At 38.3% G+C, this 72,089-nt stretch overlaps 2 protein-coding genes across 4 annotated transcripts in view; both read right to left on the bottom strand.

Annotated features, from left to right (window-relative positions):
- The window catches only part of LOC124162747, a 20,755-nt gene extending 3,823 nt beyond the window's left edge, over positions 1–16,932 (bottom strand). Inside the window, exons 1-9 of the mRNA XM_046539382.1 lie at positions 16,573–16,932; positions 14,874–15,097; positions 11,441–11,632; positions 10,778–10,893; positions 6,970–7,195; positions 6,690–6,867; positions 4,702–4,825; positions 3,964–4,107; positions 927–1,061 (exon numbers count right to left, since the gene is read on the bottom strand). Coding sequence (XP_046395338.1) covers positions 927–1,061; positions 3,964–4,107; positions 4,702–4,825; positions 6,690–6,867; positions 6,970–7,195; positions 10,778–10,893; positions 11,441–11,632; positions 14,874–15,097; positions 16,573–16,709 — 1,476 coding nt within the window. The 5' untranslated portion in view covers positions 16,710–16,932. The remainder of the gene's footprint in view (positions 1–926; positions 1,062–3,963; positions 4,108–4,701; positions 4,826–6,689; positions 6,868–6,969; positions 7,196–10,777; positions 10,894–11,440; positions 11,633–14,873; positions 15,098–16,572) is intronic.
- Positions 16,933–24,566: 7,634 nt separating this feature from the next.
- LOC124161840 (1-acylglycerol-3-phosphate O-acyltransferase Pnpla3-like) lies at positions 24,567–69,056 on the bottom strand. 3 transcript variants are annotated; one of them, XM_046538051.1, is made up of 13 exons: positions 68,526–69,056; positions 44,412–44,524; positions 39,869–39,988; positions 38,731–38,919; positions 37,496–37,579; positions 37,223–37,399; positions 36,631–36,806; positions 35,096–35,266; positions 30,325–30,482; positions 29,613–29,694; positions 28,432–28,636; positions 27,417–27,609; positions 24,567–25,817 (listed from the first exon to the last, which is right to left on the bottom strand). In XM_046538051.1, exons 1-13 carry the CDS (start codon positions 68,683–68,685, stop codon positions 25,471–25,473), a joined length of 2,175 nt encoding a protein of 724 aa, XP_046394007.1. In that variant the 5' UTR covers positions 68,686–69,056; the 3' UTR covers positions 24,567–25,470. The 3 variants fall into 3 exon arrangements, with proteins under 3 accessions (XP_046394007.1, XP_046394008.1, XP_046394009.1); XM_046538052.1 differs by having other exon boundaries at positions 24,567–25,772; XM_046538053.1 differs by lacking the exon at positions 35,096–35,266 and having other exon boundaries at positions 68,526–69,055.
- Positions 69,057–72,089: the final 3,033 nt, after the last annotated feature.

Genomic DNA, 72,089 nt, shown 5'->3' with positions numbered 1-72,089 from the left:
GTTTTGAACTGTGGTAGAAGCGCTAGGTGAAGTGTGTATATCACCTAGGAGACTACTTTGAAGGGGATTAAAAGTTTATAGCTCTATTTCAATAAATGCACTTTTAATTAACAAAAGTCCGATACTTTTTTAACAGCCCTCAAAACTCAATGTTATTACACAATGGATATTTTGAAAACGTTGCATAGATATACTTGAAGTAAAATCCACGATGAGTTGTAAAAATAACATTACACAGATATCCAAGTTTTATTATCCATGAATCATGATATTAAAAAGTTATTATTCCAAATGGCATCCAAAGGTAGAATATGTTCTGTGTAAACTTGAAGAGCACAAATGTTTTGTCTGTATGTCTGGGGGTATTCAAAAAATCATAATAAGCACAGCCATTATCAACTAATTTGATGTTGTGAAGATATCAAAAAGATGTTTTAATATGAACCTCTATGTCCACCGTTGGACATTGGCGCAACATTGTTTGGGGGGTCCTTTGGATATTTGACAGATGTTCACACAACGTTAATTTGATCAACATGGATATGATTAACATATAACACTGCACAGATTTCATATTTTAACGCTGACATTGTTGTCTGGATGTTGTTAGGATATTGATTTCTGCTTGGGACATATTGCATATATGTATATCTGAAATGATGGTTGATAAGTTACTCAATTTTTAAATGTCATCAATATAAAACTGATGTCATCATGACATGACTCTAAAGACTTTTTGGTGCTATATTTCTGGGCTGGGCTATAATATACAGATAAGACATAAAAGATTTGGAGACGGTGATTTGAATCCATCCCCATTACCAAGAATCAAAATGATGTCATTTTGACTTTTGTTGTTCTACCTTGGATATTTTGTTATCATGGTTTCCTCTGTGCCATGGACCTTAAGCTTCATCTGTTCTTACCTTTAAACCCTTGGCAATAGCAGCAAGTATCCTGGTTTCATCCATTGAGATATGGGTATCTGTGGACCACAGTTTTTTTCCTTTGTCTTTTAACCTCTGATATTCATCATGGAGTTTTTGGCCGACTGCTGTATCCTGTTGATAGATAAATGACATCAGAGAAAGAATCAGATATTTAATATGTGCCTTGTAATGTCTAACACAAAATAAAACGTCATTGTTTTCTAACACTGGTGGTCAATCGCCACAGAATCTACTCAGCCTCACATCATTGGTTCTGAGCAGACATTGTAAAATGTAATGATTGTGAAAAAAAGAGTGTCGGAGGATAGATGCCCATGGGCTAGTGGCCTCTTCAGCAGATGTATTGTGGGTTGTCACCAATAGAGAAAAATGTTTGGGAGCTGAAGCTCACAAATGCCCTCCCCCCTTGGCTACTGTGGCATTTTTTAGGGTACCCCCCTCCAAAATTTCTGCCCCCCCCCCAGAAATTCCTCCAAAATTCTCTGAACATCCTCTGAACTTATCTGCAGAACTTTTCCCGCTAAGGACTTTTTAAGCCAAGGTTTTTCGGGTTAAGGATTTTTGCACAAAGGTCTTCGACTCAGAGGCTCGGAGACTCTAAGTCTCGGAACTCTGCCTACAGACTCTGCTCTCCGAACCTGCCATCCAAACCAGCCATACCTGGAGATTAAGACTTATATAGCAAGTATGGCAGAGTACCTGCATCTGGAATTCCAGGGGAAATTGGTGCTGAGGCATAAAACTACAGTTTCGAGTGAGAAGTACTCCACTTTGTCCTACCTCCCTCCAAGACCTCATCCTACCATGTCTTTCCCCTCCTTGACTTCCAGTGGCTTGCCTGAACCATTGATCACACCACTTGGCTTTGTCTCCATCCAGGAGATAGAGGAGAGGAAACCCTCTGTTCTCTGTTCCTCTCTGTACTCTGTCCTCCAACCCCTGCTTGGATGATGAGAAGTGTTCCAGAGTTTTTCTGTGAACATAGGCGCTTCCCGGGAAATTTGGAAGGCTGGGGCTGAGCGGGACATCAAAGTAACCCCCCCCCCCTCCATCCTTTGCTCAATTTCCCCCTCCACTCTGCCCTGTTCCGGCCTCTCTCTTGTATACCACTCTTTGATGCAGAAGGATTGCTCGACCTCTGACAGCGATTCTCAACTTATTTTTTGGTGCTGGCAGACTCACCTTTTGTACTTAGTTTCTGCATTGGTTATGGTTCGTTCTTGAGATTATTAGTTATTAGTGGTTATTAATGAAATATGTACTTGTTAAGTTGTATATTTTCATTTTCACATGCTAGTTTACTTGAACATGACCTCTAAATTTTGATACCATTGTTTCTCGTGGTGGTTATTATTTCTTGTTTTGTGGAGTTTTTCCCTCACCTAGTCAGTGACAGATGAAATGAGTTCCCTGTGTGTGGGCTTACGATATGAATTGCCAAGATTTGACAACGTAATGCCACACCACGTGCCTTTAGTGTAGGTTGGGGAATCATGGAAAGTACCTATTATAGTATCTATAAAATGCATCCTAAGCATGTTACCCCTTTGGCAGGGGAAGTAAACGATTTAAGCTACCAGCCAGTGTGGGATAGAACCAAGAAATAATTTTCCCCCTAGCCTGGGTGAGTGTCTCGCAAGGGGTGAACCCTTAAAATCCGAGGCAACCCTTCCTTCTGTTTCGCCAAATGGATCGCCCTACATTTGGGTACTGTTGTGCAGGGGTGCAGCTAGGAATTAAGGCTGGAGGGGATTTAGGTGCAACTAATACCGGAGTGTGTGGGGGTATGGAATACCCACCAGGATAAGCAGTATGTGCGAGATTAATAAATTGCAGAATTTTAAGATAAACGGTTCAAAATGGTGAGTTTTTACGGCTTTCTGAGGGACATTTTATTAATCCTTACACTTTTCTATTAGTAATATCAATCCAATTACTGTATATGTCTGAATATAATCCCCCCTTTTTTTCCAAAAATGCCTGGTGTAAAAGTAAAGGAGGACTATACTCAAATGCATTTATTTAAATTTTCCCGAAACTGAAGCCTCAAAATTAGGGGGGGGGACTATATTCGGAGAAATACGGTAAGTAAAATGGATTAAACTTAAAAATTTCTCTGAGCTCTGGGGGATTTTTGGGGGCTCGCTGATCCACTGCTGTTATGGGCACATTAACAGTGGGGAGTGGATAGGAAACATATAAAATGGGCGAAAGGATAGGAAATACTACAGGGCACCCCTGCCACGAGGGATGGCCAGGTAGAGTTAAGCCAATTTAGCAATCCCTACTCTGAGGGAAAGTGCACTTGCAAACTTGCACTGTGCAGCCATAAAAATTTTGGGAAACTGTCGGTGGTGAAGCAATGGTCAAATGTTCTCCACGCAGTCAGCATTCAGAAGGTTTACCTCTTGGGATGCGGGAGTTCACTATTTTAGCTGCCAGCCAGTGCAGAAGAGACCCCCTGTGCAGGAGGCAACCCCTGCCAGAAGGGCTGCCCTGGTAGAGTTAAGCCCCTTAGCAGGGGCAGATCCAGGATTTCTTTTTGGGGGGAGGGGCACAAGCAAGGCCATATCCAGGATTTTGTTCTGGGGGGAGGCACAAGGATACCTTGTAATACAAAATGAAGGCAATGAAAATGGGACTATATTAAAAATCTTGCATACTTTTTAAGGGTCTGGGGGGGCACGTGCCCCCATGCTCCCCCCCCCCCTAGATCTGCCTATGCCCCTTAGTGATTCTTATCCTGAGGGAATTTGCCCAAGTTCAAGATATCCAGGTAGTAATAAAAATTTTGGGTAAATTCCTCAGTCAGCGTGCAAAACATAAAAACGTTCCCACATTCTAAGGGTTAAAAGTGTTTCCGTAGTTCACAGGTTAAGGCTAGGGAAATATTGAATTAAAGCTATGAAAAAGATAAGACTCACTGAATGTGGAGAATTTCCTTCCTATCACAAATATGCATGGTTTATGACCTCATCGTTTGAGAGAGCTCAATTCAAGTGATTCAACTCACCTGGGATTTTGATGTCATCATTTTCCTCTTGATTTCACCAATACTTGTTAATACTGGCTCCAGTTCCTTTCTTACTATCTGATTTTGTTCATAAAACTCATGGAATGACTCCTTAAGTAGGGGTGCAGCATTTTCTGGGTCATCCTGAAATGAGATGAGATAAAAACTGCACTTGTCAGTACCAGATACATATATAGGTAGTGTGTGCCTTTTAATGTCTAATGCTAAATAATACGCAAATGTTTTCTTACACTGGTGGTTCATCTCCGCAGAATCTATTTGGCCTCATATCATTAGTTCTGAGCAGACAGTATGAAATTTAACGATAGTGAAAAATAGAGTCAGGGGATAGGGTATTTAAGAACTATATTTTATATTCTAGACACTAAACCTCAAAAAGGGGCGGACTCAGCATCAAATTTTGGGAGGAGGGGGTCATGACGAACTGGGTCTACCACATTAAATGTTTAAAAATACCCATTTTTATGCATTTTGGAGCCTAGAGCCTATTTTAACTTAGTTCATGAGCTAAGTTAAAAACTATAATCTATTTAATTACATGCATTCAATTTCTCATTCCTCAATAATATATGAACAAGCTACCTCTCAGTCATTCAGTCATTCATTCAGAGCTCAGTCATTCTAATCATACAACATGTATGCATAGTTGGTTATCTCCCATAAAATATTACATATAAACACCTAAAGGTCAACGATAATTGGTGTTAGCAGACTTACATTGAGAAGATGGAATATACCTATGGATCTATAAGCTTTTCCAAGAAGAGAATTTGAACCTGAGTTTTTTGCTGCTGTACATTGTTCATTGAAATGGTGTAAAGCTTCTTTTGTTGATTTCATCCTGCAAGACAGACAAACTTGTTAATATTTCTCCTTTCTGTCTCTTATCAATGACACCAACATGAATAACAACAACAACCAGGTGCAGTCTGCTCAGGTCAGCTAGTTGGTGGTTACCGAGGGCCTCAAGCTTGGGGGGCCTCCACAACCCTTGTGTCTATCGTGAAGTGTATATGAAAGGTGTAATGAAATAAGACAACTTCAACCAAAGTTTTTTTTTTGCTATTACAAAATTCTAAGGATGTGCGAGTAGTTTTTCATCTCAAGTTGAGTGGAAAACTAGTCAAAAGTATCGAGTTGAGTTGAGTTGAGTATGGTAATTCCTGGACCAGGCAATATTACAATTTATTCTTACTCCAACATATTCTTATTTTTCCAACCCCCTTGTGAATTTTATATTCTGAATGCTTAGCTTGATTTTAAAAGGAAAATATAGCGAGGAATGTTGATGGTAATTGTGTCAGAATTAGGAGATAAATGAAAATTTAAGTGTCTTAAACAGTTCCATAAGGATAATTGAAATGAATTGGCCAATAGTAAGATGTCATCAATTTAATTTTATATAATGTATCCAAACTGCTAGGAAGAGCCCTAAGTAAAGGCATTTGCACAATTGTAATAAAGATTAAACGCATGTATGAATCATGTAATATTTGATCCTTTCCAATTCTCTTGCAGAAAAACCAATTCTTCTGCATGCTCAGGCAGGAGGTTTTGACGTATCTATGCTACAGTTCTACTGCCTGCATGAAATTATCTTTCGATGCACAATTGTGAGGCTGAACAAGTACTTTCTTGCCAAAGTTGTAAGATTTAGGAACCGTGGGAATTTTTCTTCTCTTAATATTTCATGCATTTTGCTTTTGTTATATTTTATGTATTTGCTCATTATTGGGCCAAGGGAAATTAGCAATAATGCTGGATGTGGACATTTTCAATAAAATAAAAGTAAAATAAATAAGAAGAAATAAAAACTTTCATAAAAGAACCTTCCAGATTTCAATTTTTTTTTCAAATTTTCCCAAAATTTTGGGAAGCCACCCACAACCCCCCTTAATACTCCACTGGCTTTGGAAAAGTATGGGGTTATTCACTCAGACCCAATTCATTTAAAGAGTTTGGTAGATGGTCAAGAAAGATAAGGTGTGAAGAAAAAAAGGTTGTCATCCTACATTCGTTTTCTCGCAAGTTTAAAATAAAAAAAAACAAAAGTTACCATCCACTTTTCATGAGATGGTGAAGTCATTGCAGCTATGGTTTATGAACTTATTGTGGTAGAATCACTCATCGAGGGAAAGTATGGCTTGTGAGAGTGCAAACAACAACGAACCAGAACCATTCATCCGGAACCATGCACGAGATGGGGAGCAAGGAAGAAGGGAGTTAGAGAAAAATAAGCCGCTCAGTATTGTTGTTATTAATAAATTATTGTTTATTTTCACTTGGGTGAGCCAAAAAATGACTTCACTTGGGATCAAATTTGCCCTAAAAGTAGAGTACCTACATACTAATATGTTTAAAGGCCTCAGGTTGAAAAAAATTCTACATCAACATCATCCACTGCCATCCAAGCTCTTAAGTTTAAAATTTTGCAAAAATTCAGGTAATTTGGGGACAAATACAAATGGAGAAGAATAAATTGCATTGGTTAGTCAAATAAGTATTTTGAATGCACTAGATTAAAATATGCCAAATTAAAATATAACATAAATGTATATCAAGTAAGTAGGGTTACAGTGGTACAAATATTTGTTATAATTTTTAGCATTTTGGGAGAGGTTTCAATCACCCTCATCGTCAATAGACACCCTCCTTCCTTCCGTAGTTGCACCATTGCAACACTTTGTAGTATAGATATGACTTACCTGCTGTACACTTGACCCAAACTTAGATGGGCATCACATATCCCAGCCCAGATTTTACTTTGAGTCGATAAACAAAGGAGGCCTTCAAAGTAGTTAACGGCTGTTTTAAGGTCATTTCTTTCCATATAACACATTCCCAGAGCTTTCAATGCTTCTAGCTGCACCTCTATGTTTTCAGCTAGATTGAAAATCAAGAAATATAGCATGTAATGGTTGAGAATTTTTCCCGCAAAAACACCATTATCACAAAAAAATGTTCAATTTTTACAATAATTCTTACATTCTGTTGCTCTTCTTAAAGCTTGCATGCAAAGCTTAACTTCCTTGTCACTCAATGGCCGTTTTTCTTTTACCTCAGCTGCCATTTGCAAGAGGCTTTTATGAATGAGAACACATGTCTCTTGATAGATTGAGACTTGATTTTCAGGAGATGCCTCCAGTTCCGTTGACCACAGTTTGCCTTCTCTATCCTCTTTTTCCTCCTCAGTGCCATAACCTTGCAGACTCTATAAGTGAGAGACGTTAAGTTATTGGTGAATGAAGGAATTCTTTATGTAATGTTCTTAGTGTTATGTAATGTATAATGTATTGTTAACCCTTTTATGCTGAATGTTGGGTATAGCCAATGAGCATTTTCATATGCAGATGACCTAACGTTGGGTATAGCTGTTGTGGATTTTTCAACACGAACGATCGGACATCAGCTACAGCTGGTATGGAGGAAGGGAAGTCACCACTGAGGTAGCAATTGTTGGATGCATTCAGGCCTGCTCTGAGACCCAGCTTGGCAAGACCTCAGGGCCACTCCTCGGCAATTAAGTCCGACCCTCCCACTCATTTATGATCACCCTTGCTGCAGGAATCCATTGTGAAGTGGTTATATTGTCAATTGTTTTTGCAATGATACATTTTTTAAATACTATTTTTTTTAATACTCTAAAATGAATTCTTTGCTTTGTTTTGTGCCTAAGCAATTTTTAAATGAAATTTTAGCGTTACAAATAATGACTTCTGGATTTATAGACTTAGAATATACCTTGTGGTCACTAACTTTGTTGTTACCAATGCTAGAAATGTTTACAATTCCATGATGCTTAAAAAATGTTAGTAATTCTAATAGAGGAGTAAATTATTGAAAATCAAATACAATATTTGGTTTAAAAACACACTGGTTATGCTAAGTGGACCGTGGACTCGTGGTTAGATAGGGTTAGAGGCAGTGGCGCCGACTCCATGGGGCCTGAGGGGGCCCAAGCCCCCTCAAAAATTTGTTATGGGTGTGAGGAAAAACTGTCAGGCTTGTCAATTTTCCCCAGAGTGCCCAGATATTGAGATTCGAGTTATAAGGGTTCTAATGTTGATCATATGACTTTTCTTAAATGCTTCAAGAACTTAAAACTCACTACTTATATAAATACCCGGGGCAAGATCCCTGGTTTGGGCCCCCCCAATATTTTTTGTAAGTCGGCATCCCTGGTTAGAGGGTCTAGTTCAGTTGCTAGGGTAAGGGCTAGGCTGGTTGAGTTGGGTCCCAAATCAGAGGGATGAGAACACCAGGGTAACTCCACCCCAAAAAAGATTTCTGTACCGAGAGGTTTTAAATATTCTTATGCTATTCGTAGCACGGAAAACATTTTCTTCTCATAGGTGCTGGCAGGAAAGGGTTAATCGGATAGTATTTAACAGGGGAAAAATATGATATCATCATCTTGCATGCATCTATGATATATAATGCACCATGTATGTACTTGTATTTTACCCTGCCTTATATTCTCAAACCTGACTTTCCCTACGTCTTTACGTAGACCTACAGGGCCAATAAAGTTTTATTTTATTTTTTTAAATTTTATTTTTAGCATTAGGGGAGAGTGGGGCAAAACTGATTGGGCGGGTCAAACCGACCCCTTTAAAATCACACGGTAGTTGTTGCTTTCAAGTAGCAACATTATATGCTAGTTGAAATGGCCGCCATTACCAGCAGATCGAGCTTTTTTTCGTTTGTGTAGTGGCCGCCGTTTAGTCCCTGTGAATTTTTTAAATTTAATACAGTTTTCTTAATGATTTTTATTACGTTTGTTTTGGATCTGGCAGCTATAATGGCGATCTGATTTACCTACAGTAAGTTAATATGATAATTAAGTGTTTTTAGTTGTGTTTTAAGCCCGTGTAGTGGAGTAGTTGATAATGGATACGCCTGTATTGACATATTTCTGATGTTGTGTGTCGAGGGGCAAAACCGTCACCGGAGAGTGGGGCAGGACCAACAGAGGTTGGACTCTCTTAAAGATAGGGATGATTGTGACGAAGGAGACGAGGAGGCTTGCAAATTTTGCAATGAGTTGTATTCCCGTTCCAAGAATAAAGAGGGTTGAATACAATGTTTGACCTGCAGAGGGTGGGCTCACAAGGAGTGTTCAAATTGTGAAGAAGAAGATGACAATGTCATTTGTGATTTATGTACGTAAGTTCGTATCCAACCTCACATATTGTTAATTTACTATTTCATGTTCAGAAATATCACACACATGTTATAAGAGTGTTTGTAAAATAAATCTTTCAGAATTGTACAGTAAAAGTTTTGTAAATGCAAATTCAATGGGTGTCTGTTTTGCCCCACCTATGCGGCAAAATCGTCATTTTGTCAATGTTTGAAAAAAAAACCATAAATATATGTAATCACCATAATAAAATGCATTTACATAAATATTCTACACCCTATATGTATAAATGCTACTATTAACCATATTTAAAAGAATATTAGCAACAGAATGATCAAGTTTTAAATGAAAAAAGGTTAACCGGTCGGTTTTGCCCCACTTTCCCCTACACATATTTTTAACAACTGAATAAATGCAGAATTAAAATATCTATTAGCTGTAAAACACCCTTGAAGCTGCTTTACAACCTCTTGGCTGGGCCCCATAATATCTTGAAAAACAGACTTTGTACTAACAGCTATTTTATTACCCAGTCAACACTTCCGCGCCATTTTCAAAGGCCAAACAAGTTTTAGAAGTGGACTAACATTTTATAGTGCCCAGGAATGGAAAGGGAAGTTAAACACAGACATTATGTAGGTATTATATGAGGTTAAAATACAAGAAAAAATTATCAGTGAATGCCATCATTTAATGCAGTCAAAATTTAAAAATTAATAAGCAGTTGTGGAGGCTTTGGGTGCTTCAGACCCCTGAAACTTTTTCATTTGAGACGACTAACTGCAGTACAACTGCTGAGTGAGGAGACCACTATCTTAAGGGCACCAATTCTCCAATATTCCATTTTTCGACATAGATACACTTCATTATGCCTGCCAATAACTGAAGATGAATATAACTTTCAGCATCAAACAAATAAAATATATGGCTGACTTATCCCAGTGAGAAATGGGTGGTGGAATCCACGTGGAACCCACGTGGAGATGCAACGTGGATACCACGTGTTTTTGGTCGTGGAATCAACATGGAACCCACGTGGAAATTTGGTGGAAAAATTAAAACAGCAGTAGGTGCTGTCCTAAAACCATTAAAACCTCAACCACTCTATATCTAAACCTTCTATGTATGTGTCTACGATTTTTCATGTGCTCTCATGGCTGCCTTTCCACGAATTATATAAAAATAGAATGTGCGATACATTTTCACATAACTAGCGTGGTTTCAGGATGATAAATGACGCAATGTCACCAGAGAGTTAAGTTCCACAAATTAGAAATTCTGTTTAACATTTAATGCTAATCACCACAAATCCACTTGAAATCAACGTGGATTCCACGTGGGTCCAACCACTCAATATCCACCACCACCAAATATCCACCACTCAACGTGGATTCCACGTGGGTTCCACGTGGATTCCACCACCCATTTCTCACTGGGATGGAAATTGATGGTTTTTGGATGAATGTGAATTGAAAACAAAGCCCTCAAAAGAGACACATATATATATAATATTTTCAACTCAGTGAATAGGTACCTCCCAAGCACCTAAAGAGGGAAATTTCTGGCTATGTGCTTGGCAAAAAGTGTTCATACCAAATTCCTGCCAAGTGAATTAGTGCAGTTCTGAAATTCATTGTTTAAATTTATCACCTCAAATAAAGCTGGTGAAACAGTTGGAGCTTTTAAAGCAGGCAGTGTCCACAATTTTCCCATCGATAATGTTCTAGCAGTTTCCAGCATTTTGTGAGCACTCCGCAATTTTTTCACTGAAAAGTATATTAAAAGACTTCAAATACAAAAAATTGCATAACAAATATTAAGCAAGATTAATCTACCTAGCATTATGGAACACGGATTACGGAATTTAGGTGAGCGCATCTATAGGCTCTGCAAATTGATTGTTACCTACATCAAATCATCCAATTCCAATGTACTGTGTGACTTTCCTCTTATGGACAATGTCTTGTCCATCTGTTAAAAATTAATGATGAGCATCCGGGATATTTTTCTGGGAGGGCACCAGGGTCTGACAGGAAAATGGTCTTCTAATATTTAGGATGAAAAGCTACATATACTCTTAATTTTAATATAAAAGTTATTTATACGTAAACATTCATAACTTTTGTATTTAAATATTAAATTTATTGATATTTGTATTAGTTATCTCGTTTATTTTTTAAGCCTCTGGAGGAGGGGGCACGTGCCCCCGTACCTCCCCTAAATCTGCCTATGATGAGCATCACACATTGCCGCCCAAGTTTTATTTTATTTCATTTGAATCACTATTTTTAAATGAATAGCTAATTCACTCACCATCTTCCAGAAGAAACTTTCCAAAAGCAAAACGGGCAATGGCCTCCTTTCGGCTTCCATCAGTGAGATATCTGGCTCCCCTATGGTAGCTTCCATAAAATAAAATGTTAGCTACCCAGAACCAATCTTCCCCCTTTTCTTTAAAGTATAAGGCCAGGTTTAAGTATGCAGTGCATGCATTCCCATGCTGACCTATTGACATGAAATCAAGAATATATTTTTTCATGTCAAAATATGTATACAGGTATAGGTGCTAAAAATGTAGCTGCCATTAGTCACCAAAGTGTCACAGATAATGCAGGAATTATTGAATGAAAGAGAATCTTTTTTCACAATTTTATGCAGATAGTATGACATTATCCAGTAAACACAAAATGCTGCAGATGCACACGAGATGCGCCATGCAGCAGTGCTGCAGCTGTGGCAAAGGAACTGCTGCAGTGCGTCTAGCACTCGACTAAACTTCCCTTTTTTGCATGTAAGATACGCTGCAAATGGGTGTCAGGAGCGCTGCAAAAGTGTGCCACAATCACTTCAAACGTATGTCAGAATCGCTGAAAATGAATTCCTGATTGGCTACTAGTAATCAAAAGCACTAAAAAAGTGTTAGGGGCAATAAGAACTAATTGAAAGCACAAGGATGCAATAAATGACTTTATTCATCATTATAGTCTTTGTAGTATAAATTCAGAAGCAGACTCTAAGTGGACCCTCTTCATCCTTGCTCCAGTCTGCCTACACTACTTTGTCATTTTCTTTTCCATTTTCACTGTGCTCATGTAGATAAGAGGCAAGAGTCTAGAGAATACATCTGAAACAAGTCAAAAGATACCAATTTCAGCAATCAAATACCAATTGATAAATGGGAACATTTTTGAAACAGATTCTTGAAAAATACAAGAAGACACACCTCTCAAGACATTGCAACTTGAAAAACGGCAAAAAATCACAATTTCCCGTTAAAATTAATTAGAAACTCATGGAGGAAAAATCTACTGAATAGTCCTAATACACTAAATTGTATTTCATCACTATAATGAAATAACATTATGAAGTTAATTACCTACCTTTCAGTTCTCTTCCTTTTCCTTTAACCTCTCTCTGCACTCTTGCTTCTCTCGCAAGCACTCACAGGTAACGATTGTTAACACCTCGTAGTGCCACTTTAGCATAACGTGTCTTATTCAAAAGACTTTGTGCAGTGCTGTGGCAGGGTATCCACAACTTTCGGCTGCAGCACATGATACACGAGCTGCGATGGCGCATTTGATGTGTTGCTCGACAACTCGCTTTATGAGAGTGCTGCTGAGACGCTGCTGACATGCTTCACTTGACATGTGCTGTACTAGCAGCGCTGACATCCTTGTGAAGCACTGCAGCAGCTCTATGTGTTAATTGGGTAGAAACCTATTGTTTGCTCATTGTGACCCATATAGCACAAAGTAAGAGAGTTATCCATTTCTTATGGTTTTCCTATGGAAAAATTTGATAAGCAGCTGATCGTAAGCTAAGGAGTTAACATAAGGCAAGGGTAAGATTTTAGGGAAGAATAAATGAGGAATGCCATCAAATATCCTCAGGCAACGTAAGTCGCTTCTGTTGGAGCACCAAAGGCGGTGAACAGTGCACTACACATGCTACGCTGCTCATCCCAACATGAATTTAAAGCCTACCGGTGAAATTCATTGAGTCTTCGCTGAGTATTTATAAGAGCTTAACAACCGATAACAGATTTTCCCAAAAATAGAAAATAATAAACAACTGCAAGCAACTGGCTGGTGAAGATACAAAGCATAATACAGGTACATTATCCTTGTGGCGGAAAGAAAAAAAAAACACCTGGGAGAACTGAGCGTAAGACCTACGCATCCGCAGCTCTATAGGCTAACTACTATACCACAGCAACTGATGAGTGTGTGAGGCAAAGTTACCAGTTTAAATTCCAATTATGTAGAAAAACTTAGCAGGTTTGTGCATGAAAAAACTGAAATTATTCAAGGTCCACACAATGTAACATTCTTGAATTTTAATTTATGGTCTGATAACCTGATGAATATAATATTATTTGAGTAACCATGAAGTGCTAAGGAGAGTAGGAGAAAAGAGAAGCCTCCTAAAAACATTAAGCAGAAGAAGGGACAACTTAGTTGGCCACATTTTGAGGCACGATGGTCTGATGAAGACAATCGTTGAAGGACAAGTGGAAGGGAAAAAGAGCAAGGGACGGCCCCGAATGAGTTATATCGGACAGGTTATAAAGGATGTAAAAGAGAATAAATATGTAGCTATGAAGAGATTAGCGGATAGGAGAGAGAAATGGAGAGCTGCATCAAACCAATCTTAGGATTGTTGACTGATGATGATGATAGAGATTCCTTCCGCAATTTTATATTATTCTACATCCATATTCTTGTAAAATTATGTGTTTTTCTTACAACCATTGTTTCGCCATCATTTCATAAATGTGAATGATTTTCAAATTATGGCCGTATGATGTTATTTATAGTCATATAGAAGTGCCAAGAATGGAAAAATTATTCTTATGCATAGATCTCTTAATGAATACTCTAAAACGATGGAATACAAAACAACATACATGGAAGTGCTGAAAGTTTGGCATCCATTTTGTCATTACTCTGGATGTTTGTCGGCCAGGCCGTAAGAAACCCATAACAAGCTTACTTGATAAGCACCTTCCTTATTTCTTCCTGTCACCTTATCTTAATGACTTATAATGTGCAGGCTGGGGATATACAAGTTATATGCCATCCCAAGGATTTATTTGAGCAAACTTCAGGTCATGACTTGCTTACTGTTGTGGTGGAGCTCTTAATTTCAAGCGCCGTCACCAAGGCCAGCCACCTGGCTGAGGTCGTTGCTCTGGGACGCTGAGGTCCCTACTGCCGCCACCAGGGTATGCGGAACTTAGCGCCAGGGAGGTGCCGTGAGAGAGAAACGCTGACGAAACGGCAACGGAGAAGGACTATGGCGCGTGAGAGACATTGAGCAAGTGTATCGCTAACCATCGCAATGAACGTGGTTGAATTAACTTTCGTCTACTTTATTGAAATGAGGTTAATTACCGGAGTACTCCTTAACCCCTTCACAGTGCACAGCTTCCACATGAAAAAAATCATTACATTTTCCAAGATCTCTGCCTAGGAAAATTGTTCCTCCCCTATGGAGTCTTCACATTGATATGCACTGGTGTGTGAAACCATAAAGGCAAGCCAAAGGAAATTTAGCTATTTCCTAAAATTAAATTGTACCAAATCTTCCTACTTCTTTACCTAGTCTTTTGTTGCAAGATTGATTAGCTATGTTGTATTTTAGGGTTACATGTTATGTAGTGATTGAACAACTTGAAGTATGTACTTGTTTTGTGAGCCAACAATTCATTCAAACTAGCAATACACAGTTAAATAATACTCACCTCTTCTCTCTTCTTTTTCTGCTTGTTTCAATCCTATCTTTAAGCAGTCCAGCATTTTATTTTGAGTCTTGAGCTTTGGTTTCAGTGTAATAAGCGAATTAGGCCCAGCTCTTTTACGCCTGACTTCATCGATTTCAACTAAATTGTTAATTAATCTACTTGCGGAAGTAAATCCTTCCTCTTGAAGATCACAGCATATAGCCCTATGATACTCAACACGGTACCTAGGCAGAAAGGTAACATTCAATAGAAATGCTACCAAAAGGTATTTAACTTGTACAGTTGAGGATCTCAAATCCAGAAAGCTTGGGATCGAAGGGCTTCTGGATTTCTGGTTTTTCTGGATTTCTGGTCTTCACAGTATATTTAGCAAATTAATTAATTTATACATGTGCTCAGGCTCTTGTACTTGATATTTGATATCCTTATGTGTCCCTGACAAGGTTCTTAGCGTATGTCCATAGTACAGTAAAACCTCTATGTAGTGAACCTCTTTACATCATAAACCTCCATACATCATACCATCCCTACGGTCCCATCAGATTTACATGTAAATTTATAGGCAAACCTCTTTGTAGTGAACCTCTTTATATTGTAAAACCTCCACTTATCATACCAAGGAGATACCCCCGAGACGGCCTAACTACCTCTTCAAAATTAAACCGAGACAACTAGAGACCATTAATGCAGCCACGATTATGTACATGGAATGGCGTTTTCAGTGATAAATTTTCACCCTTATTATTCTTTTCTTATATACCTTTAATATGCTGTAATTTTCACGTTAATCATTAGTTGTGGCCATTTTGTTCCATATGAGAGCATACCTAACAGTAAATAAGAACAAAGCTATGTAACTATCCTAATCATTTTAAATAACTGTTGAATTAAGAGAGATCTCATAATTTTCTCTCAAATCGTAGTAAAAATCATGTGATAGCACACGCTTTCTGTAATTATTATGTATATAGGTAATAAATATATGTTCACTAATCCATGCATGTTTGTTTAAACACATACATATAATGGTTTTATAGACAGTAGTGCCTTTCATTTCTGAATGATATGAAAAAATGGTGCCTATCACTAAAACCTCTCTATAGTGAACCTCCATACATCAAAATGCCCAAATTTTGGTCCCCACCGTTACGATATAAAGAGGTTTTACTGTATGTGCTAAATTCCTACTCATCCCAGAACAAGGCTTGGAGAGTGGTGCCACGAGGTGGCAAGTCAAAACACTACGCAGAGGAATTTTCAAATGTTCTGGATTTCGGGTTCTCCGGGTTTCTGGATTTGAGGTCCTCAACTTAAACAAAGTACAACCAGAGGTGAGACAATGATCAGTGACGTAGCCATGGGTTTCCGAGTTACAACCCCCCATTGAGCCTTAAGAAGAGGAGCCAAAAACAAGTAAGATGGCCTTAATAAATAAAATGATCACTGGATTACTGGAGAGGAAAAAAATTTTCATACATTAAGAAAAAATAATGGTTATATGGCCAATAAATACCTTTACCCTGGGGTGTTTTCCATACACCCCAGAAGGGACCCGAAATCTCCGGTAAACCCCCCCTCCCCCCATTTCAAAATCATCGCTACGTTACTGACAAGGATCAAATTTTATTTTTTCCATGGATTAAAAATTTTATACTTTCATAACATTCAATATTTTTTACTTCAAAACTCATACTACTACCTTCGCACTTCCTTTCTTGACATCACTGGCAATGCTGCTATCATGTCTTTCAGTTTTTGTTCACGAGCTCTTGACGCCTCACTTTGATTGGTATGCTGCCGTGAGTGCATAATACTTGAATCGCCTTGTAGATGCATGGTGGATGGCTTCTAGGATTTTTCAAGAACCATCAACTGAATTATACAGTGAGGTGTAACTGCCTAGATTTTTTTATCTGAGGACCTCCAGAATATACTTAAAAGTGCTGATTGAATAAAAATTCAAACAATACCACAACTTCAGCAATAAAGTTGGCTGCTTTCCAACATAAAATACTGAATTGGAAGATAAAATGGCATAAGATCTTTCAAGCAAATTGAAGGGCTTAAATAACTAACAACATATACGTTACCATGGAACCAATGTCTACAAGAACAAAAACTGAAATTTTGTTTGTTAAAATAAAATATGTGCTTAACAGGTTACATACCTAGTAAATACTATCAGACTTTGGAACAATGCTATTTTCATTAATCACTATAAGATCTCATTTGTCTTTCAACTCAACCTGCTCTGCATTCACCTCTACGGTGGATGGATTTTGTTAACTCTTTTTAGATAGACACAGCAGAACTTCTTATTATAAAATAAGCCCCAGACGTCATAAGAGCATCAAAAGAGTTATCATCATCATTAGTCAACAATCCTAAGATTGGTTTGACGCAGCTCTCCATTTCTCTCTCCTATCCGCTAATCTCTTCATAGCTACATATTTATTCTCTTTTACATCCTTTATAACCTGTCCGATATAACTCATTCGGGGCCGTCCCTTGCCTTTTTCCCTTCCACTTGTCCTTCAACGATTGTCTTCATCAGACCATCGTGCCTCAAAATGTGGCCAACTAAGTTGCCCCTTCTTCTGCTTAATGTTTTTAGGAGGCTTCTCTTTTCTCCTACTCTCCTTAGCACTTCATGGTTACTCACACGGTCAATCCATTTTATCTTCATCATTCTTAGGTAGCACCACATTTCGAATGCTTCCACTCTTGACTTCTCTGCTGCTGTCAACGTCCAAGCCTCGCTTCCATAGAGAAACATACTCCATATGTAGCATCTGATGAATTGTTTCCTTACTTCTATGCTGGTATTTTCAGCTGTAAGAAGATTCTTCTTTTTGTAGAAAGCCCTCTTCGCCTGCGCTATTCTACTGTGTATTTCTTTCTTGCTCCGTCCATCGCTGGTAATTCGGCTTCCCAGGTAAGAGAACTCGTTCACCTCTTCAAGCTTATGCTTTCCTAGGTTGATGTTTGTTTTAGCCTCCTCTCTTTTACTGCAAACTAATATCTTAGTCTTCTTTTTGTTGACTTTCAGCTGATATCTGGCCATTGTCCTTTCCATGTTTGTCAACGTCTTCTTCAAATCCTTCTCTGTCTCGGCTATGACTGCTATGTCGTCAGCGAATCGCAGCATACTAATTTTTTCTCCGTGGATATTGACACCCGAAGCTTTCTGCTTGATTTCGTTGATGGCTTTCTCTATGTAAACATTAAAAATTAAGGGGGAAAGCGCACAACCTTGTCTCACCCCTTTTCTTATTCTCGCTTCTGCACCGTTTGGTCCACATTAGATCACAGCTACTTGGTTTTTATACAAACTATGAATAATCCTACGATCATTGTAGAGTACGCCGATTTCTTTCAAAATTCTAAGCATTGAATTCCATTCCACGTTATCAAAGGCCTTCTCTAAATCGACAAATGCTATGAAGGTTGGTTTGTTTTTCTCCATTCTCTTCTCTATGATCATCCTAAGAGCCAAAATTGCTTCCCTTGTGCCCCTGCTTTTCCTAAATCCGAATTGGTCCTCATCCAGGAATTCTTCTGCTCTTCGTTCAATTCTCCTGTAAATGATACTTGTCAGAATCTTCGACGCATGTGTCGTCAGGTTTATGGTCCTAAATTCTTCGCACTTCTCAGCTCTCTTCTTTTTGGGTATGGGAATGATGATGTTCTTCTCGAAGTCACTAGGTAAATCTCCTGTTGAGTACATATCGCAGATAGTTTTATACAGTTGAGTTAAGACCTTTTCTCCTGCATTTTTTATTAACTCTGCTGGAATGTCATCTATTCCTGGGGCCTTATTCTTTCACAGGTCTCTTACTGCAGCGTCAAATTCCGATCTTAAGATGCTTGCTCCAATGTCATCCTTTTCAACTTCACTTTCCTCTTCGAGAACTTTTGAGCTAAGTTTGCTCCCGTTGTATAATTTCTCCAGGTATTCCTTCCATCTCTCGGCTTTGTCTTCGTTTTCAATTAGAATGTTTCCATTCCTGTCCCTTATGCTATTACATTTTGTGTTTCGTTCCTTGAAATGGTTCCTCACTATTCTATAGGCCGCTTCCACTTTCCCTTTTACGAGGTTATTTTGTACGTCCTCACATATGTTCCTCATCCACACTTCTCTGGCTTTCCACGCTTGGCGGCATATCTCGTTCCTTATTCTCTTGTAGCAAGCCTGTCCTTCCTCAGTATTCGTATTCTTATACTTTCTCCTTTCTTCAATGAGGTTTAGGATTTCATCTGTGATCCATGGCTTTTTCTTAACACATTTTCTTATCCCTAGAACTTCTCTAGCGGCCTCCTGAAATCCGCTTCTTAAGGTAGTCCAGTTATTCTCAACTGAGTTTTCAGACTGATCTAGTCCTATCTTGCGCTCCACTACTTCTTGAAAGGCCTGTTGATTTTTTGGCTCCTTAAGTTTCTCTAATTGCCAGGTGTTCTTTGCTGATTTCTTCAATTTCTTGATTTTCAGATGGCATTTCATCATCACTAGATTATGATCACTGTCGATATCAGCCCCCGGGTAGCTTTTACAGTCCTTTATCTGGTTTCTAAACCTCTGCTTCACTAAAATATAGTCTAGTTGAAATCTTCTTTTGTCTCCTGGCATTTTCCATGTGTATCTTCTTCGCATGTGATTCTTAAATAGAGTGTTGGCAACCACTAATTTGTGTTCTGTGCAGAACTCTAACAGCCTTTCTCCTCTTTCATTTCTATTTCCTAATCCATATTTTCCAGATATTCTTCCATCCTGGCCTTCGCCGACGACAGCGTTTCAATCACCTAAAACAATTAGGTTTTCTTCACCCTTTACCTTTTTGATTACTTCCTTTATATCATCGTAGACGTCTTAAACTTCTTCATCCTCGTAGTCTGTCGTGGGCATGTAGACTTGTACCACTACGGTATCTACTGGCTTAGTCTCTATCTTCACCATAACTATCCTTTCATTGTACTGTAGGAAGCTTTTCACACGCATTCCGGCGCTCTTTCTGAGCATTATCCCAACCCCAGCATTACCGTTCAGGGATCCTGTGTGTATAATCCTATAGCTTCCACTCCAAAAGTCTCCCTCCTCAGGCCATTTCATTTCGCTGATTCCTAGCACGTCGATATTCAATCTTTCCATTTCCACTTTAAGGTTTTCTAGCTTACCGCAAGTCCTGAGTGATCTCACGTTCCATGTACCTATCCTCATAACTTTATCACGATTGACCGATGTACCCTCTCGGGTAGTCCCCGCCCGCAGATCCGAATGGGGGACTAGTTTACCTCCGGAATTTTTTACCTGAGAGAATTCCATCATGTCAGACAATTTAAAGTTGGAGTAGCTGCGCCTCCTCGGGATAATAATGTGGTGGTTTCCCCTTGCCTTCCACATCGCAGTACTACAGCCGTTAAAGTAAATGTTACCACGCCTGAAGTGCAATGAGTGTCGCTGTACTGACCATCGTGATCTCCACCTTCACTCATATGAAGAAGAGCTGCTGCCCTCTCCTCTGGGTGATGTGAGGCATAATTGTTGGCGGCCTCTCATCGCCAAGTCACGGTATCTTCACAGGTTTAGTGTATCATTTAGATGGCCTATCTCACCCAGGGATAGACCCATACCACCTCGGATAACCGCCGCTTTTTGTCCACGACTGCTTATTCAACAAGTAAACTTGCTTATATCGCAGCTAACCTCTATATCTAGAGGTTGACCCACCATCCGCAACCCGGTGGACGCTCTCGGTGGCTTGAAGCTCAGCCGCGAGCAAAAGAGTTATAAACGTGTTTCAAATATCTCGCAGATAGTTTAAATTAGTCAACAGATGACTCACATATTTAATTGGTATATTTAAAATTACTTCCCCATAATTAACTCCTCCAAAAAGTAAATAGTAGATTGACAAGGACAACTAGGAATTCTCTCATTTTATTCTTGAGTGACTAAAATATTCATATAATATTTTACATATTTTCTTTTATATGTTATATTAACAATAATACATATTCTACCCATATCATCAGGGATGTCATGGTGCCGGAACAAATGATACTCAACAATGGTTGACAAAAGACATAACAGTCAAATACAACTTTTATCAATTTTGGTGACTCAAAATATGTAATACATGTATATGTATTCATAAATAAAACAAAAAAAATGTAATGAAAAGTAAATAATAACTTATAACAAAAAACACACAGAGTAATAGGTATTTCACTTCTAAAAAAATTTAAGTAAAGTGCATTCTGGCACTGCTAATTTTGCAATGATGTCACTGATTATCATGTAAGCCAAATTGCAAACATGCCCAAAAGTTATTATTCATTTAATTTCATTTTTATGACTTTCATACTGGAATAAAGAGAATATTTCACACAGTGATTGTTGAATGCTATTTTTAATCTCAAAAATGAGAAGACCCTCCCAGTAAGCACAAAAGATATTTTACCCCATTATTACCCTAATTTTAAGAGATAATAAAGTGTTAAAAGGTATACCTATACATAAGTTGCCCTACTTGACTTGAGCTGTTGCCATTGGCGGACGACTACTCACCCTCCTAAATTTTTTTTTCCATTGCTAGGGAAGGTATTCTTAGATAAGAGGATAAGCGCAGGTGGAGCATTAGGACTAGCCAAGAGTTGTGGGTGAGGTGAATGAGGTGATCAGTGAATAGTCAAAAAAGACGAAAGCTCCAAAACGCGATGAAAAACGTAAACAAATTCTAATGATACCATTTACGAAGATACCTTCTGACATAACATACGACACTAATAGCTGGCTTCCAAAATGCTAATTTGAAGGCAAAAATGACGTCCCCAAAACAAAATCTTGAAGATTTGTGGCTAGTATCCCCATGGCGAGAATAACGTATAAAAAGGTGTATCCGTAAGTCGCCCTACTTGACTTGAACTGTTGCAGTTGGTGGACGACTAATTATCCTGTTCCTCAATGCTATGTTTGCTATTGTTCGGCGTAATACTCAAAGAGAAGAGGATAAGTGCAGGTGGAGCATTACGACTAGCCAAGAGTTGTGGGGAGATTGGATGAGGTGATCAGTGAATAGTCAAAAAACACGAAAGCTCCAAAACGCGATGAAAAACGTAAACAAATTCTAATGATACCATTTACGAAGATACCTTCTGACATAACATACGACACTAATAGCTGGCTTCCAAAATGCCATTTTGAAGGCAAAAATGATGTACCCGAACCAATATCTTCGAGATTTGAGACTTTATATATAAAAAGTATAGGTTTTATAAATAGGTATTAGTTAGGAATGTTTCAGATTTGTGTGGCTACTGGCAATGCTTGTATTTTCTCTGATAAGGATAATTTTCCACCTCTTACTTCCTCAAATTAGCTCTTCTGGTTTTGAATGGCAGCAGGTACCGACTAGCAGTCAGTCAGTAGCTACCCACTTGACCATAGTTAATCTCTGTGTAAGAACTTACCTTGACATTAGGCTCTGAACCAAGAGTGGGAACAGATAAATGTGAATTCCTCCACAATAATTTGTACTTTTTAAAATACACAAAATATCAGGAATTCATAGCTTTCGCCATGATCTGCACCAAATGGTGATTAGTATCTTATATACTCCTTTAAGCCATGCCCTCCTGTGTCCCTTACACCCCCATTTTTAGGCCGGCTCGTGAGGGGAAAAAAAACTACTTCCAAGCACTTAATGGGTGACGTCTAATATACCTAGTTACTCATGATTTGTTGCTAAATCGATAAATTTATGTTACCATGATTAATAAGGTTAAATAAAGTTAGAAAGGTAGAGTTAAGTTATAATTTCTAGGTGTGTTTCCCAGTTCTATGCCAAACACTGATGAAATAAATGAAAAGAATTCGAGCGAAAATGGTATGCAGCTTAAATTAAAATGTGGAGGATTCGTGTAAGCTGCACACCCCCTTTTTTACACTGGCATTTCCGCATATAAGATGTGCGGCTTCTACCGGTAAATACCGTATGGTTTTCTGATTGATATTGCATCTGTAATATGAGCTATTTCATGTTTATATACAGACAAAAGTACATCAACTGAATCTAAAATTTGAAAGGAAGACAAGCAAGCATGTTGCATTTGGTAAGTCCCTCCTCATTTCCCCGATAAGAGTCATTTATTTCACTGACGGAATGCAGCAAGGCACAAGTAGAGTGGGTGCAGAGTTGTCACTTCCTATAGCACATACAGTGAAACCTCGATATAACGACACCCCACGGTGCACTAATAAACACTCGCTATAGCGAATTGTCGCTTTACCGGAGGTGGAGCAAATAATAGCCAATATGCCTGTTGCGAACAGATATACTGGAACAGGAGTGGTGCGGCGACAGATAAACATCTATCCGATGAACGTAAGCATAAATCCAGACGAAAGGCGATGTTTTTTTGCATCACTAAATTTCCTTACTCAAATAACGACTAACTATTCAAACAATTTATAAGCGCCGCACTGAATAAAAATCATGCAAAGCATTGTTTCGTCATCATTATATTTATTGAACGACAGTTTACCACATAAATTTGAGACTGAGCACTCCATTAACTTCATTTCTAACAGATCGCTAGCAATTATTGAGGAGTCTTCATGAAAGTCTTCCGGCGGTGAAACCCTCGCTATGGCGAGAGCCAACACCGAAAGGGTCTCGTTAAAACGAATTTTTTAACACGCTTATTATAGGGTCAATTGACGGTGCATCGGCTATCTCTCGTAATAGCGGGGGTGTCGCTATAGCCCGTACTCGCTTTAACGAGGTTCCACTGTAATTATTTTTTAAGTTCCACCTTTCACCTCACAAAGTATGTAAGTAGATCATTATGTGTTCGCCACTCTACATTTGAGAAATGTGTAATGAGTATGAATTTAAATTAGGGAATGTGAATACAAAATTAGCATTTGCTCTATTTTTCAAATTCCAATACTTCAAGGTGTATGTTTGCATATGTATGTGTTTAATGTGGTTCATACACATTAAGGTATGTGAAACATAGCCCACAAAATAAATAAATGAAGGTTGAATGAAAATGTAGTGTACAGATCAAGTATGTAGCTGGTTGCAAGTATTTTATTTGCTTTGATTCATCAGGCCGGATAACTGCCATAGTTATGTTAACATTCTTATAATCAAGAGATGCATTCATTTTTATGGTGATTTTATACCCACATATAACTATAAACCCTTTCTCAATACAATTTCTATTCACTGAATAAAATATTAACCTCCCATAGTGTTCTCTAAATTTTCTACCCATTTCTACTCACATTTCTGCTTACCAACTATCCATCCCTTAGAGCGCTATTTGTGCTAATAAATCAGTTTTTCGTCTCTTCAGGTTATTTAAATATGTGAAAACCCATAAAATAAGGAAATCTTATACAATACTGCCAAAAAAATACTTGCGCTCATCTGAGCATAACAGATTGAGCACTCATAAGACAATATACAAAGCACTATGAGGGATATAACACATAAAGGATCTTGTTTTTGGAACTTCAATTCCTTCCAGACATCATTTCCGCTCTTTCTTTCTATTGGAATTACAATTCCAAAAGGCATTTCTGTAATTAATGACTAAATTTAACAATCATTACTCTGCAGTGAAATCACTTTTTACAGCATTAGTTATGTCTTCGCATGCATTGGTTAGAGTAAATTAAATACAGTATATTTCAAAATTGCAGTTTATTTATATTAAATAACAATGGATAAATTAAATGGATTTTTCAGTTTTTAAGTATTTACATCCTTGGAATAGGAAATGCTCCATGATGCCTTTCCTCAAATCAAGGAGAAAATCTGGGAAAATTCAACGCCCATGGTAAAAGCCCAGTAAGGTAGTTTTCAACAATGATCAACTCACAGCACATTGTTTAGTGCATTAACTGCATTGATATTTGCTTTCAATCAGTCTTAAATATAAAAAAATGTAACACAACACAAATAAAATTATCTGTACATTAACATAATTAATACGCTGTAATTGATCAATGGGAAAATAATACTAGACACTTGGTTAAATATTTTCCAGACACGGCAAAAATAGAATAAGCCATTGATTGACATAAAAAAAAGAGAGCAACATAACAGCCAACAGTAAAGGCACATTAATGTGACATTGAAGACAATTTTCTCATGAAGAATTCACAAGCAAACATTTTCATGAAATGCTCAATGGCTTCAAATGACCTTCAACCTGCCATAAGCATTGCAGGTGAACATTATAATTTTTTGTGACACTCATCATGTAAAGCTCATACAATAAAGTGCACAAAAAATGCCTCAAAAAGGGCGGTGTATATATAAAAACATCTCTGTAGGAACTTTAACAATATTTCATCCCTTAAAAAATAAAAAATCTGTGGATGAAATATTTGTCAGACAAATATAAAACTGGTCTCCCTGGAATAACCAGACAAGTTGGTTGATCGGGAAGACTTTTTTCAAGACCGTAAAAAAATAAGATGGGTATAATCAACACCCATATCTGTCAGGAGACAATCACAGGACACCACGGTGGGCAGCTTTCATATTTTTTTTGCATCTTTTCTCACTCGAGTCCATGGCTCACTTCAAGAGTCCATCGCGACATAGGCAGGCTTCCTTGAAATTTCTGACAAGGGCTCCTTGCTTTGGTCCGACTCTGGCCGTGAGTCTGGACATAGTCCAGAAGTGGCGGAGGAATTTGATGAGCAGGCATGGAGGGGAGTTTTAGACTTGTGGGCCGGTTTGACCGACGCCTTTTCATTCTGCTGATGCTGGTTCCACTCACTCTCCGGGTCAGAGAAAATTGTCGAAGAGTCCCTATCGAGGAGATACTCAAGCGAACACGATTCCTCTCCACTGCTGCAACTGCTTCGGCCTTCATGCTCTTCTGCAATTGTGGAAAGAGCACCGATAAGTGTGACATTTCCGGGGACTGCGAATAAACATAATGCACAACAAAGATTCTCACATTATGACACAGCAACATAAAAAGCCTCCTATATTGTTTGCACTGACTCTTAAGCTGTACATTACAAGCAAAAGCATTCTCAAATTCACAAGAAATAGTCCAAGTGGTTTTCTTAAAAACAGTTTTAGAAAAATGTCAATAGCAAGCTGAACATTTCAAAGACTTTTTATCAACTACACATACGGTTCCAATAGCAACACATAAGCCACAAAAAATATGTATGCACAAAAAACGGTAACAAAAGCACAAAACAAGAGGCATGAAGCTTTTATACAGCATCATATCAAATTTATACATTGAGTTAAAAGCTGAATATTGTGAGTTTTCAGGAAGATTTATTTTTGATAGCATTTATCAATAAATAATAGAAAATTATAATTTTAATTTTATATTTAAATATCCACTGAGAAAATATCTCATAATAGCATTGGAAATTATGTAAAATGGAATGATAATATCGCGAAAAAATGACTATGTAATACGAAAGCTAGGCAAAAGTATACTGAAAAAACTTTACAGTCACACACCATGATTTTGGCCTTCAAATAAATTTATTACTATGCTAATAAACTTTGCAAACACGAACTTCATTATTTTACAGAATAGCATCTTAATAACACAACTAACTTAAAGTTATCTCACTTTTGCTACACTAAGGAAGTAAATATATACATATGTATTCTGAACTATTTTTGTTTTATTTAAAGTGTCATTCATAATTTTACGAATAAGAAATTCAACAGCACTAAACATTAAGACATAAAGCAACAGGAAAGAAAAAAAAACGTTTGTGAGCAGGTAAGAACAATTAAGGAAGAAACCAAGAACCAGGGTCTTTTTGCCCAATGTAACTACAATATCGGGCAATAAAATTTCATGATTTTTAAGAAGTTCCAACATTGAAACCATCCATCGACCATTGTCCACTTTAAGAGACACCGCTTTGCTAGAGTAAAGGACCCAGTCGGCCTAATGACTCCATGAGTTTATAAAATCTCAAGCGAGTGTGGTGATGCCAATGTGGAGGAGACTGAGAAAACCATCTCTACTCAACTCAAAGAACATTAAAGGCATTTACAACTTGGTAAACCAGAAAAATCAGCTATAGTCATGCCTATCCTGAGTCAAGACCATAAAATAAAGTGGGATGACACCACAGTTTTATGGCCATCCAATCAATTTTGGGATCAATAAATGAAAGAGGCTTTAGAGATACAACTCGAAAAAAAAAAAAAAAACAAATACCAACAGAGATTTCAGTTATTCGGTCAACAGCTCTTGGAATCGAACACTGAAAAGAATTATGATCACCAGAGCTAAAGTCTTTGCTGGCCCACGGTCCTCCGCCACAATAATCAAGACTTGACCAACCCCTCCTGATACACCAAGCTTCAATGGTTACTTCAAATTGTAATCAGTAGCCTTGAGAATAGGTAATGAGACAGAACCTGAAGTGTCAGCTGCCTTAATTTTTCTTACCCACTTGAAAGCCTGAGAGAAATGTGCTCATTAACAGCCCCTAGGTTTTCTTATAAAAAAAAGTAATACTGAGATAGAACTTACCATCATCAGGCATCAGCATCTCCTCTTGGCCTCCCAACCAATTTCCATCAGGACTGTCATTCAGGGCTGAGCTGGAATCCACATCCCAATTGTCCTCATCAAATTCCAGCTGAGTGGCTGCTTCCCTTTCTTCTGGGCACAAAATAGCAGGAGAGTCGGTGTCTGTGACATCAAAAATCTCCGTTACCTTGACCTGGAAAGAAAATATCGAAAAAATGAAAAATCATTTCTAAGTGAAAAATAAGTAGAAGAAAATGGAGGCTTGATCTCCCACTATTCCATCTATCAAAACCTGATTCAGGGAAGAGATAGCTGACTAAGTTGCAGAGCATAAACCGTCACATGAGAGTATGGAAGTAATGCTTCACAGAAAGTGAAATATAATGTTCAGGAATAATTGCTTTTAAGAAGTAAAAACAATAAAAAATACTACCAATATGAAGGATAAAAATATATAAGGCTTTGGGTGTCAATACCTACAGAGAAATAATTAGTATGCAGTGATATGCTGGAAACATAGCAGTCATCGCTGAGGCAGGGAATGATTTGAAGAAGACATTGAGAAAAATATGGAAAAGGGCAGAGGCCAGATATATCAGCTGAAAATCAGCAAAAAGAAGTATCTTGGACAGGTAACCACTACTAAGCTATATTATTTTACTAATATCAACATAATGGGTAACAATTAAACTTCATGGCATAAGTGAACAAGAACCGCTAAAAAGGTCAAATTAAGGGACATGCACAACAAATGCCTAATAATGATTGTTTAATTTTAATTATAAAAGCCTTTGGACATCCCAACATAAATGCTTCAAAGTGCAATGTGACCCAGGAAAAGGAAGTGGCCCCATAAGCTGAATGTGTACATATTTTTATCACAAGCCTGTGGCTTAGTCTGAGGTGAGCTCTATTCTCACCTATCCAACCCAATTTTCGGGTCGGATCACTGAGTTAGTGCCTTTAAGTTATACCTATATATATGTGCAAGGTAATTTTTATCTCAAGCACTAACCTTGTTGTTTTCGTCCATGTAATAAAATGCCATCACAGCATCGTGGTGTGATGTCACTTGAAGGATATGGTCAAAAGTGTCATCATCCACCAAAGTGGTTCCAGGCTCTGCTAGTGCAGCGTTCAAACTGGGCCTCCTCAAAGGTGCTTGACCCAAAACTTTGTTGTTGAATTTCATTGCTGAGCTCTGGTCCCGCGGTACTTCTCTGCAAAAATATAAGAAATACATATAATCAAATATGTACCATACACCAATGGCCTTTGCCTCTCACTATAGCTAATTCAAGTGAGAAATGAAACTTCATGGCACAAATTGAAAACTGTATAGAAGATAAGAGACCTTCAATAAAGCTCATGGAACCACACATTTATGGCAAAACTTATGCAGCAATTACCTCAACTCAAGTGAAATTCAAACATGAAGTATTACCGAATTTTAACACTTTTAACACACTGCAGTTTTTATGGTGTATTTAAACCAAAAATTCACACCATTTATCAATTAATGGCTTAAAAATGATATACAAGGTTTAGCATATCAAGTAATTTTGACTTTTCATAATTTTATTATCTCACAACATCACTATGAAAGTGACTCAGTATGCCAATCAACATACTCCACCCCTGACAAAAGGTCAAGACCACATCTATTTATGAGCTAAGCAGTGAATATGGTAAGACACAGCAATCGAATAAATAGCACGGTTCAATTTATTATTTTTAGTAGCATTCCAATCCAGCCTAATGAATCATCTAAGCATCAAGATAATAGTCTTAGACACAGGTGAATGCAGTAATTACTGGCAACTATCAAATCAGGCAGCATTTGTTTTTCTAATTAATCTGGGGCATACTTTGAATCTCATTTTTCTTTGCACTTCAATCCATCATGAATGCACACTTATTTTATTTGTATATAATTGGTAAATTCAATAATGTACCAACAGGAAAAAAATTGTAATGCAGTGTGATTAAAGAACCGATAAAGATGTAGCCATATCAAATTGAACAAAATGAAGGAATATCTCCAGTGTTTACTGCATATGAGACATACAAAACTACTACATAAAAGTCAGATAAAAAAGATAGTGAACAAGTCGTCCAATCTGATAATTATATTTTTGTATCGATTTAAATACTAATGGAAGCATCTCCTTAACATTTCATTTTATTTGTACTTACCCTTCTTCAAGATTCAAGGTGAAATTGAAGTTCATCTTGTTCTTGTAGGCATAATCTTTGGCAGATTCTAGATCAAATTTGGCTGTAATAGAAAAAAGCAATTAAGAAATGGATAAAATAAAAATATAAATGAATATTAAAACAAAATATAAGATTGAGATAAGTAGTATTGAATTTAAGAGAATACTGACTAATTAATTTCAATTAAACTCTAGAACTAATAAATGATAAAAACAGGACTTTCATTGAACTAAATTTTTTTAATGAATGTTTATTGGAATGAAAAGAATTTGCAGCTGTTTGAGGATGCATTACATAGGAGGTTTAGATTCTACCTTTTTTTACTCAGTAGTCGTCGCTATGAAAATATTCCACCTCATTAAGTATGATAGATTAATCAAAGATAGAGCATATACCCAATAAAAATAACTACTAATGGCAATAATTAGTACGTGGCTAGCTGCACTGAGACAGACATCCACAATTGCATAATTCTGATAATTTATACAAAATTCCCACAACTTCATTATTGCAACTGAAATTTTCATGAATTCTGAGTGCCATTCCATCATTTAGAACAATAAGTAAGATTTTTCATGATAATTCCCTATAAGAAAAGATGGAGGTTTATACAGTCCTCAGTTAAAAAATTATGTACAAAAAATTATCATGAACAGCATCTCCTAAAAATTACTTGCAAATAGATACTTACTTCCTCTGTACTCTGTGATAGCCATCTGGCAGGTGATGTTGGCACTGAGTTGTTGTCTCTTCTTATTCACATTATGAATAAGGTGACTAAGGTGCTCGATCATGTACTTGCTAATTAACCACAAGTTGTGACCAACTTTGGGAGCTGACGCCATGAACCTGAAAGGAAGGCCACCAGTATATTTAGACAACTTGCTTCAAATTCACAGAAAATTTCGACACACTAAACAGTGTATAAATATAGGGCACCAAATTCTGGATACAGCAATGGTTACAGATGAATGGCATAGAATGCACCTATAATACATTGATCACCCTGATGTTTTATTAAGTATTTCCTGTGATCAATCATTATTTTTTTCAGTAGTATATTTATGGTACACAAGCACACACAAATGTATGGTAAAAGCACACACAAATACAATAAAAAATGAATCGAAAATCAACTTTTCTCGGTTTCAAAGTACTTTGGCCATAACGACCACTTCAGTCATTATCCATGCCACACAATAAGTCCTGGTCACCCGTGGAGCTAGGTTTCCCATGGGCTTTCACTCCGTGGCCAGTCATTACGACTGTATTGGTGTGGCAGGAACTTTCATTGCGAGTAACTACGATCCAAATAGTGTGAAAAAATCCATTTAAATTACAATTTGAAAATTGCCTTTTAATATTCAACGATTGAGAAAATCGATATTGAGTCATGATCTTAGAGTTTCGATCCAAACTCAATTATTCAACTTTGATCTTGACCTTATTGTTTGATCTCAGCAGTGTCACGACAGGCCCATCCGTCATCATCCGTCCCATGTGAAAGACTTTTCTTTCGGCCAATGAAAATATAAAAGCACACCCTTGATAATCAAGAAAGCATCTTAATCAGTTGATCTTTATTAAAACTTTTAGTGAATCCGAATGGCTTTAAGCGGTGATCTTAAAACTTCAATTTGCTTGAATTCGTAAATTATAATTACTAGTAATTCAAGCACGTTTTCTGAGTAGATTTTTTTCTACCACACAAATGTGTATTTTGGATGTTTTTCAAATGAATAATAAACAGTTTTTTTACAAATTACATTTCTTACAAAAGGTAACCATCTAATTTTTTCGATTTTGTCCATCTTTTGGTTCAAATTTCGATTTTCGTTGAAATGTGGGGCTTTTCATTTCGATATGGAGTGATTGCTTGAAAAATTGATTTTGAGTGACATTTTTTCACTAGATTCAAAGTGGTTGAGGCATTAAAAATTATGTAATTTAAAGGATGAAGCCAGGTTTAACACAAGGCACATAATTCCACAACCAAATGCAAGTATGTACTGATGTCTACTAGATTCTTCATCAACAAGCAAAAATCACACAGTCATGGGCTAAGAGGTGTCCAGGATATAAGCGTATCCCAAATGCTTATTCCACCAGAATAATTTGACGAATAAAAAATATATTTAATTTCAGTTCTGAGAAAGCAAAATAAACACATTCTGCGAGGTAGAAACCATGCCTCCTGAAACAAGGATACCCTCCCAGATCCTCTCGAGGGAGTGTGATCCTGGTCCCATGACCCTCCCAGCCAAACTCCTTAGCTACTCCCATGCACACAAGGGATAATTATAACTTAACTGTATTTGTAACATCAAATGCTCATATATGGAACATCAAATGCTCATATCCATCAAATCAGAATGAAATGGATACGGAAGTAACATCACAATTAGAAGGTTAGGGGAATAAAGACGATATGCAAACATGCACAGTTAAAAAAATATATGAAATAAGCCACATTATAAGCAGAGGAGTAATTTATGTGATTAGCATAAATTAGGATAAATGATGCAATGAATACAGAAACAGCTTGGACAGATGGTCAATGACCATTGGTAATTATAATATTCTAAACAGCCAACGTGACCTAAGAAAAGTTAGCCATCTCAAATACAGTGGAACCTCGATAATACGAAACCCCACGGTGCACCAATAAACACTCGCTATAGCGAATTGTCGCTTTACTGGAGGTGGTGCAAATAATAGCCAATAAACCTCATATTACTCCTTTATTTTTATTTTCTCGCTTAGACGTGTTTGGTGTTTTTTTGGCCATGGTGGGTTCCATAAAATGCTTTCTATTCATGCAACTAATGGATGTGCGGGTATGCTGACGACTGCTTTCTGCCGCCCGAGGAACCAAAGAAGATCAAGCATTCGCGAATGCTAATGCCACAATATTTTCACCAAAATTGACTACTTATTTATCGAACGATAGTTTACCACATAAATTTGAGACTGAGCACTCCATTAACTTCATTTCTAACAGATCGCTAGCAATTACAGAGATTAAGGAGTCTTGGTGTAAGTTTTTCCGGCGGTGAAACCCTCGCTATGGCGAGAGTCAACACCAAAAGGGCCTCGTAAAAACGAAATTTTTAACATGCTTATTATAGGATCAATTGACGGTGCATAGGCTATCTCTCGTAATAGCGGGGGTCTCGCTATAGCCCGTACTCGCTTAAACGAGGTTCCACTGTAGAAGACAAACAGCGTAAAATATTTTATACGTTCACTTTGTTGCATGCTAACATTTTTACACAGAAATTTCATCAAAAATTTCCTATTAATGGCTAACTGATTCATCTATAAATAGGTAGTATGCAATGCTTGAGAATTCTAAATAGTGAAACTGCATGGACTGCAACACAGCATTTCTCCCATCCAGAATATAATACTATGCATGTTATTAAGAACTACATATATGAATTAATTATGCAGTAAACTAATAAATTCTTTTACAGACGTAGTCTTTCCATACATCCTGATATTTTTAAACGCTGCGCCTGATATTTTTAAACAACCGGGTGCTGGAGTACTTTGTCAACGATATATGCATTTATATGATAACACTCAATTTTTGTTAAAATTTATCTTCATTTGCAGGAATAATTTCAAGCTTGTACATTTATAAACCAGAATGTATGCACAATGTTGAAATCCTTGGTTTTCGAAGATTGGCGTACTTTATATGCCACCGCGCCTGCTTGAGGGTTAATAACGTCTATTTTTAACTGTAATCAATTAACACAAAAAGCAGAATCAATGCAACAACACTCATGCACATAAGCTTAAAAATGAAAACAACATACGAAAGGAAGTGACAAGCAGACGAGTGCAATTGACCAAAGGAAGTCTGGCAGTTTGGTCCAGATGGAGGTTAGAGTATATATTTCCCACAACCATAGTGAAAATTTGAACCATTACCTGAATCTGATATCAAATAAATTTCAGTGGGGTGTTGAGGGGGAGGGGTATGAAAAACTGATATGAGAAAAAAGGCAAAACCTGGCATCGAGTTTATAGTAACTGAATCCGTTGACTGTTTAACAGCAAACATTGTATCAGTAATTTTTATGGCTACAAAATGTAGATTTGCAAGCAAGATAATTGATTTGGAATTTTAGAATAAATATGCCATATGTATGTATTTTATTTAAAAAATGCACATTGCTCCCACATTTGAGTGACTTCATGCAACCTGAGCAAAATCATACAGCCTTGACTGCTCACTACAATAATGTCACTTCTATTAGAGAAAATTGTACCTGATAATTATTCATAAGCGCCAATTCAAAAATAATTTCTAAACCTCTATGAGCGCAGATTTCAGAAGTACTGCACTGCACCAAAATCACAATTCTTCATAAAATAAAATTTTAAAGGAGATTTAGGTCTTAATATTTCTTTGTTGCCCACTTCTAATTCTAAGTTAGCAGATTAATACTGAAATCATTAAATTGTGCAATCCTGAAATTAATTGATTTCCACCCTTAAGTCTATCAATTCTCAGTTAAATTCCATCATTCCCATAGGCCAATTTATCTTAATTTCTCCTTTACCCACCACTCTACTATCAAACATTTATCCTCGTACCCATCTTTCTTACACAGAGCTAACGCTTCTATACCACCATCGGCTATATTCGTCATAAGGCTTTTAATCAGCCTTTTCATTGATACGTAACCCAAAATTCTTAGACTGACTCTTTCTCGCTTGCAAATCCTTACTGGACAAATGCTATTCCAACATTATCCTTCACTGTTATGATCGAGAGAATTAAATGGATTCCCTTCTCTCAGTGAAGTAAAGAGGCCTTGAGGCTAGAAAAATTACTATACTTTTGAGGTTTTTTTTATGGTTAGGAATTTTCTCAGGGCCATTAACTACGTGAGGTGATTTTGGAGATTTTTGGATTTCCCTTCCCCCCCATTTTGAGATATTGTGAGATTTGGCTGGTCCCCATACCCTTCCCACTAAACTCACGTGAGATTATTCAAAATGCGCATTGTCAGTGGAAATACGTTTATCTATGATTAACTGCATTGGATTTTGAAAAAAAAACAACCTGTTAATTTTTACTTTGAATAAGTTGAGGCTAGTATTTAAGATTACTGATTATGTGATCAATTCAACCCCGTTTTTTCACTATTTACACTATTTCTTGCAGAAAAAAATTACGTGATTCTTGTCAGGACCCCTTCTCTCCCCCATGTGAGATTGGGGAAATGCCTAAATGCCTCACGTAATTAATGGATAGATAGATAAAAGTTAAAAAAATAATTTATGAGTTCTCGTAGTCTTTAGAAAAGAGAGCAAGTACATGGGAAGAGCATTCGATTACAACCGCTAACTGTTCAGCACAGAGTTTTGCCAATTACAATGGAAATGAGCGATAGGCGGAGCCAGATCTTCCCCCTCGTCAACCCCACTTGATTCTGCTTGCTCACCTTCCTTCTGTTGAAGCTGCTGCTTTAATTTCGAGTCGATGTTTGACGCTCAGGTGGGGAGCCAAGGAACCAGCGCAACCACAAGCCAACTGCCGCCTTACCCAATACTTTCGCCTGTCTAGTTTCCCAAATGTAACAGAGTGCTTCTGAACTGTGTCTGGACCAATAAGGCTACAGGATCGGGTGGTTCGGTATCATGCATTCAGTGGGGAAATATTTTTTCAATTTATTAAAAGTTAAAAATAGTCACAACAAATAATGGGGTTAGCCATGTTCCATACTTGCCCACAGAAGTAAAGGTATAATTTTGATACTCGATGGCAAAATTTAGAGCAACACTTTGCAGCAATATATTCATAAGATTTTAGTTTTCCCCAGTGATTAATTCAATAAGCGAAGTTCTAAAATACATGATTGGCCTGAAAGAACCCTCAAAAAGATAAGAAAGTGAATTCCCAAAATGTGAGTTGATGAAAGCATTCACAAAATACGAAGCCTGAAGTCTGATTAGACTATAGTAATAAATATTATACTTGGAGAAAACTAAAATATTTTTACCATGCTACATCATTAATGTCAATTTGCAGCGGAGATAAATCAAGTCATTTTATAAGAGTGCAAACTATCATTTTTTTACAGTTATTATACCTTAAGACATCACCATTCAATGTGACGTTATGTCACCATAAGTCGTCGTCATAAGTCACCATCTGTGCAAAAAGTTTCAAAGTATTGGCCAAATGGCTCTTGTGGGCAAGTATCAAATAAGGCAAACAGTGGATGAATTGCATTCATTGTATAATAATTAATTTTAGCAAGCATTAGTTTACAATGTCATTACACCATGTAACCATGCTAGTTGAACAAAGCATGCAGGAAATGATGTAGTCACAAAACATCAAATATACACCAACACCGAACAGGAAATGAGTTCAACATATTTCTTATTAATGGTTGACAGGGCACCTAAAAGACAAGCGAAACTGGAATTGCAAAGAAATTAACTAACTAATATTCATTATGATTTCTTCATTGGAGCATAGGATGAGAACAGCTATCAAAGCCAATGACGGTCATTGGTGGGAAGTAATTTTTGCTAACCATTTCAATATGTATGATTAAATAGGTAAAATTGAAGCGATCCAAACTATCTATAACCTCCCAAAAGATTTTCTAACGATCGTTTCAGTGATAATTAGTCCCATTTTTTGGAAATCAAGCAAATATTTCTTTCAGCAATATTATTTACAATAAAGAAAAAAAGCATGATATAAGTCACAAAAATAAACTCTGTGAAGAATGGAAACTACTGAATAACTAGCTAGTTAAATAAATACCTAAGGATTCAGCTAAATGGACCAGAATAAAGCAACAAAGAATTAGAATTTGAAAGCAGTAAATACTTCTTAGTTCCATAATTGGTGCACATATTTTTACAGCATATAAAGAGGAAATCAATTAAAATTTTTAAGCAATTAATAGGGGAAAAGCAGACTGAGCATGCTATCAGGCAATAAAATGAGAATTTCACTCACTTTGTGTACGTAGCATAAACAATGTCAGCAGGCAAGATACATGGAAGGCTGAGAATAGAGAGAATTTTCATCCCCCTATGCTTGAACACCCAATTAATGATTCCCTTGTTGGCAGAATCAATGGCTTCTTGGAAAATGGTCATCACAGTGTCTGGAAGGTTTGCAACCAGTGCCTCCTATTGGACGAAGAAATATAGGATATAAATCAGTGAATTTAATAACATTTTGTTGACAACGCTAACATAACAGCAGAAGAGAAAGACAAACAAATTCCCAAATTTTAGCAACAAGAAATGCATAACTTCTGCTTACACCCCCATAGAATTAAATGACTTTAAATTTTTTATGGTCATCGTGGTCAATTTCTGCTTCTAAGCATTTATCTGTTTTTCCACACAAACATGGGAAAAAGAGGAGGAGGCGATTCTTATTTAATTTACAAATATATTATCTCTGAATTTGGATATATTTTACCCAATTAAAAAAAAAATTATATGCATGTGCATTGAAATTAGGAAATTTTTTCATAATCACAACAGCTCCAAGCATAAATTACAAACAGTTCAATGATTTTTATTTTTGGGCCACTCACCTGGCGATGCTGCTTGCATTCATTGCAGTGAGGGTCAAAGTCAAAATTCTCATCAAGTGTTTCTGACATTGTAAATGTTGACTGGACAGCCAAACACCTTGTGCAGTTAATTAAATTATTCCTATGCAAAAACCTAAGAGCATCATCAAAGCCTTGCTTGCACATATTGGATAGCACCTGTAAGCAGGAAAAAAGTGAAATGAAACAGGTTAATCATCTATTCTTATCAATTACACCAGCATTATTAGAACATTTACGGGGATATAAACTTACCTCGGGCTTTGGTGGGAATAGAATTCGGGTAAACCTGTAAATATTTTGCTTGGATAATTCAATACTGGTGTTTGCCACATTTACCTGTTGAAAGAAACACATTGAGTTTATTATTATTAAAATGGCATAACATAAAAAAACAGTCAGCAAACCTTAACTGACATCATCTATATGCAATTTTGTCAAAATAAAATGCAGAAACAGTAATTAACTAATGAATGCAAGGAGTAAAAAGGTAAGTCCTGTTTCTTGTAGGATCCCGAAAACTGTAGCATTTTCGTTTTTACAAATAGTTGAATGGTATATGCACATTATTATAGAGTACACTCAATAATAACCTTTTCGTGCCGGATGCCAGGTGGAGCTGACGGGCATTTTCATACATGCACCTGACGTCGGGTGTAACTGTCGCAGATTTTTCAATGCAAACAACTGGACGTCCGCTCTGGCCAATGCGTGGGAGTGGAAGTGACCGCTGAGGTAGCAACTGTTGGATGCATTCATGCCTGGCCTGAGACCCAGCTTAGAAAGCCCTTAGTGCCACTCCTCAGCAATTAAGCTCAACCCTCCCACTCATTTATGATCATCCTCGCTGCAGGAATCCGTTGCGAGGTGGTTATATTGTAAATAATTTTTTCATTGATATATTTTGCGCATACAACCATTTTTTAATACTATGAAATGTATTCTTTGTTTTGTTCTTTGTGAAAGCGATTTTAAAATGAAATTTTAGCGTTAAAATTTTCATTTAAAGATTTCCAGACTTATTACTTCGTATTGACTTTGTATTTATTAATGCTAAAAACCCATTTAAAATACCACAAAGCTTAAAAAAATGTAAGTAATTCTTTTAGAAGAGTGAATTATTGAAAATCAAACACAATGTTTGGTTGAAAAAAATACTGGTAATGCAGTAAGTTGACCATGGATTCGTGTTATGATGGGGCCTAAGGGTGAAGTCCAGTGGCCGTGGTAAGGGACAGGCCACTGGACTGGGTCCCAAATCTGAGGGACAAAAATTCCTAGGCAACTCACCCCCAAAAAAGAGCTCCGTACAGAGAGGTTTAAAATATTCTCATGCTACTTCGTAGCATGCAAAACATTTTCCTATTGTAGGCGCCGGCAGGAAAGGGTTAAGTAGGACAGGAAGTCAAAATTCTCCTGTGCTTGAAACTAATTATAAAAGACACTTTTCTATAGTAATTCACTACCTTCAACCAAGAGAAATAACTTACGTGAAAAAGTTGAGATGAGAGATCTCTAGGGCAAATGTCACTCTCTCCACAGAATGGAGAGACGGTGATTGTGTTCTCATCCAAAGTAGGCAGATTGTTACTAAAGCCACCATCCATGTATCTGACTCCATGGAAACGAGGAGGAAGGATACCAGAGAACATTGGAATGAAGGAACTAGCCAGGAGGGCCTGAAATGTAAGAATTTAAACATGAAATAAATTAAATTGTAAGGCAAGTCAGATCAGTAAAAATCAGTTCAAATCAAACCAAATTTGAGTACTAAAATAATACTGCAACTTAGATGGGGATACAATATTGAATTAAAAAAGTAACAATTAAGTATAGTTACGTGAAAGAGTTAGAGAAATTCTGATTTTTAAGAAAAAACTTGAGGCTGAGCTGAAAGTCACTGATTGCATCCATCAGATTGCAGCGAAGAAAAGTTTTGCTTTCTAAAGATATTTAGATTAAGCCAAACTAGTAAAACTGCATATTATAAAAGATCAAATATGGCTTTGAGAAATATTTAATTTTTTATTGAAGGAGTCAAACTGTAATTATTAGTAAATGATGCCTCTATGCTAGAAAGAGAAGACCAAGGCTAATTATAGAATATCTAGCACAAGTATCGACTAACTCTTAGAAAACCAACATGAATAAATGAAATCTATTGAAGGGATACAGATTACACAAGAAAAAACTAAGGGTGAGACATTGGGAACATGGCAGAGGACTACCCTGGAAATTTGTTTCAGGGAAGAGAAGGGGGACCAGCCTTTACTAATATTTTGCTATGATTTCACATACATTTCATTGAAGCAGTTATATATTTTGCATGACTAAAGCTTAAAATTAAATTAATCGTTGTTGATAGACATTTAGAAATGAACTTTATAAAAAAATGGAGGGTTGAGGATAGACACCCCTGGGCTAGTGGTCTCTTCAGAAGATGTATTGTTGGTAGTCACCACAAGGGATAGGGGCTGCAGCTACCAAAACCCATCCCCCTGTCTATGAACCTGGTGTGAGGGAGTAGTTTCTTAAATGAATACAAATTTCTCCAACATGGGAAGTTGTGTTACAGGCAAGCCCAAAAGCTACATGAAATAAGGGATCCTCGATTGAAATCCCACTCACCTGAAGGAGATCTTCCTTGCTCGTGAAATGGGAAACAATCACATTTCTTCCGTCGTAGACTCTCGTGAGGGAAATATGCAGCTTGCCGCTGACTCGGATGTGAGCATCCTCAGGCAACACCTAGAATGCAAGGGAGAACCAATGAACTTAAGGGAAAAGGAAACTTTAATTAATAAATAAACAATCATTACTCCAAGTAGATCAGTGTGGAAAATATTTTGTAAAAAGTTTTAAATCAATTTATCATGCTCAAACTTATTGAAAATAAACTCCTATTATATGCTTTAAAATAGGAAATTTTAATATAGGAAAGAAATTAGTGTGATCTTGGTGATTAATAAAAATTTTTTGAACTCAGGGGGAGTCACTAGTTAAAAAAATTTGAAGAAAGGTTAGATGTAGCATTTTTAAAAAGTCGTTTTGACGACAGCTAAAAACACATACATCAAGTTTTTGAAAAATTGTGGGTCAAAACAATTAATCCATATTAGTTAATAGGTATTGGTTCAAAACATAAATGTACTTTACGAAGAATTGTGGAGAAAAGAAATAATGGTTTATAAGCTTCTAATTGAGGAAAATGAGACGAAAAATCTTTACCTTTACTACTAGATACAAGCTTAAATGAATGTTAAGCCACGACCACATACTTCTATTTTTCTCATCACGTTTTGCTGAAAATTGAAATCAGCCAACTTCCCTAGCGATATCTGCTCGGTTTTTAAGTACTCATGCTAAAAAGAGCTAAAATGGAGTGCGAATGAATGGCTCAGAGGCTCGCTTCACTCTTGCGTGAGCGGCATAACCTCGCAGCGGGAGACTCGGAGCAGCTCAACAGGTGACCTTGACTTAGTTCCTTCCTCCTTCCAGCCTTCCTCACCCCATCGCGTTCCTCTTCCGACAACAGCTCCTCTTCCCCGACCGCCGCGCCGCCATCTTAACAAGCCGATCGAGTGTTCCTGAGATTTCCAAATTGAGGGTTGTCGCGCGCACGCGACAAGAGACAAGAACAACATAACAGTCGCACGATATCGCACGCCAAAACGCCAAGCCACAAAGATTACCACTCACAAAAAAAGAAGAGGAGGTTTTAAATAGAAAAACCATTCGATCAGAAATGTGGGTCAGAGCATATTCGCGAAGAGAGGAGCCGTCGGAATGAAATCGAGAAGAATGAAATAAATGGAGGTACCACGCAGTTTTCACTTTCGTCCAGCAAACACTCCTGAGTTTTTTTTTCTCTTGATCAGAACAATAATGTGTATGGTTCTGGATTCTCAACCTTCAAACTGAAAGTAACTCATGACTTCAGGCTTAACCGTATTAAATTTTTCCATTAAAAATACTTTCCCATTATATACTGAATTCCAAAACCTTTAGATGCCGACAAACGATTATTTATACGTGCACGGAAAATGATTTGCGGTAATCGCCTTTATCAGACTTTTCGCCGCGTGTCCCATTTGGCACTGCAGCATAAGACGCTAATACTAGCACGTACATAAATAATACATAATTAAATAATTTACCTTAAGCATTAAAAGAAAAAGTCGACAAAATATCTAATTTTTATCATTCACTAAAGCTGGACTGTCGAAAAAAACACAACAATGAGAATATCTCTACTATATAAGGTGCAGAATTTGTGTATAGCGAAAACCGGAGATAAAGAAAGCGTTTACAAGAACATGAGAGAAAACCCCGGGAGGGAAAACGGCCGAAGTCACAGATAAGACGAAGGAATTCATTTCACCCTTAGGAGCATAGAGACGGCCAAACACGACAAGCCCCTTCGAGGGGACGAGATAAGACCAGAGGACCACGAATCAAGGGTGACCGGAGGACGCATCCGAGGGTGTGGGAGGGGTGTGTCCCTGGTTGGTGGACGGGGGAACAGTCGAGTAAACTTAAACAGTCACGTACACTCACAGACGGGACAAGTTCATATTTGCCCGGGCCAAATAGTATGACTACTAGAGCATAAATATCCCGAAAACACGAAATGAGACAGGCTACTGGAGTAGTGATGCGTCTAGCTAGCAGCTCTAGGCCCAGCTTCAACCAATTGATTGTGGGAGTACAGATATCGTTCATTCTTTCAAAATATTGTAAAACCAAACAGGTTATAGTATTGCGCACATTTAATAAACCACAAGGTATGCAAATAATACCGATAAAATGAAACGTAAATAAAAGGAAATTAGTTTTACGGCCACAATAGAAATATTATTACTGCTAAAGAAATGTTAACTGTAACAATAAAATATGATAAGGGTTTAGCTTGCTACTGTATGATAAAATTTTCAGCTGTAAATTCGGTCAAGCGCAACGACAAAAAGCTATCAAGTAGATACAGAGCAGCGTTTCTCATCAGAATTTATTGTACACTACTCATAGGAAAAACTAAATCATGCTGCACAATTCATAATTACGCCAACATTGATGAATGGATAGCAAAATAAATTACCGTCGCAACTCAGAACGGCTACACAATCGTTGGATGAGCACATTTAAACTAGGGAAAACTTGTCGCCTTCATTAAAATGCATACGGCATATCATCTTCGACCCGAATACGCTAGCAGCAGTTCTTGCGAAACTGTTGTCATCAACAAACAACCAGACCCGGTACGACCGGAAGAATAGAGATTTTGGAATGATCAATATTTTTCGATTTAGAGCAGGTACCATAAAGAACAGGTACTCCTCCTTCGGCCAGTCAATGCACCACGACATATAATAATTTGCACTCAAAAGTAAAAAAATAAATATAAACTTGTTAATGCGATTGTATCATGGACGCTAATAGGAAGATAAAGCTCTATCAGCGCGTATACGACGTAGTATCGGACCCCACTAATAAAGTGAGGGAAAAACATGGCCTAGAACCAGAGATTAATGGGTCTGAACCAGCGGGAGGTAGCTGATACGTCAGAGAGACATCGTATGATCCTATTGGCGTGTGTTTTGGCCAATCGACAGATAACGGAGGACAGATTGGCTGCCTTTAAGAATGTGCACGCTCATCCAACAAAGGATCAATCAACAGAGGTTTGAAGGATATCCTTTCAGCTCTTATCGCTTGAAGTATTTCTTCGATGTACGGCGGGAAACGTACGCCTCAAATGAAGACGAGACCCCACCGGATATGAGTCGACGGAACAACGGTTCATGGCAAACCATTTCCACTACGGGTACACGTTACTATGTCCAAAACTTTCCCTTCAACATGCACATGGTTATACGCTCTTTTACAGCGCCCGAGTATTTTAAACACTGCAGAAGCATACGAAGCATGATGTAAGAGTTCGAATCATTTCCGCTAGTCCGGTTTATTTCGTGAAGAATTACTCATTTGTAACTTGAGAAATCATCCTGGAATTTTCATGAAATGTGAAACAACCATTGTCAACGTTTTCCTGTATCGTAAGTACGAAAATTTTACCGCAGTATATTATCATGTGTTAAATTTTAGTGATGGGTGAATGTCAAAACAGGCGTATTTTAAATGCCATCAAAGTTATAACATGATAACGTAAATTTAAACTGACTGATTCGTCGCAAAGAAAGACAAAATAAATAAGGCCGAAATGGACTGATATGTCCTCCCATATTCGATCATTCGATTCCATTCAGACAAGCCTCCCACATTCAATAAAACCGGGTCGAGATCTTGCTGACAATTATCGAGATTAAGCAAATAACAAAAAGGTCTTTTTAGATGAAGAATATTCAAAATAATGGAGTTAACTCGCTGTAAATACCAACGATCATTACATACGAGCCATAGAGCTATTAACAAAATAAAAAATACTTCCACAATCACGGTATATTTATCCCCATGGCCAAGGGAATTTTACTAATTTGAGCCGTAAAACAAATTTCCACTCATCATACATGAATATGAAAGGCGACTGATTATTCTACGCGATAAACTCTAAAATAAACTGGCCTACATAAGTTATATACATTCATTCCACTAACCGAAGGAGAAAAATAGTAGTGTGACAGCGCATAAAATAATCTATCAAGTAGGGAATTTAAACGAAGATAATTTTTAAATAACTCAAACATTAATGGTAGTAGCATATGAAAATTGTCAGCTGCCTTCGCTACATGGGTAAATTATCTAGGGCTCCAATTCAAATTTATTTCTCAGCCGAAAAGAAGTCTGGACAATAAAAAAAGTCTATAATTGGGGCTGTATGATTAACAAGAGACAAGACATAATTTTAAATAGTACACCATCTCACATATTCACCACGAAAACCAAGGTATTTTTTTAATTAACTCAAATATTAATGGCAGGAACATAAGAAACTTGTCTACTGCCTTCGCTGCGTGGGTTATAATCGAAATTTCCCAAGCAATACTCGATGAAAGCAATTGATCACGAGAAACTTGTTACGTAAATAAGCCAACTGGCTAGGGAAAGAACATTACCAGCGTTACCTGTTCAACAACAACTTGAGACCACGCATATGGCTAATGGCCTGAGTTCAACGATAGTTTTTGGATTACTAGGAATAAAAAGTTGAACTTACCTTCTCCAATCCCTCCAGGAGAACATCCTGCACGTTGAAAGACGGACTGAAAGGCCCCAAAGTTTTGGAGCGAGCTACGGTGATTACCCTGAGAACATCGCTTGTGATTTCACCTGCAAAGATAGAAAAACCAATCATTAAATGTTATCCCTCCTTTCGGTGTACGAACATAATTCATAAAGTATTCTTGAATCATCGATTCACGAGAGAGAAATCAGTTTGACCCCAATTTAGATGAACACAAGCAGAATATAAGGGCCTAAGTTGAGCCTTATACACGACCCCAAAGGTATTACAAACGCATACCATAAATGGAGCACTCTATATTCCAAAACTATGCATTAACAGAGTATGTATCCGTTCAAACGATGATATAGTTATGTATGATGCATTGAACTTGACACTGTTTCACCTGAATGGAACAGAAAATTATTCAGCAAATAAAAGTACTGAATAAAAAATTATTTATTAGTAAACCATTATCACCCTGAATTCTATGTCCTGTTCCCATAAATCCTATTTCGGATTATAACCCATAATTTACGTAATTTTTGGCCCACCGTAAGATTAATGAAGTATATAAGTAATATTAATGATGAAAAAGACGGATTATACATTAATAAATGTAATGACTAAACAATGTCGGCAAGCAATAAGGTAGAGAAATGAAAGAGAAGGTCAGAAAAATCATAAAAATAGGTCAAGTGCCAGTAACCAGATCGCCTCAGAAGATGATAAAAATATTAACCAAGCCGACAATGACTCCACGCGCGATTCAGACCTGACCTTTCTTAGCTTGCGAAACTGAACCTCGATCGCATTCCACTATTTATGATGTTATTCGTGAATTCCTTACGCTTAAGCAGACATTCCGAGGCACGCTTGCTTTTTTTCCGAATAAAATTATGGGAATTCAGTTTATCACCGCCTTCTGCATTCCCTGTTTGCTACCTCATGCCAAATGCCAATGAAAGGTGTTCCATGAAAAAAGTATACGTAAAAGCAGAACCAAACCAAGGTAACCGGCAAAGATATAGCAAACCCAAACAGGAAACTGAAATACAACGCAGGAAAAGCCTCATACTTAATAGTAAAAAAGAAAAAGACTATTGTCAAATTATAGTTAATCTATTTGCATACCTTGCAGTTTATCACAGATGTGCGATATTTTAACCTGTTTGGTTGTATCGCTGGCCAATATTCGTTAACCACGAAATATTTTCGTACACCCACATTCAAGCGATCGAAGCAAGCGAGCGAAGTACAGCCTGGAGCTGCAAGCTAGACGCATCATTAAGAGTCTTTTACTTTGTACTGTAGAGTATGATCTTAAGCGAAAAGGCATTATAGTAATTAGAAATGCTTTCATGAAAGAATTCACAAACCGATGAAATGTGAATTAAATGCTAACTAAAACCTGAACAGTTACTGCACTGTTTGCGGAGAACTAGACTGCTGGACAACTGCGCTCTAATCTCTACCCCGAAGAATAAAACACGGGATTAAGGGTGAATATGGCACCATAGACGACAATTTGCACGTAGCTTCCACAACAAATGCATAGTACTCGTTACACTTGGGTGGAATATCCGTCTGGGAATTTGAGCATCCATCAAAGTTATCGACAACACACACGAAAAAATGGGTACTAGAGTAAACATCGGGTCTCAGTCAAAAGGCCCGCTCCTAAAATCCCCAGCGACCTAAGGCCCGAGACAAAATCCCTGCGGCTTAATGTCCTGAGGGGGTTTTGTCACCGGGCCATATGTCCTCAGTGGGTTTTGTCGTCGGGCCTTATGTCGGAGGGGGTTTTGTCGCCGGAGATTCTGCGCCGGGCCTGTAACCCGTAAATATCTGAGTGATAGTATTCAAGCACTGAAGTAAATTGGTCCGATCCTTTGGTTACAGTGTGATATTTTTCTTTTGTTGACAATTTTATTATATTGACTTATCTCCATACCATCGGCGGTTGTTTGAATTTCTTTCTTTTTCTCTTATTTTATGCAAGTATCGATTCCGAAATTGTTAAAAGTGATGTACAGTAATATTCTAATGGGCCAGGTGCTCGCGAAATAAATGAAACTAGGTAACCCGTGCGAAATTTCGCACTTTCACTATGATTTTATTTAAATATTTTTGTCTCTTCATGTTAAGTTTCTTTGGTCTATTTATGGCTTTAACGGGTTTTTGAACCTTTTTTTTAATTTTACAAATAAATTTGCGTAGATATACCTCGAGCAAGTAATCGACATGGAAAAATCAAATTAATGGGTGAATAGTGAAATTTGAGATTGTATTTTTCGCCAGAAGCCGGTGAATCAAAATTTAAAATGAAACCTCATTTGTCACTGTAGGTGCATTATTAACCCTTTATAACCCAAAGTTGCTTCTGAGCAACTACAAAAATGTTTAAACTTTCAGCTCTATTTAGGAGATATTAAAACTAAATATTATTTTGTAGTGTAAATTTTAATGACGAAATATTAATCTGCCAGGATAATTATAATTGAGTGTAAAATTTTCAAGTTTTCAAAATGAAAAATCTTAAACTTTTTCTCCCAGAAACAGCTCTGGGTTAGAAAGGGTTAAGGAACATAGACGGAAAAACAGAAAATAACCGTTTTGTAATACTATATAAATGATTATTATTATTCTTATTATCATTAAATTTCAAAGAGGGACGGCCGCTTTCTTAAGGCGAAGACATGAATCACCTTTCATTAAAATGTTGCGTGATATAAAAAAAATGCGGTTCTGGGGAGCAAGGGTGGAGATGAGAGGGCAAGGACTCAAGCGAGGGAGAAAAAAGGCAGACGGGACACGTAATCGCTAAATTGCGACACGGTGAGTTGGCGCGGCAAGCGATCCACGTTCCCCGACGCCGGGGAGGACCTTTAGAAGGCCTTTGATGTCATTTCTGTATCTCCGCCATCTCTCACCACCAGTTGCGTTCGTGGAGACAAAAGCATACAGGGATTATCAAGTCTGCACAATCGAGATTATCTTGCTGCCACATCTAGGCACAAAGGTAAAACTATCACAGGAAATCACGCATTTCGAATTACTGCATTCATAAAGTTCAGTTTTCAGGATACATTCTGGTCTATTCATGCTTCGAAGTGATAAAAAAAGTCTGATGGATTACTTTCACCCATGATTCTTTGAAATATGCCGAAAAAGTAACAAAACTATTGTTTTAAGCGTCGATCGCTTCAGTAATTAAAATAAATACGAATCAAAATAATTTAATGATAGTAATTTGTAAATTAATTGAACAAGTATTCTTCTACTTTCTTAAGGATATTATATCTTGCAGCAATACGCTTGTTAGATATTATTGTTAAGCTTTTGATGAACACTATATTCCTCATTTACTCAAGAGATCATTGCAACACACCTCAACACCAAAAAAGGTCTGAACTGAAACGAATCAGCTATGTGCTAAGAGATTTCACGGAAAAAGCATCTTTGAATAAGCAATAAAGCGGCAGTACTTCCCAACCATTCTTTTAATTTTAAAATTTTCTACTTCTCGTAGTCACCATCGCGAAATATCGGAATGAAAGATCGTGGTCGGAGAAAAGACATATTTAGTGTGAATGGGGAATTTTATCGGCTGATTTTCAATACGACAATGTCAGCACGGACAGATGGCCACTATTTATTCTTCACACTTTTAACATCAAGAGAGAAAGCCTGAATGTGAAAATGATAGACTTTCGCCTTTAAATAACAATCCGGCGAAAGAGAAACATAAATTATTGGGACTTAATTTAATCCGAACTTAAGTTATCTCTCGACCCTCCATAGGCCGAACGGTCAAGGGTGGAAATACCCTTGAACAGCCGTGACCTCAGCCGAGCACATTTAACGCTACACGTCGGCGGCAACGGTGCTGGCAACAAGCCTGCAAATGATTCTACGAATAAACGCCACGTGCGTGCAACTCTCCAGGAATACAACCAAATGATTCGCCATAAGTGTCACTCAGCTGATAATAATAAGTCTGATCAGACAAAACTTTCGCAAGACCCCAGGGCGCAAAAAATTGAAGGGGGTGAATTGGTATTACAAAGAACTGAAACCAACAATCATTCCGTGGGAAGCGGTTATAAAAATACTTGTCTCACATAAACATGAAGTAAAGTTGTCATTTATCTTCAAAAATTGCCTCCACTCAGCTTCGTGAAATCCTACCAAAAATATATAACACCCTCACAAAAAAAGCAATCGAAAAATAAGGTAAATTCTTACTCTCAATTACTAGCGTAAATAAAATGATTTGATAGACAAACCTCTCATTCCTGGTCACAGGAAAATTTTACGCAAGTCACCAATCACGGCTTGATATCATGTGCAACATGCTACATATAAACCCGAGCTACTTCTAAAAAAGTATATTCAACGTGACCTTTGAATTCAGCAGAGCCTGGATGCATTCATTGCCGAGATATGGCTTCCATCAGGATGGGATAATCTCGGAGATGACGACCCTTGTGCTGAGTGGTTCACAGTCATTTCATATCTATCATAGTCAAAGTTATCTAGACGATCTAAAAATGGGGGAAGAACTTCGACTAAGATGCAGAAATTGCGAAAACAGTGTCATCCGCAGCAAGAGTTTCTTACGAACCATCCATGTCGAGAAAGATTACAATTTAAAACATTGAGAAACCTCTCCATATAATCACATAGTTCAGAACTTTGAACGCCATCATACAGATTTGATTTCTTTTAATCAATTTTTTTCACTGAAAGATAAAGAGGTTTTATGCAATGGATACAATTGTCAGTTGCTAAGGAGAGTTAAAAGTCAATGCTAAGAATCAATTAAGTATTGCCCTGGCGAGATTAAAAATATTATAAAGGAAAATAAACGATACAGAAGATTTTAGCTTAGCTGCACAACGAAGTCACATAGAGCCTAAAGATAGACGAAGAAGACGACATTGCTAGAAAGAACTTTGTTAAATATTAACGGCAGTCTCTTAACCTGACGATTGTGCTCCGCGGTTTTTCTTGCAACCTTGTCAACTTGTTCCCCGAAGTTATAATAAATGAATAAAACATTCTACTACATTGAATAATTATGAATTTCAAAAATAAAGTAAAAAGTATGATATCTTACGATGAAGATCAAATACGATGACGATTAAATAACCAACAAAAATATTCGACGATGAATAAGGTAAGAATATGTAAGGCAAGAGTGGCGACTGGAATGAGAGCGTCCTTTTAGATTTTAGCATAATAAAACATCAGAATAAAATTACCTAAGCGGCAGGACGGTTTTTTCGAAGATTTTAAGTTATTGTACCATATAGGAGTTGTAATGTATTTAAAATGATGCCCTAACACGGGTAACATCACCGTAAGGTATTAATGATATAAGGAAGAAATGAAGAGTATCCATGAATGAAAGTTTTATATTGTGCGCATTAAGTTTTAAGTGGAATCAAATGTAATGATTTTTATCAAGAATGAAGCAACGGAAAATCAACTTCACCGTCCATTCTGTTGTTTAGGAGTTCATTTAGGGCCCATTAACTCCAGAAGCTTTGATATTACTCATCCATTGGCACTTAATCAATATTGAACAGCGCTAGGTTGGCTGGAAGTGGATTCTGAGTATCCATCTAGTCCCATTAATGACAGCTCAGTATAAAATGCATTACGAATCCTCGGTAGACAACTCGGCGTATTAAATAAGCTGTTTACCAACATAAATATAATGGAGAAAATTTTTGTATACCCTTATAGCGAAAAATGATCTGCTGATACCAAATAGCATTTGGTCTATAAATCGATGAGAGCATCTCCGCTAGAGAATGATTATTTCCCAGTATGTTCCCAAACTCGACGGGTGGCAGCGCGGGAAATCGTGTGATGCATTTTCTATCCCATAATCGCATTCGACAGGATGTTTCGTAAGCGGTGTAAACATGCAAACACGGCGTAGCCAAAGCGGATCATTTGACCGGAAGACTAGGAGCGATAGTAACGGCAAACATCTGCCCCGGACAAGAAAATAATTACTCCGAGGGGCCACTTCGAGGCAAATCGATCGCTTTAACGAGCGAGTTACCGTACTTACCAAATGGCTGGCATAAAACGGAGATTTAAGAGACCCAACAGTTCAGAAGATTACTTCGAGATACGGGGTTGGAAATATTTCAAATGTGCCGATGGTACTGCGCCACACGAATATCGCCCGTAACTGCGCTATCTTTCAAATATCAATTAGCAATTCACAATTTTATATGGGCTTGTGCTAAAACTTGCTTGTGTGTGGAAAACTTGGCCTAAAATTTGTCTATTAAAATAATATTGAAAAAAATGACTTTAAGTACATAACCATAGTAAGGGTCAAGAATGGTGGCAACTGTCTATTCTACGGCCAGAAACATAATTATGTCATAAGTGAACTAATAACTCAGGCATACGGCGTTTAACACTTACAAGTTATTTGATAGGAGAGAATAGTCCTTTTCAGCAAAGTCTTTGACGGGTGAGATGTACATGTCGACCTAAAAATCTCCTGATGAGCGATAATCTGGCTCTAATGTTACTTTGATATAATATGGTGGCAACTGTCTATTCTACGGCCAGAAATACAATTACCAACGATGTGATTCTCTGCATTTCAATTTATGGTCGAAAGTAGGAGTTGATTACGAAAATAACTATCTACGGAATTCTACAGAAAGCCCCGGACTTGGCACAAAAGTAATTATACGTGGTCATTAAGTTTAGAAAACTCAGATGCGATACTGTCATTGCTACGGGTAAATTCCATTGCCATGAGTGTTGAGTAGTCCACGTTTAATCATGTACTTCACTCTCCTCGAGAACGATTGGATAATTCACACTCGTGCGCAATAGGAAATATGAGAGGCAGATGCAATTTCGCCATTGCGTGGAATGGCGGATAAAAATTTTGCCTCGGCACCTATCAGGCTATGGGGCAAGTAACTTCGAATACCGCAAAGTAAACAAGGAAAAAAGAGCATTCCAGAGCATCTAAGGAACAGGAAATAAGCACAATCTGGAGGCGCGGCGCGTGGCCAGCCGACTTTGCTTGGCTACAGTCATCACCGATTGCATACAACGCACAAGATCACGGCCATCTGTGAGAATGGAATGCGGTGAGCCAAGGTACAACGACTGAACGGATGAGACGTATCTCTGGCAATGCTGCCAACCGTTCACCCGTTCACGGAGGAAGGAGGGGGGTGAAAACTCTTATTCAGGGGAAAAGGAGGGCGTCCTCACTCATTGATGGGTACTTTCATAAGAGAGCAAGATTCGCTGAAGAGGGAAGAAATTTCCAGGTCTTTCGAGAAAAAAGAAACTGGAGCATTCTTCTCTTTTCGACGAGGGAGGAACCAGGATATTGGCGCACAGACATCACGCATAATCGTGGCTGCCACCCCAACACCGTTATTCAAATGAAAATGGCACAAAATTACGTTATAGCAGCCGAAAAATAGTTGATTCGAAGTTTTCAGTAAAATTATCTGCATACCACGGGACACATGTCATAACTATAATGCTGATCTTCTCAAAGAGAATGCTTCGCATAATTTTTATGAGAATGATTAAGGAAAATTTTTATACATTCATAAATAATCAAATCGAAATGCATAATTATGCTAAAATCATAACTAAGAAGAGAAATAACCTGAACTCTCACACTATATTGCTAATCGACTATTGCTGAAGTGACACGTATGAGCTGTAATTATTAAGGTATCATCACAAAATTGAAGTTGCATTATATTTGTAATGATGTGGTTTCGAAAATTTAAGTTAGGTTCTTAAATAGTGACAAACGATAGATGAAACATGTTACCGAGAAGTGGGTTGATCGACTTTTGAGTGACATTTTCGTAGTACCAATCTTGCTGACAAACAAACGTATTGCTACGAGCAGTATACGTGAGAAAGAGCCAACCTCCAATTAAGAAATAAATGCCAACAAGTCACGAGGCATTGACGTCAGCGATATAGATGCGGAGAGAAATGTTTGAGAGAAAATTCGGTTGCCATTTTCTTAAAAAGATAACTAATCTACTGTGGAAAAGAGGAATTTCACTATCGCCTGTTGCCAAGGACGATCTCAGTAGGCGATTAAACACCAAGCATATGGCCCAGAATCGGTTCAGAATGTGTTATCACGCTTGTCATGCAGGTTTTCCCCAGGCAATAAGGCAGACCGCGACGTTAGCTCAGGATCATGGGATGGTAAACAAAAGAAATCCCTTGTCTAGCGGCATATTGCGTATAAGCCGAACATCACCTCATCGGGGAGTGTTAACTCAGCGGGTGTTTGGCTATGAATAACACCTAAATATCAGACAAACGTTTATCGCGGCTCTAGAACGAAGGGACAAACAAAGGGAAACCATCAAAAACAACCGTCATGAGCGAACTAATAACTCAGGCATACGGCGCTTATCACTTACAAGTTATTTGATAGGAGAGAGTAGTACTTTTCAGCAAAGCCTTTGACGGGTGAGTTGAACATGTCGACTTAAAAATCTCCTGATGAGCGATAATCTGGCTCTAATGTTACTTTGATATAATACAACTAATAACTTCAGGGTTCACTCCACTAAATCTTTCATTGTGGACAATTATACTACTACTCTTAGCAGTAAAAAATAGCGAGCCTTTTGAAAAGTAATACGTTTAATTTTCAGATTCAATTTATACGTAGGCAAATGCGCGGACTTTTGAATTGAGAAGTTTAAAATCGTGTCTAAAAACATAAAAATATTTTTCATGTCCTGCCAATGAAATAAAGGAGGAAAGGGTTCCGGCTTTTAAAGTATCAAATTTGAACACATATAATATATTATCATTTCAGGAGTGTAACATTTCAGTAACTTCCACAACATGGTTTTATTAATATTTCCACGAATAAGCTCGCAAGTGGATGTGAAAGCGATAAATATTTGGAAATTGATTTGGAACCGTTCTTACGCCGCCGTTGACCTATTCGCTCCATTAAAAATTGTAGTTAGTAAAAAATAAACAATACAAAAAAAACTTTCCCATACGGGGTCTAATGACCAAGAAGGATACGACGCGGAGTTAAGGCTAGAAAAATCGTAACTACGGCTGATACACAAGTAGAGTCAAAGTCAAAAACTTAAGTAACAGTAGTGCTTGGAAACAAATACCACCCTACTGCCACAACGCTGGGCATTCAACTTCGAAAAAACGATTTCAAACGCTGGGTGTCAGAAGTACGCATTTAATAAAGTTTTTCACCAATTTGAAAAATCAATTTCTGGCACACGCAAGCCCGTAAGCTGTAGTGTCTACAACGCAATAAAAAGGTTAACGAGAAGGTGATTCAAGGTCAACAGATAAAGAAATTTTGAGTAAAAAGTGACCGAAACACTTTCGAAGCCGACTTCCAAACAGTGATATATTCGAGTACATATGACAATTCCGATATCTGTACTAATAACAGATCTAGCCGTTGTTTTCCCATGGAATCGTGTACGCATATATTCCCTGGGTGACAAACGAACAATATGTGGGAGCTGACTACTCCCTGTTTACAATTCGACCGATATGGAAACTATCTGGGAGGGAGAGACCCTAAAAATAGCACGTCAGACGGATGGGGAGGCTTTTGACGGGCCTTAGGTTCCTCACCCGAGGTTCAGGAAAGCATCACTATCGGTCGACACTCGCGCAGTCATATTTTAAAATATTCCGCATCAACACTGCTTATCGATACTAACATGAATTAAGATATCACCCACGCACTCTTGACGAAGAAAGAACCAGTGACTTATAGTCGGGTCGCAAAACAAACTCACCATGACCTCATGAATTCGTTCCCTGAAACGAGTGGAAAGTTCTAGGGATAAATACCATGAATATTATATTGAAAGGTTCTCCATTCCCGCGATTCCTTTGAGTACCGCCGGTTGCAGTAAAGAGTGGCGCTCCAGTCGCAAATGTGCTCGTGAATATACGTCTTAGCCCGCAAGATATACCCTCTGCGGCGAATTTAATAGTTCACAGCTAAAAATTAAGCTCATATAAGCTACCAAAGAACATATTACCATAAATAACCCAATAAATTCGCTGCGTAGCATATATCTTGCGGGCTCGTGAATATACGCATGTTGACAAGCGTTTTAGCGACTTAAGCGCCACCATTTACGGCGACCGGCGGGCAACAGTGGAGTCGCGGGATTGAAGAACAGTAGGCCTTCCTACAGAAATATAAACTTAATAGTAAACACTTTGCGAAAACAATCACAGTGTCTGTGATCTTGAAATGAGCGGAACACGTCCATTGAAGCGCGAAAGCAATATGCAGACAATGCGGTTGTTTGGACATCACAGAAGAGCTTTCTTGCGTTCTGAAGCTCACCGACCTTCAGGAAGGGCAAACCAAGAAGTAAAAATAGCATTCGATTAAGGAAAAATGCGGAGCATAGACGGTCGAAAAAAACGGCACGACCTTGAACGTGACAAAAAATGAAACAGCGGAAGCTGAGAGACGGGAATACAAATGAGCAAACACGGTGCTATGAGACCATGCCGGCAAAGAATAGCCCGAACAACTGAGGCTGCTATTAGGGGAGACATATCTTCCACACTAATCTATATACGTACTATAAAACCCACTTCCCACCAATAACTGACTGATTCATACAAATGTTTGTGGTGAAAGAGAAAAGATACGACAAAAGTCATAGAACCGACCCCCTCTAAAATCGTCTGACAGCCTAGGAAAAATTGCCGAAACTAAATTTTCAATTTCCTATCTATTACAGTGTTACCAATTGCCTCTATGCCTGTACTCATCTTGGGCATTTGGTAGTCATAAAATCAAAGGTAATGCGGAATTTGAATATCACGAAGAGGCTTGTCATGGCACCAAAGTTATTGTGGCAGCCATTACTTCACATTCAGACAGTCTTGAAGCTAAGAAACGTTAATAATTTGGACAATTTTGATCGTGTATGACGAATAATCGTTACTCCCCGAAACCAGATCTACTGAGCCAATATTGTGCATATATAACTTCGAAATAAAAGTAAAAGGAAGTGACCGTCATCATTCGGTCAAAAAACTACCGTACAAAAAATACGACGTATTGCCAATTCAATAATCTAATTTTTTCCATATATAGCACCAGGATCTAGGGATAGGATGTATCTTTAAAAAATATTTTTTCGGCTCGAGCCTGTTTAAAAATAGGGGTCCGCGGGAAAACGGGAAAAATACATTCATGCGAAAACTGTGACAGAAACGGGGACACTTTTTCTACCAGCTATTAAGACAGCGAAGGTGAACGAATTGCACCTGAATCTCAGTAAAACCAAACCAGCTTGTCAGGTTTCTCCAAGGCCAAAACCACATGAAGAGTGGAGTGGAATAAGGATCAAGGCTCCCGCTAATTGAATTAAGCGGGAGCACAAGGAGAGATACCTAAGAAACTATATATGCTTTAGCTGATACATGATCGAAAAGAGAATATCAATATATGAATGCATAGTTACCCAAAGAGAACCAATGCAATCCTTTATTAAAGGAGAAATAGAAAATTAGAATACATAAAGCATTAAGAAATTCACATGTCCTCATGCGAACGAAACACTGACTCAGGAAGCCTTTTCCAATTCTTGCGAAGTATGGGACTGTTGGCAAGGGCTCATCCTAGTAGCCGCAGTGATAGGTTAATGTATGATAGAATAATTCACCCTTTATTTAGATTTTCCGCGACTCCATGATTTAAACAAAATCCTAATCCGAAATATTTCTCACTTTTTTAAAAGTAATGTGCTCATTACGGAGGTCACGTAGCTTGAAAAGCGTTTGCTTCTGCAGGTTAATAACTTTAAAGTAATGTACCGTAGAAGTAAATTTAACTGTATTCAGTTCTTATACCAAATGCTACCGTTAACACATATTCTGCATTTTACTGCAGTAGTACATCTGTATTTCAGCAAAAAAATTTTTTACCATAAAAAATATCGATTTCGATTTTTCGAATCACTCGGACAAAAAGTCAACTTTTCAGGAAACTCGATTAAAAAAACGAAATCGAATCGATAATCAGTTCATGGAAAATCGGTTCTGTACTTCTATTGCAGTTAAGTTTTCGTTTAATCACAGAGCTGAACGAAGCCATCTTGATATGGAGTAATTTTCCTGATCACCCTCCAAACTTAAAAAGTTAAATGCAAACGCCAGGGGAATAGTCCACGCCGAGCCATAACCGATCCAAATCCAACAGCGTGAATCCCTAGACGGGCCTGCGCGGGCGCACGTGGATAGCAACACGTGCACAGTTTCGGCGTGGGAATCAAATTCTCACAAGACATGTGGATTCATACCTGAGATATCGAGGTGGGAGGAGTCGATTGGATTTTTCTCCTAAGCGGCTCGTGCCGAGGCCAATACATGATCCGAGACCACGAGGCCAACACACCGCGCTGAAAGCGGCAGTCGCCCAAAGACGACGCTACGACGCCGCTGTAGCGTGACATACTTTCGCGATAGGATTCATTCGGGCACGCAAGCGGAGACGCACGATTATAGAGGAGCAGAAGTTCCAGCCGCAGGATGAAAAAAAACTAGGAGTCTCTCCAATAGCCTGAAGCAGCATCCGGAAATGATAGCTCACCCACAGGACTTTCAAAGATGCATACACCACCGACAGAACCGTACCTACACAACGTATATGTAAGTGTTCTACCGGCAAAGTAAAGATAGGGCACTTCTCACTGCGGCAAAATGGTTAACCAATTGTCGTATCATTGCATTGTAGGCACAACGAAGAATAAAACGAAGGTTTTCATTAAAAATTATCATCAAAATACAGATAACACTAACACCAACAAATACGTTAAGTGTGGCAATATTGCTTCCCAAAATATCTCTTCTCGAATTTTAATGGAGATGGCAAAAGAAATAAATGGTTCTCATGACGCAAAGTATAGCGTCTTTGGGTTCATTTTTATCTGTGCTAAAAAATACGATGCATGGAATAGAATGAATGAGTACAAAAAACACTAAAAACCACGACCTACAGCATGTTGAAACCGACGCAGAATCGAACAACGGACGTCGGCATTGCTGAGCCAATTATAACCGTTGTCATGAAATAATACAGTCGTTTACAGGGCAATAATCGAAATATCCTCACGCCCCCGAAATCGCGTAACCCTTAGTGGTGAGAATTGGAATCATAGATCAAAATGTAATCAAATAACACTTGCTGAAATTCTGACAACTGCTTTCGTGTTATTAGCGGCATGCCTAAGAATGAGAGCTTACGTGTGGTAAATGCTGAGTAGCACAGGAAAATCACAAAATTTTCTCACGAAGAACACTGGTACACGAAGAATCCCGAAATGAAATTTTGGACATGTTATCAAAAGGCAGCAACCGGAATAATCAGGGAAAGGAAATTTCCATTAAGATGGGGGCACTGGTTTAGGATAAACTGATAGGGCGTATCTGCCAGCACGTCGAGTAGAACGTAATTACATTCAGATAGGCAACTGCAGTAGAGGCTTCGAAGGAGAAAGCTGAGAATCCCTTGATATCATTACGGAGGACCGAACAAGGCTTTAGTGAGAGGACCACTCATCCTTGACACACAAGTTTCAACACAGCACCTCGAAGAAAATTTCTCCAGATGCTCCTCTATGAGCTGGATGCTTCTTTCTACCCTAAGGTGAACTTTCACATGCTTCCAAATCGAACAACGATTGCTAAACGTTACACTTCCAAAAGGGATAAACTTCCTAAACATGAATCGATTGGAAAAATAATAATCTAGTGCAAAAAAGACTGTTATTTTCCGAATTCAATCATAAGAAAAACTTGCAAGCCAAATATCGCAACCCTCTAAGACAAGTGCCGTCTAGAACGCACACGACATAACGAAAATAGGAAAACACCGCGATTATCATATACTGTAACAAAAAGCTGGATCCAGGTCAAATGAGTCCAAAATAATATGATCACGCCATCTGATCAACTGATATTAATTACCCCCCCCCTTTCATATTCATGTCCAGGGAAACCCACAGAAATCCAATGCAATTGCTTATCTCAGTTCAAAACACCATTTAGAAATGAATAATCGAAATATTCGAGGAGGAAAACTAAGAAAAGAGTTAACATCGGAAAATTGCATCAGGAACAAAAACCAACCACACATTTCCGAAGGCTGCCGGGAAGTAACTAACTAAAAACAGCTAAACGACTTCCTGTACATTTGAAAGTGGAAAGATACTTCCTTACGGAAGGTGGAAGCTGTATGGCTGAAGGTTATACCCATTGAAAACATTCAAAAGACGTTTCAATTTATGGCAACCAAAATATTGACCACCACAATTATTGTCGGATACTATCAAAAATTACTTGATCACCAAAGATTCAGTAACATAAAAGAATATATGAGAATACGACCACTAGTTTTCCAATCCATCCATTTTTTCCATCAACAGGTTGACGATCGGCGACAAAAATGAACATATCCTTGTATCGCATTTGATCCACAGTTGTGATCAGCTGATCTACATCTGCATATTACGCTGCATTCCAGATATAGCGGTGTTAGGCAGAAGGTGAACTATCACCTTTATGCACCAGAGGATTAAAATTTACTCAACGCTGCCGTTATAGTCTCTTATCGATCGCGGATAAAAAGCGAAATTCTAAATTTATCTGTTCTATGGTGTATCTCTCTCAATTCATTTTTATGATCGTTTCCCATCCGAGTTGTTCAAAGAGGTCAGTAACACTAACAAGACTACTGTAACGGCTTTTCACAGAAACACTGTGCTGCCAATGTGTAACACTGGCAGCATTTTGGCGTGGGAAAAGCACCAGCATCGATGAAACATTCCATTCGATGTGAAGGATGAGCATCATTCCGCTTCGGAGCAAGGACTGTATGGAATTCAAATCGCTCGGAGGGGCACAGCATGGATCAGACACGCATTTACGTGTAGAGAGGGAAGGGAGGTAATATAATACGTGGAACACACACTTGATCGCGAGGACGGAGTCGCAAGAGCGGCAAGGTTGCTAGGCTGCCGCAGTTGACCCACAGAACGACACGCAGTTGCGGGAACGGTTCAGCCAACACATGCGGGTGGGAGGGGAAGTGAAGGGGTAAGGCGAAAAGAGGAGGTGGGGGCGATGAGGGGAAAAAACACCAGAAGAGAAAGGAAACGCGTAGAATGTCCGCCCGAAATCCGAATGAAATCGAACGTAAAAAAAGAATCACGACAAAACCGTATAAATAAGGAGCAAGAAAAAAGAATGTGAAAGATAAGATACGATTGCTACTGCGACGGTAAATGCGAAAGCGCGTAAAAAGAAGTACTGAAATATATCTGCGAACTTTATGGTGATAGCCTCATAATGGTGTAATATCGATAAAAGAATATTTTTCCTGCCGATTGTATTGTAATGTGGTTTATCAATGTTTATAATTATAGCAAAGATTTAAAATAATAGATAGTAGGCTAAATGGAAAATAAAGTAACGATCATTGATTGCATAACTGAAAAGCAAACGTAAAAGGGATTGTGAACAAAACAAAAACACTTCACTCATAAAAACACATTTCTGCTAACATAATGGCAACGCCTTAGGCTTCACAAGAATAGTAATAAGGGGGATAGAATAAAGAAAATAGTCATGCAGATAATGGTGAGGTTCAAAAATATTTTTTACCGACAAGAAACGGAACTTTTTACTGCTAACCAATTACTATGGTCATGACTTTGCAAAACAAGAATGTTTCGCTTATTTGACCTAAAGGCGATCGTCAACCGTGATTCGACTCTAAATAATAACTCATTTGGAAAACTAATGCTCGTATTCTCAAATATTCTTTCATGCTAATGAATCTTCCGTGATCAATCAATTGTCAATTCGTGGACCACGATAAAAAAATCATTTTAGGCAGCCTATTTCCTCGTATGCGGAGGAGCCAAAGGCGCAATATACATAAAAAGCAATAAAACAAAGACAGGGAAATGTGGGGCAAAGAAAAAGGAACAAAAGCGATAAGACGATACGGATGAAACTGCGGCGACACAGAAGAAAAAACAAATGACGTCGCGGAAGAATTCTCGAGTGTGCATACGGTCGTAGCAGTTGAAAACAGCTGTGTGACGCGGCCTTTTTTTTGTCCTCCTTCCCCGATGCAGATAATCTCGGCCTCCTCCTTCCACACATCTCCAAGGCTTCCGCTGCATGCGATTGCACACACAAAGCACAGCTGATCAAAACGACGGCGGAGTTCCGCCTTGTTCCCAACTCGCTAATCTCTGTGATGAGAGAAGGTGGGGTAACACCAAAGCGTTCCAAGGGAAGTAAATTCTATGTTTTCTGATGAATAGGTTAGCTCTAGGCAGTGGCGGATCAATGGGAGGGGGGCTAAGAGGGCTCTAACTCCCCCCCTCCTTGATTATCCAATTAACACTCGATAGAATGGTACTTTGTTTGGACCCTCACTACTGCTGGGAAGTTACCCTACACTTAGCCCCCCTTGTCCGTATCCTAGATCTACCACTGGCTCTAGGAAAACTCGGATTAAGTAAAATGGGCTATGCATACATAGTTAATAACTTACTATAACTGTCAAAAATAGCTATCTGCATGCATTTCTTAGCATGTTTTAACTCATGCATGAATCATTTACTAAGCTAACTTTTCGTTTTTCTATTACTAACTGATAGTTTTATCTGCATGGTAGCAGGTTCGTGTCCCTAGAACTCTCCTAGTTCTGGTCTGACCGCATCTCGCTGTCCTGTGTGCGTGGCCTGAGCCTGACAAGCGAGCGTTCGTCCGATTAAGGCTAGGATTGCTAAGGAGTGCTGCATGCCTAGTGTGGAATCGCCCTGTGCCACACATTCTGGTGGTGGCTTGCGCGGTATCACGTAGATGGTAAAACCAGTTCGATGAAAACATGGCAACAGGTGTTCTCGCGAGTCCACTGAAAAAATAGCACCTAAAACAAATATTCCGAGATCCCCTGATATGAAGACGAAGTTTCTCAAAAACGAAAATACTGCGGGTCACATCCATAATCTCCAACTACCCAAGGCACGTACTTCAGAAGCACTTAGATGGAAAACTGTTCCTTGATAACGAAATTTGGTCCAGTAAAACGTAATTATTATAAAAATGAAGCATTTGGGGCATTCCCAGGTAAATATGCAAATTAATTTCACTTGGCATTATCAACGGATAAGAAAAATAATTATCTCGAAATAAAACAAATTTTCTCTTCTTTGGAAAGCAGTGGTAATTTTATTTTGAAGGCTCATAAGAGGAACATCTGGGCCTTTCTTTACTACCGTTCAGTAACCCACATAACAGAATGCGAGGCTACACAAGGTCCTCTCCATTAGACTACTTCTTAAGTCACAATATACGACTACTAGAACTAGTGAAATAATGGCAGGCAGATACCTCAACCCGCAAAGATAAAGAAAAACATCTTCTAATACGCGAACCGAAAGAAAAAACCCGTCACAAAATCCTCCAAACTCCGAGACGGCATGGAGAAGGAGACAAATGGATGTCAAAATAAAAGAACAGCGAAACAAAGAACGAACGTGACCGGAGGTTAAAGATTAGTCTGTCGGCTCCTCGGCGTCTCCGTCAATGCATCAAGTTAATCGAACTCTTCGATAGCGGGAGGCGCGGGTGTGTTATTGTTGATCTCAGGCGAACAAAAGGAAAAACACATTCTGAGAAGAAGACAGACGTGACAGCGCGTGGATTTGAAGGAGTGAGAAGTTTACGGAAATAAACCTCGTAAAGAATAAATCTTCGACTCCCTCCCACACAATGCCGCTCGAAATTTACGACCTTCACATAAGTTCAACGACATGGAATAAAATTTTTATATTAAGTGCGTCATCAGTAAACGCAAATCAGAAAGATGAGATGGCGAATCCAAATCATTTCCCAAACCTCTATCTCGCCGAGACGGTGAAACGTAACATTCTGACACAGGAGGATAAATAAACGCAGAGAGATAATATAACAGAGAGGTTACGCAAAGTTTATATTTTATTATTTGTTTATGTGTTTCTTCATGTATTTTTCCCATTGCAAAGTCATGAATTAACTTGGGTCAAACCAATCTATGTTACCACTCGTCCGAATGGTCGATTTTTACCTTTCTTTTAATAATAATAAAATAACAATATTACACGCCGAAACCATTACCACCTGAGAAAATGCATGATGTAGGCAATGAGATAGATCTTATTTTCGAATTTTTCTAAAACTCCCACGCTCTTCAGAGCGTGACTAACGGTTGAGATCACAAAGAATTTTTAAAAAACTAAACGTTAATAAAAAATGTACCCAAGTCAATGCCTTCGCTCGATAAGAGATAAGATTAAAACTACAAAAATAAAGATTGAGCGACATCAAAAATGTGCACTAAGGGCAGATCTTCAGTGCAAGCTATCCCATTTTCATGGCTGGATAACGGTGCCACCAAACTTATACGCGATACGAATACTTCGTATAAATGAGGTAGCAGGAAAAAATATCGATTGATTGGCCACTGCTGCGGGAACTGGGCCAATCGAGGAGGAGAATGAAGGGTAGTAAAAAAGGCTTGCAAATCGAACAATATGCACGAAGTGTACCAGAATAAAAACATAAGAAGGGCGTCTTGAGCAATTCACCGTTTGTATGCGGAAGTAGACGGAGTGGCTGAAAAGCGGCGATTCACGGTAGAAAGGCATTTTCCCATTAAAACGAAACCAGGAAATCGTTTGAGACTTTTTGTGAGTGACCATTGCGACGTTTTACGACCCATTTTTGCTTGGTGAAAATTTAGGAAACCACAATTGTATATGCTTTGCTTATCTTCAGAAAAAATTAGGTGTTGAAAACCTTTTCAACACGATACCTGAATGGAAAATAAAAGAATAAACTTTGAAACAGTAATAAACATGTATATAAAAGTACCAACCGGGATTTATAACATAATTACATCTTCATGACGTGCTTTTTTATGTATACCGATTAGTGAACATTACTAAGTTTATTCCTTTATTTTCGATAACGGGAAGATTTCACACAGTTAAGTCTGGAGTTATAAGTTGTACAATAGCTAGAGATGAATAAAAACAAGCGACCCCATTATTAACAAATTAAGAGGAGATGGTTCATAAAATAGATAATAGGCCACAAACAGCAGACGCGATCAGTAAATCATTATGTGGAAGAGCTACCTAAAAATAGCAAGGAATTCGACCCCAATAAAGTACAGGACAGGGTTTTGCAGAATGAAAACGAAAAAAAAATACCCCCTATTACCTTGCTAATTCAATTAGGAACAAATTATACAGCCTTGGGCCAACAGAGGTGATTGACTTGACCCGTACTCATTGTAGCGAATAATAGAAAAAAAATACAAGTCAACTTAAGATGCATCATTGTTCCGCAACCGACGACTAATGAGACTTCAGATCTAGCTCCAACGAGTCAAGGCTAAGTTCCCTTGCCAATAGATGTCTCTGAAATATCGATATATTTATACTACAGATAATGATCATGCAAAATATGGAAATCATGGGTTCCGATAACTGTTTCCTGCGGTACATCCACATGATTGTCCCGGAAAAAAATAAGCTATACGTTATTATTTATTCAACGCACATAACCTGACGAATTAAAATATAATAACAATACGAAGTAATGCCGCATTTAGCGTTACTCAAATAGGCGTGAACCTGCTTAGGGTTATAAAAAATAGCTGTTCCGGGTGGTACTATGGTACAGCTTTTATCATAAATGAAAAAAAAGATTTCACAGATTCCCCTCAAAAACTTTATTTACCACTTTACTCGATGAGTTTCGATCCTTGCACGCCATCATCAAGTCACACTTCAAGATGATGTCAAAGCTTAGAAACGTGCAGGGATGAATAAAGTTTATGAGTGGAATCTACAAAATCTTTATCATTTATAACAAATATTAATGTTATTGTAGCAGCTTAAAGACTTACGGAAACTATCAGCAATGTTTCAACATGGATAATAAGTTCCTCAAATATAAACTATGATCGTAGGCTGAATCGAAAAAAGTGAACAGCTACCTTAATTGACTGTGATTACCAATCTCTACACCTGGAAATCGGTCACCTGAGGTTGTTGATCTGAAATTATTAACTGAACCGCGAAATGGGGGGTAAGGGAGGTAAATGCATTTCTCCCTAGAGCTACAATGACGAAGCAGTTGAAGGAGAAAAATAGGTCTACATATGCAAGGCGTTATCAAGGATGTAATCATAGATGGCAGAAGGAATGGCAGCAAGCGACAGATAATGAATAATACTATAAACTATCCCCAGAAAAGAAAGATTATTCATTATGGCATCGCGTAAAGGCGAGAAAGCCACAATTTTACCCAAATAATCGATTGTAAAAAGAAGACAACCCGTCACAATTAAATGTTATAGAAGTTTCCTGGGTAATACTATATATTCCAATAGCTGAAATGAATTCGCTGTTTTGTACAGCTACTGGTGTGAAACTTGTACTGTCATGCAAATTAGAGGCATGAGCTGCGGCGTAAAGCCCCCTAAATATTGAGGAAACCCCGTAGTCTGTACTTAAATACTAGGCTGAACATTATCACTTCCACTGGACCTATGGTAGCATGGTACACCTATCGGGTTCGGGTTGCACGTCTGCATGATTTTCTCACTAGAAAATTCCAGCGAACTGCACAGCCTTTCACGAGGCAAACCTAGAACAACCACGGTGGTGAATGTTTATCAACGTAAAGCGAAAAACCCACCAAAACACGGCGGATGGCACTCACAAGGCCTTCTCGTTAGAGAAATGCAGCGGTGAGGAATGTGAAACCTTTGCGTACACGCGTAGCCTTCGAGGGAAGAGCCAACGAGTGACCTTGGAGTGCGCTCTATTGGATGTGCGGGGCGTGGTGCTACCGGCTCACATTGCGTGCTTTCACAGAGCTCCGCGCATCGGAAGAGAGAGTTATGGGGAAACACCTGTAACTCTCTCATCACACATACAGCCTTCATTTCCTGACTTTAGGCGATTTGATAATTATGAAAGCGCATTCACTGAATACAAACCACGGCTAATTAGGCTTATGTGCAAGCGACTAAGATTGAGATGACAAAATCCCAGGTCACATCATTTCCCTCGGGACTAATCGAATGATAGCGAGGCTAGCGTTACGTTCTATTATATTTCCTCGGATTTAAATTTTAACTCCACTATTTTGAACGCTGCTTAACTCTTGTCCACAATTGGACATGTCCACATTCAGAACTAATACATTTTTCACGAACATAGTTATGAAGATACTTAAAAGGCATCAAGGAAATAGCAAAGTGATAATAAGTCATTGATAAGGAAGAAGTTTTGAGGAACGCATGATAGGAAATGATGTACTAGTGAGGAATGTGAAAAGTAAATTATCTTTCCTTCCTGAAGGAGAAAGAGAGGTATCAGGGTTTTGATTCATGCCTGTTTATGAGATACTTATTTTAGCAACATTTTTCCAAAAGTCCATTATAACATTGCCAATCCAACTTATATTCCTGACCATCACGCAGCCATCTTGAGCGCACATTTATATTTACTTACCGGAGGGAAAGTAGTAAGTAGAAAAGCGAACCCACCGAATGATCACAAAACATGAACTATCATGTTGTCAATTGCCTCAGACGTGATTCTGAAAGCTCCTTACTTGACAACATCGTCAAGCGCACGGCCGTTTATGCGAAGATCGGCGTGGGATGAAGGAACCAAGGCCACAAACATCTTCGCAATTCTTTCTTATGATGTCATCGTCGGAAACGAGTTCTAACCATATTTACACAGAAGTTCCGCATCATTACAAGGAGTTGCGTACTGATTGCTAGTAGCCTATCGGCTTGGTTCGCTGCGGAAGTTAGGGGGTAAAGCATAGAGTAAGTATATAAAATACTATATATACTATGTATAGAATATACTTACTCTATGGTAAAAGGTCTCATGGCTCGATCATTGCCTATGGTACTACCCCTGAGATTGAATAAACTTCATAATCGATTACCACGCCAGCCGATGGAATACAATGATAAATGAAAGATAATTCCCAAACAAAAACAATATGAAAAGTAATAGTCTGACATTAGAAAGTTTGGAAAGAAAGAACAACTGCAAGGGCCTGGTTACACGGTACATGAACAAGTACGAGTAAATGTCTTAATGTATGAACGCGTGAATGAACACAAAAAACACCGTGCAACCACCCATCTTGTGCGAACGCATGAACAGAAAATACAACTTTTTTTAATTTGGTTCATACATTCATTCATGTTTCGTTCCACCAAAATCGTTTATGCATTCACACATTAACGCGTACGTGTTAAAGTACAAGTTAACTATGCCTTTACGTGATGTGTAACAGTTCTATATGCTAAGCCGGGAAAATGTCCCTAACACCGAATATACGAGGTTATTACTCATGGTCACCTTATGTACTCGATGTTATACGCCCTCTTGGCTACCTTTGTAAACACTTCGCGTTGCCTAGCGACTGGCGTCGATAAATGTTGGTCCAGCGTAGGGGAGGGGAGGAGAGAGAGTGGACACGAGGCTATTGACCAAACACCCCCTTCCCCCAAAAACGAGAAGACTTTCACCAAGGCGGCAGTGGTCACTTTTTCACTAAACCAATGTTTTTCTGGTCTTTCCTCCCTCACGTGTCAATATATTTGCCGCTGGACTAGAGATTACGATTATCTCGCACCATCCCCACACACGATCACCCTGCCACGAGAAAGAAACCCTAGCAACTCTCCCTTCGCCCAACCCCTGCCACCCCTTGACCGCTTAGAGATAAGCATTTTCCACCCCTGATGAGGTGGAGGCCGATAAGACAGCAAGGAAAGGAATCGCACTCTTGGACGTTTATTACGGCGTAGCAAGTACGTCTCCTTCAGAAATAGATAGAGAGCTTTAACTTATTTACCCTCAAATTTAAAGACCAGTTTTAGATCACTTAACTTTGCTTTAGTGAAATTGATGGACCTTCTTACAGACTATTTCCCTGACATGAAGCAAAATCTATAAACTAAGATGACTACAAACAGTTTGTGAAAAACACCATTATGGTTTCCAGCAATCATTTACAGAACTGAAAAATTCTCACAACACTCCAAAACAAAAGGATTCCCTGAAAGGGAGGAGGAGATACGTTTGGGTTTCCATTGTTCAGCTTACAAACCATCAGGAAGCAGCATTTGTAAAATAATAACCATGAAAATACAGGAAGTGAAAAATAAAAAATGTCATAAGAGTATCTCTCTCTAACCAACAACAGATATCAAATGATTAGCTGGCCTTCGCGTCTACAAACTTGCGAACGTGAGATGCAAAGACGAGCGATTGATAAACAATGAAAGCGAACGACGGAGCTCTACCGGTTTTGAATATTGGCAGTTACTAAGTCAATTACAGGGCAAAATCATATCAAAGAGGGGATTGGCTTGAAAAGGGTAGATCGATTTAAATCCAATTGTGAATTTCAGATCGACAAATCGTGCGACTCTAACTTGAAAAAGGGTATCTGGAAACCAGCGTTCAATAACAACGCACATAGGAGCGATGAGAGCAAAACGACACGTACTTAATTTCCAATATTTACAGTTTTTAAATATCTACACAGTTTTCAGGTTTCACTGAGAATCACGCATCACTAGCAAATCATTCCGACACTTTGTAAAAGGTCACGACGAAGCATGAATCCGATCGAACATGAATACGATTAGTACCTATGAATGAATTTATGCAAGATAACTTACACAAATTCAAAACAACACAAAACACAAGTAGAGTCCGTGAGTGTCACCAAGGTTACGAATGAAACAATCCTTTGGAGCGACGATCACATTATACACCGTAATCCATCGAAGTTTTCACAACTGCCTGGGCTAAAAAGTTTTGTCCACAGAAACTTACACATACAGATATTAAGAGGTGAGACGGATAACTTTTTTCACGTTTTTATATGAAGCTCTAACATAAACCATATTTCGTAGCATGCAAGTTTACTTACCAAGGGGTAAATCGCAAAGAAGACAGCACGCCGCTATGGCACCAGCAGATGCGCCTGAAATCTTCTCTAGAAGTAGGTGAGGAGCGTACTTTTTGAAGCAGACCGCCACTCCCACGTGGTATATTCCCAGGAAACCGCAACCAGCGAATGACAAATTCATGTTGTGCTGCTCACGAACAGCTAGGCTCTAACATCAGACGTAAATCGGCGAAACTAAATCACTGCTGATCAATTGTCCCACTGGGCAGAAAGGGCGTCTGCTTTTCTGCACAGTAAATAACAATCACAATGACAACAGGCTCTTTTCCGTCGTAACGACGACTCGTTGTGCGCACTTGTAAACAAAATCTGTTCGCTATGCTATAGTTGGTTTTGTCTACTATAAAACGAGGAGGGAACTACTAGGATGTACGTTTCCAGGTCTTCACTCCCGACGTTTTCCACTCCGACTGATTCCCCAAGGCTTCTCCGCGGTGTTTTATTGAGCTATCGCGAAACCCTCTCGTCCTTCTGCTAGATAACGAACTGCCTCTCCCCATACTCCCCAATACTCCCCCCCGTTTCAAACCGCTCGTTTCAGCGTCGACTGCCTTGACGTACTGTGAGAAATACTCGCTAGCCATTGGTTGGTTCAAGTGGTGTGGTTGCGAAGCCCCGCCTCCGCGTCTCCCGCGCGTAGTAGAGAGTCATCTGTCGTCCTTGCGTCTGAACTTCGTCGAGAAGATTCTCGGATGTCCGATGTCGTACGCCTCGGTCGCCGTTTTGGCGCAATTCTTGAAAGCTGAAACGCGGTTTCAAAGTTATTTTACCGGGAAAAGAAGAAGCTTATTGAAAAATCTCATATATATTGGTTGAGATGTTAAACATGCCATTTATACTATTTTTTTGATTTTTTATCCTGAAATGATAAGTATGAATTCTCTAAAGAAAATATTAAGTTAAAAATGTTGCGCTAATATATTTGCGCATTTCATTCATAGTATTGTGGTGTTAATATTGGTGAAATGCAGCCCTCCATTACCACCTTTTTAAAAAATTACCTCATCTTCCTAATGTTCTTCATATTTTGTTCCTTTTTATTTGCCACACGTACTGTATCTTATTTTCTTCAGAAGACTTTTTTAATATTTGCGCACTAGCCACGCCAGTGTAAGTAGCACACCATTGAACTAATTTTTTAAATCTCTGACGAATAATAGCCTTGATCCTTCAGGTTAACTTAATTTCCATTTTAGATCAAAATGACGGCAAATAACGGTGATTACTACGAATGGAAGAATTCGTTTATGTTTATTGTCTGACCTGCAACAAGGCCGTACTCAAAGGAGGAATTCGAGAGGTTCCATTCCTCCGTCTCACTCCACCCCCGAAATTTGTGGGAGATGGTGTCCCCTTGCGAAGGAACCCAATTTGCAATTCCCAATATATTAACCCCCAGAAAAAACCTTAACTGTGACTCAGAAGCCCAAAAATTTTTTTACGACTTTGTTGAGCCGGATCTCAGCTATTCTTGCAGCTATAACAAATTTCCTTTGTGGCCCTTTAACTATGTAGAGTCATAATGCAGAGCTGAATCGAATAAAATTATATAAAATCTCTAAAATAGAATCATTGCTAACCACTTTGACTCCCTATTTGTAAAAATAGAAATTTTTGCATTCACTGTCATAAAAATTTGCAATGCTTGATGCATTAAGCATAAATCGCAACGAAGAATGAGCGCCGATGATAGGCCTCAGTCCTTCCCACAGAAAGTTTATTTTAGTTACCTTTTAAGGCGCATGTTTATCGGTTTAAAAACATATCCGCAGCGCGGCCATAAGTGCAGATCGATCTATTTATTCTCAAAATTTACCATGCAATAAATACAACCGCAAGGATTAGCATTGAAAATTTATGAAATTGGTTGATAAGAGCATTATGAATGAGAATTTGTGTGTACAACCCCAGTGGCGTCGACTCCATGGGGCCTGAGGGGGCTCGAGCCCCCTCAAAAATTCGTTATGGGTGTGATGAAAAAATGTTCCACGCTTGTCGATTTTCCCCGGAGTGTCCAGATATCGATATTCGAGTTATCAGGGTTCTAATGTTGATCATATGACTCTTCAAAAATGCTTAAAAAACTTAAAACTCATTACTTCTAAAATTTCCCGGTGCAAGATCCCCGGTTTGGGCCCCCCCAATATTTTTTGTAAGTCGGCACCCCTGTGCAACCCTAAATAAATATGACTTCTCCGTGAAATTCGGAGCGTTATGCCCGTCAGCGACGTGTGTGGCGACTTTTATAAACCCTTTAAGATTGTATTATTGAGGTTAGTTGAAACATAAGCGAGTTCACTCGTCGAATGAGCAGTCGAGGACAAAAGCGGTGGCGTTCTGAGGGGGTATCTGTGTATCTGCGTGTAAGGTAGGTTATTTAAATGAAACAGAAACCTGTGAAGATGCCGTGACTTGGCTACTGGAGGCCGCCAAAAATTTATGCCTCTCATCACACTGAGGAAGGGGCAGCTGCTCTTCTTCACATGCGTGAAGGTGGAGACCATCTTGGTCGGTACAGCGACACACAATTCACTACGGGCGGGGTAACATTCACATTAATGATTGTATTACCGTGATGTAGAAGGCAAGGGGAAACCACCTTATCATTAACCCGAGGAGTCATAGCTACTCCACTCACTAAAGGGGTATATATTTAACATTTCATCTGTCCTTGAGGGTTCGTACCCCATTTTTTTAGATCGTGATAGAGTCGATTGTGATAGAGTTTAAAAGAAATGAAGAGAAGTATTTTTCCGCCGACCGTCGCCTACTTATCGAGCTTTTCGCTGAGGAAAATCGACAGAATTCCACGTTTTTTCCTTGAAAAGTTTGTGATATAGCCTGAACGAGGAAGATTTTCTTCGTCGTAACTTATCTTTCTCTTCCATCCATCGAATTTTCCTAATAAATTGAGATTTTGTCTAAACGTTCTTATCTATTCAGACCCCCTTTTTCCATTAACTTCAAGTATGAATGAAGGGAGAATGGCTGAGTTAAGTTAAATTATGACGAAAATATTGTCATTTTTAATGAATAATTTTAAAATTTGTTTTTTCACCGATTTTTTATTAAAACAAAACCATTGTTTAGACTTAAAGTCATCTTCTGAAGTCCAGAGAGTAAGAGAGTTATTCCAGAATTGAAGCCAAGAAAACGACGCAAACCGTCGAAACCATGGTCGCGTTTTAACACAATTTTTGTGGAAAAACAAAGTTTAAATTTATTCTTCCAAAATGTTCAGCAAATTCCTCAAAGTATCAACAGAAACCACCAACTTTTCCAAAATGTTATCGATTTGAAAAGTTAAGTGGGGCATTGATAACTATGACTTGCCTGTACTAATTAAGTAACTGTATAATGCAGACAATCCTTCGTTTCACTTTTGCCCGGAAAACCTACGAGGCAGGAAAGCAACACTTTTCAAATGGCAGAATGATAAGACTATCAATTAAAATTGTCGATATCAACGCCTGCCGTTCAAAAAATCACGTCGATTCTTGTTCTTACAAGATAATCAGCCAGCGA

This window comes from Ischnura elegans, chromosome 7 (assembly GCF_921293095.1).
Source record: "Ischnura elegans chromosome 7, ioIscEleg1.1, whole genome shotgun sequence".
Classification (NCBI taxonomy): domain Eukaryota; kingdom Metazoa; phylum Arthropoda; class Insecta; order Odonata; family Coenagrionidae; genus Ischnura; species Ischnura elegans.
This window is presented reverse-complemented; position numbering and strand designations above follow the sequence as displayed.

Coding starts and splice junctions, on each gene's coding strand:
- LOC124161840 (XM_046538051.1), bottom strand. CDS start 68,685: ATGAATTTGTCATTCGCTGGTTGCGGTTTCCTGGGAATATACCACGTG. Junction 44,525..68,525: donor TCTTTGCGATTTACCCCTTG/GTAAGTAAACTT, acceptor CTATCTTTGCAG/GTGAAATCACAAGCGATGTT. Junction 37,400..37,495: donor TATTCCCACCAAAGCCCGAG/GTAAGTTTATAT, acceptor TCCTGCTTACAG/GTGCTATCCAATATGTGCAA.